Here is a 72089-nt window from a genome sequence, read left to right on the forward strand (position 1 = left end):
TCCAGTACTATAGCCATTTCTGCCATGTAGCCATGTAGAGCTGTTCAGGGAGTCATGTGACCCAGGCCTGACCAAACGGAGTGTCACATTCCTGTGGCTACAGGACTGGTTCAGAGATGAGCAGAACGTCCTCAGAAGCTTGTCAAAAATGCGCTCTTTGAACCGAACTCTTACAGAAGTTACAAATTACTTGGACAAGCTCAAAGAATATATTATGAGCAGAGTATACCAGAAGACAGCAGGCTGTGGGATGTTCAGAGACTTCAGCTTCTTGAGAGGCCCCAGTTCCCCATGGAAGATTCTCTTGGGTTGGTGGTGATGGAACTGGGTTACCTTCTTGGAACCATGGAATAGAGGATAATTATTTGAAAATTAGAGGATATTTGGGTCAGTAAGAAAGAGAGGATTCTACAGGCTGGAACAGATTTATAAAAACATGGAAGAGGGTAAGCGAAGAAAGGGAATATGGAAACAGTCTGGTGTGACAGGAAGGGCACTGGCCAAAAAGGTCAGGGTTCTAGTCCTGACTCTTTGCAAGTAACCATGTGGCCTTAGAAAGAGCACTTTTGCCTTTTAGGACTCAGTCTCCCCTATGTCAATGCACAGAATTGGATTCCTAGATCTCTAAGATCCTCTGCAACTCTACCTTCCATGGGTCTATGAAATCTTAAAAGGCTGTTCACAGTTGGTATATTTAAACATCTTTGCAGAGTTACATACATGCTCTTGGAATACAGATTCTCTCTGGTCTTGAGTCTCCCCCCACCCCCCGCCCCCCACTTCCTATCCACTTGCCAAAGAGCAATCTCTTTCCCTTGTGTTCTGAATGAAATGGAAATGGACAAGCTACATTCACTGAAAAGCCATGACTTAAGTGTTGAAAGCACTTGATTGTGCCCATAGAAGGCTTGTCTCTGAGTGAGAGTGATGAAAGCAGCACTAAGGGGCCGCCTGGTTAATTGTGCTTCTGTGGGGATTAAAGCATGAGCAAGGAACTTGGAGGAACTTTGCTCTTTCCAAGCCATCTCCCTCGACCCCCTTCCTCTTCTGTGGAAGAGACTTTGGCACCCAGGTCTAAATTAAATTCCAAGCTGTATTGTCCGCAAATCAGATACTGAATGAGCAGTATAACTGTGTTGTCTATAGCATTTGCTGAAGTAGTGCCATGTATCCTCCCCCCAAAACATTCTCATGTCCATAATGCAATGAAGACCCACACTAATTCTCACCTGGGCACACATTCTTGGTTGGAACAGGTTAAAACTGTTGCAGAGAGACGTGTGGGAATAATTAGAAATCTTCAGGCTGGATTTGAACAGAGGACTTCCTCAGGCTTGTATCCCCAAATTCTAAGTCCCCAAGTCACTCTCTAACACTATTATGTAAGTTGGTTTACTGTCTGTCATCATCTTGAAGGCAGGCACATCACCTTATTTACCACTTAATACCTGAGGCTGGCAGAGAAAAAGGGATCAATAAATATTCAGTGAATGAGTGAATGAACAAGCATTAGGTGATAAAAGATCTATGCAGGATCTATGCCAGTTGTTTTAATTAATTAGAAACATAGATAGTTGTCTATCGGAGGTTTTGATCAGATGAGAAAACCACAGATCCCACATAGAGCTGGTATAATTCTAGCTCAAGACAAGGATACCTGGCATTGTATGTACCTTCATTGTAGATAAATGCACAGTATTTAGCTTTTGGAAATTTTGAGAATCGTTCATGGTCTGATGGGTTCAGAGAATCCAGCTCGAGCACCTTTAACTTCTCTTAACTCCTTTCATTTTGCATGTTACGTATAGAAAAAGATTTGTGTTCTTAGCACATTCCCGAGACTCCCATTTAGAGAAACTCTGGCATTACTGAGATGATGATGCTTGGTTGGATATGTCTGCCTTGACATGAATGTTGGCCAACATCAAGGTCTTTGAGAAAGGGCTGGAACTGCTGTAATATAGACATTTTTGAGGGCGTCTGGGAAAGAGAGAGAAAAGTTGAGAGAGTTGACCTGATGGGGTGGAGTGAGGGTGAGGCTGAACTGTGGGCTACGACTCCTTCTGTGACCTCTCAAATTGTTTTTAAAGTCGCTATACCCCTGGGACACTTGGGTGGCTCAGTTAGTTAAGTGTTTGACATCGGCTCAGGTTATAATCTCATGGTCTGTGAGTTTGAGCCCCACATCATCAACATGGAGCCCACTTTGGATCCTCTGTGCCCCTCTCTCTCTGACCCTCCTCTGCTCATGCCCTCTCTCTCTTTCTCAAAAGTAAATAAATATTTAAAGTCATTAAACTCATGGGCTTCTAGTAGAATTTTCCTTTTTTTTTCTTGCTTAGATGCATAGGATCTGAGTTTCTCACCTGGGAATGTTGGTGTGGGATGGATAGGGGCAGTACTTATCAACCTAAGTCAGAGATACCCATGATAAGGCATGCTTTTGAGGACTTGGAGACACTATGGTCTGCAGCAGGCAGTAGTAGATAAGGAGATGTTTGAGTCAAGGTTCTTTAGATGTCTGCGGGATGGGTGTGGCTTCAGCTGACACTAGGGTTGCGTGCACATGAGAAAGCTAAGGCAACGAGACATTGATAAAAGCAAACAAAAACAAACGTAGCATAACACAGCAAAAAAAGATTCTGACTCTAGAACCAAACGCCATGTACCTGAGTTTGAGTCCCTGCTGTCATCCCAGCACTATGGCCCTAAGCAAGTCAAAAGCCCTGTGAGCTGCCATATCCTCAGTCCCTACCTCAGGAGATTGTGAAGGTGACAAGAGAGGAAGCTTGTCAGCTCTTAGCTCAGAACTCTACAAGTAGTTTGCATTATTTGGAGCATAAGGGATTTGCCCAAAGCATCCAGACCAGAGAGTACCAAAGCAAGGAATAGAAGCTGGCCCTCTTGCCACTTCATCAGCAGCCCTTTTCCCAGGCTCTGAAACTCCATTTCTATTTTCAAGGTAACAACACAGATGGAAGCACCAGCTTTGTGCTTTTCAAAGGCCCAGCTGCTACTTGATAGAAAACATCCTGCCTCACGTGGCTTTATAAAAGCCAGGACATCATGACTATTTTAAATAATAGGAGTGAATTATTACTTCCTTTGTATTTATTAGGGAAACACTGTAAATGGGAAATTGTTGTGGTGTTCTTGGGGGAGATAAAGAATTTCATTCCATGGGAATCCCATTGTATTTCCCCATCAGGGCTCTCTTCGCTGAGGAGATATGGCATTTATCATCTGATGTCTAACATGACATTTATAGTCTTTTGGAAGCTGTTAGTAGTGTTGATGGGCTGCTGACTAGAGTAGTCTGAAATCAGAGCTTCAGTGAGGTGGGAGGGAGTCCGGTTGGATGGGCAACCCAGCTGTCTGTGTTCAAAAAGGATCCCATTTATTGTGTTTGGTTGCAGGAGGATCATTTTCCATCTTGGGGCTTCAGGACCTTTCTCATTAAAGCAAAAAATTCAGGGGCGTCTGGGTGGCTCAGTCGGTTAAGCGTCCAAATCTTGGTTTCAACTCAGGTCATGATCTCACGGTTTGCTCTGTGCTAGGAGTGAGGAGACTGCTTGGAGTTCTCGCTCCCTCTCTCTACCTCTCCTCACTCATGCTCTCTCTCTCTCTCAAAATAAATAAATTAAAAAAATTTTTTTAAATAATAAAGCAAAATTAAAGGCTTGGCTTAGACAAATTTTAAGGGCCCTTCCAGCTGTAGTATTACATTATTCTAATAACTTTCAGCCAGTTTCATCACTGGTCTAGAGGGAAGTCATTCCTTTGCTGACATTTGCTTTGCATGCTCTTTGGATAGGTTCTGCATATGTCTGTGTGCTGCTTGCCCAGCAGGCAGCTTTCTGTCTTCAGAGTGAGATTCCAGGCCACTGAGCTCTGTTGACAACCTCAAATTGCCATCTTTCTCTCGTCACCTGCCATCCTTCTCCTCACCCTGTGCTCTGCCCCTGAGATCTGCCTGGGCCTGTCCAAGGAATTCACATTGTCTTCTTTGAAGATGACAACCTTCCCAGGCCTGCAATAAGGAAGTGCTGGACTCAGTGTGTGAGAAATTCTGGAGGTTCTCAATGATGTCATCTTTCTCCGGGGAAAACTTTGTTTTCTTTTAACCAGCAGTTATAGGAGGAAGAGATCCTGCCTCTCCAACCAGGGATGGAGAAGAGAGTTAATGAGGGTTAGTCTATTTCCAGGTTTTTCTTATTCTTGATCTTAACGGAGAGCCTGGTGCTTTTACCAGGGCTCCTCCCTCTGAACCCCACCCCTGACTCTCCAACTCTGTGAGAGCTAGGTTTTTAGCTTCTGACCAGCTGCCTTCTGCCAGGTTTCCTGGCTTGTCACTCCCATCCAGCTTAGGATGCAGCAAACTGCTTAATGTGGAAAGTAGAGCAAAATGTCAGGCTCATTTCTCTAGAAGTCTCTTTCCTCTGATATCTTGTGCCAGTTCTGGCTGCCTTGGCTGTTCTCTGATACCATCCAATAGACTCTTCTTTGGTCTTTGAATTTAATCCAGTTTTTATAGTTATTTTTAATTAAAAATAATAGAAGGGTATGGTAAATCAAGCTACTGTACAAATCAGAAGCACAAATAATATACTAGGTTAATTTTAACCATGTTTTAAGAGGCAATTGCCTGGGTCCTATGGTGGAAGAACCTCAGAATCCTATAGGACCTGGCTTGAATGCCAGTGCTAACTTTCATTAATTCATTCAAGAAATATTTACTGAGTGCCAACAATATTCCATGTACTGTGTAATAAGCACTGGGGATATAACGGGTTTCTATTCTTATAAAGCCCCCTTGGGAAGCATTAAATAATACATTGAATAATACACAGATACAAATTATAGTAAGGTCTTTGAAGAAAAAGAACATGGTGCCCAGTCAGAGAATGACAAGGTAGAAACAATCTAGACGGGAATGATGGTCAGGGAAGACCTCTTCGAGGAGTCTCTTAGGTTGTGAGCCAAAGGCTATGTCAGAGTTAACAGGATGGAAAATGTGGGTGGTGGGCAGGTGGGGAAGCATGCCAAGTATAAGGACCAGCATGTGCAAAGACCATGAGATAATGAAGGACTTGATGAATCCGAATAACTAAAAGTAAGGTGAATGTCTATGGAACACAGAGATCAAAGATACCATGAGTAGGATTGCGACAGACTAAGATTACTGGCCTAGGAAAAAGTTTAGGTTTTATCACAAGAGGACTGGGAAGTCGTTGCAAGGCTCCTTAAGCAGGGGAATGGTGAGATCTGATTTATTTGGTGAAGATTACACTGGCTATAGTGAAGAAAATGGATTTGGGTTGGGATAGGGCAAGATTTAGGGAAACCTGGTGTAAGGTGATTGTGGTGATCCAGCTGAGGGATGAAGGTGGCAGTGGTAATGGAGATGGGAAGAGGTAATGAATTAGAAATATTAAGGAGGAAAAACATCAGTACAGCTTGATGCTGTTTCAGATGGGTGGGTGAGGGAGAGCGAGGAATCAGTAATGACCCCAGGTTTCTGGCTTGAACAATGCCTGGCAAGGTGGGTCCACAGTCAGTCACTATATTAATTTACTAGGGCTTTTGTAACAAAGTATCCCAAATTAGTAGTTTAAACAACAGACCTTTATCATGTCACAGTTCTAGAGGCTAGAAGTCTAAGATCAAGATGTTTGCAGGGTTGCCTCTTTCTGGGACTGTAAGGGAGAATCTGTTCCATGCCTCTCCCCTGGCTTCTGGTGGTTTGCTGGCAATCTTTAGCGTTCTTGGCTTGTCGATACTTCACCCAGTCTCTGCCTTCATCTTTACATGGCGTTCTCCTTCTGGGCATGCCTCTATGTCCAAATGTCCCCTTTTTATAAGGATACCAGTCATATTGGATTAGGGCCCACTTTAATGACCTCATCTTACTTACCTAATTACATTCCCAATGACTCTGTTTCCAAATAAGGTCACATTCTGGGGTCCTGGGAGTTAGGGCTTCAACAGTTTTTGGGCAGTGGGGGACACAATTTAACCCGAACACTTAACATTTCTGTGCCTCAGTTTTTTCACCTGCAGACTGGGGACAAAAATACTTACCTCATAGAGGTGTTACAAGGAATAAACAAGAAGATATATTTAACGTGCCAAGAATGGTATTTGGCACATAATGGGATTCAGGAATTGTTAGTCTTTTTTTACCCTATTGCCTAATCCACAGAAAATGGGGAACTTCAGATCAGGAGGGAGGATAGGAGAATCCATTAGGGAGGCATCCCAGGGCACTTGGGTTTCATGGTTTCTCAAAGATCACGCCCTGTTAGTGAGTGCTTCTAAAATAGTGCAGTCTTGATTCCCCATGATGAGACCAGTCCTGGGGTTGGATGGGTGATAGAGACTATGCCGCCCAGGTCAGGGAAACAGCACTGTCCCAGAGGCTGGGGCCTCTGAATTCTAAGGACGGAATGAGTAAGCTTGGGCAAGCACTGCCTCCTCTGGGCCCAAGATTTCCATTCAAAATATCAAGTCACTATTTATTTGTTGGCTGAACACATGTTGGATGAATAAATTATAGAGCACTTACTCTGTGCCAGGCCTGTGCTAATGGTTTATATCCACACTCTAATTTAATTCTCTCAATAGCCCCATGAGATTTCATGGGTGGGGAGCCTGGGCCTTAGAGAAGTCCAATCATTTGCTACACAATAAGTGGTGGAATTGATATCAGGTCTCTCTCCCCTCACCATCTGGTTCTAAACCACTATTTAGTCTGACTTCCCTGTTCTCTGGCTTTAATATTCCAAGTCTCCAAACATCCTCATAAACATGCTCATACTACTTCTTCAGCCTCTGGGGCTCCAAGCATGAGTCTGGACTTCTGAACCTGGCTGCCACATTGGGAGCTTCTGAATTTCCCAGCTTTGCTGGAGAGGCCCACTAACCATGGAAGGAGCAATTAGGAGTTGTAACCAGAGGTGTATGAATCAGAGATCCATCCCTTTAAATATTTTGATTCACTTGCCATGTATTTGAGCTCTAATCTATATTTATATCTCTATCTTTCTGAAAAGGATTTCAAAAGGGATGGGAGAAGTAGGTATGAAGACGAAGCTTCTCCTTTCTGGACAATTAGCTAGGGTTGTTTACTGCAGGATTATTTTACCCTTAGGTAATTTCAGGGCCGCTTTTTCTCATTGCCCCTAATACCATTCATTATGTTTCAGCTGCCAACATTCGGGCTGTCCCTGTAAGAAAGAGGAATTGTGGGGTGGCTCTGAGGCAGCAACCACGGCGATGCCATTCGAATATTAGAACCTGAGTGTTGTTTGGATGGGTCCCTAGTACGGGACATGGTTTTAATGGGTTTATGAGGTTTATTGTGCCCCCTCTCATGGTGGAAGGAGAAAAAGGTACAAAGAACAGTGAGAAAGGGGGAAACCTCTCTCCTTCTCCTCCTTCTTGTTTGGTATTTAAAATATAGTTTAATGAAAACACTTTCTCATCTTTAAGTATACTTTAAGTACAGTAACAATGATTTGGATCTTTTATTTTTTTTTAAGTTTTATTTATTTATTTGAGAAAGAGGGGGCGGGAGAGAGAGAGAGAGAGAGAGAGAGAGCATCCCAAGCAGGCTCCACTGTGTCAGTGCAGAGCCTGAAGTGGGGCTCAGTCTCACGAATCCTAAGATCGTGACCTGAGCCGGAATGAAGAGTTGTTCGCTCAACCGACTGAGCCACCCATGTGCCTCTGAGTTGGATCTTTTCATCGGAAACTGCCTTGGCATCAGGACCAAACTGCTTCCTGGAGCACAGGATTTCCATGCCACCACACTGCTGAGTACCCGGTGCTCTTGAGGCACACATGACATGAGGCCCCCTCCGCTGGGAGTTCTGGGGGTGGCTTCAGGGGCTTGACTGTTATCAAATGTTCATCTGCTTTCAGTTTTACATTCACTGGAGGGATATTCTTGTGAACTTGAGGAGTACGTGCTTTTTCTAATGAAAGCACCTTCATCGTATCTGTCCCCCACTCTGGACGTCTCCTTGTACTTTTTATTCTGGTGGCAGCGTGCAGTTTATGAAGGCGCTGTGGATCCGCGCCATATTTTTATTGGTCTGCAGATGAAGGCTGGAACATTTTATCTGGAATTCTTGACCTGGAAAATGAGTAATGAATCCAGGATGTACAAATGAGAGACTCCACACCTTTGCTCACGGTTTGTAGTCTGCCTGCAGGCTTCGAAACTACTGAGTGCAAAATCCCTGCCATGAGGGTGGTGGTTATTCCCTTTAGAGGCCACCGAGGGGAAGCTGAGCAGAGGAAGGACCCTGCCTTATGAATATTAACAATAATAAATCTTTTCTGAGAGTTGGCTATGTCATAATTTCCATTTTACAGATGAAAAAATGAGGCTCAGTGAAGTGACATCGTAGGTTCCAACTGATTCCTTTGGCAAACAGCAGACCTGGGAATTCACTCCCACATTGTCTTGAACTAGAGCTCAAATACACATGCCCGCTCTATCTGCAAACTCAGATTTGCAAAGTAAAGTCGTCTCAGGTCACAGAACAGCTGATGGGCATCTTAGGAAAATAGCCTTTATCCTGACTTAATAATAAGAATCATAATCTGAACCTCAACTATTTATCTAGGGCATGTGATGAGCCATCACTGGTCTTAGTAAATGCTCAAGTGCATGACCTCGTTTCTTTCTCACAATGTTCCTAAAGAAGTGGGTACTATTATCATCCCCATTTCATAGGTGAAGAAACTGAAGTTCAGAAGTAAGAAGTGGCATGCTTGTGCCATGTTGCTAATAAATGGTACAGCTAGGTTTCAAAGCTGTGTATTTTATTTCATTTTCATTATTCCACTCTCAATATCAATGACTTGGAAATTTCTTTATCAACTGGAGATTGAAGCTGGGGGCATTTTCATGAACCTAAAGGCAACATTCTTATTAGTAAGCATTTGTAGTTTTCTCCTTGGTAGAAACATATTCTGAGGAATGACTTGCTCTTTATATCCCATATCCATATGACCCTAATAATCAGACCTTTTTGCTCACTCTAATACTCCTTCTTTCAAGGCTCAGACAACAGCATTGTGTCCTCAGATCGTGTGAGGGCTGGCTGATTCAGCATGACTCAAATGGGGCAGGACCCTTTGCAGTGTCCTCCTGTGTTTACTGTTCCCTTCCCAGGTGAACAACCCCTTCTCCACACCAAAGCTGTCATATGATGATCCCCTTCCATTTCCCTTCTGTGACTTTCGTTTATGCTTTCCACCCCCAAAACCTTTGTCTCCATTTCCCTCCCTTGTAAATAGTCTTTAGTGATACACTAGAGAGAAGCGTATGATCCCTTAAAACCACAGATTGTTTCATCCTGCCCCCAGGGGGTCTCCCTTTCCATTCCAAAGGAGGTGAGTAATGCAGAAAGAAAAAATAGCTGAACACTCTGACTGTGTAGAAAAGGAATAGTCAGCACAGTCATTTCCTGACATACATGAAGAAACCTGCATTAAATGAAAGCAGCAGAGTGTGGGGTTCTGGGTAAAAGGATTTTCTGGATACTTTAGGAATAATCTTGCTAGAGTGCACAAGTCTGCTTTCCTGCTTCTGGAAAAGTGGCATACCAGGGGTAGTGACTCTTTGCTGATTAAGCATTTTTCCTAGTCCTGAGGTCATTGTTCTGGGTAGACGTGGGCTTCCATAGCTCCTCAGGCAGACCCAAGCCTAGGACTTCGCTCTCCTTGTGACAGGAGAGATACCTAAAGAATTGTGTCTTCCAGATGGTTAACAGACACATGAAAAGATGCTCAACATCACTCATCATCAGGGTAATACAACTCAAAACCACAATGAGATACCACCTCACACCTGTCACAATGGCTGAAATTAACAGCACAGGAAACAACAGATGTTGGGCAGGATGCATAAATGGGGGAACCCTCTTGCACTGTTGGTGGGAATGAAAACTGATGCAGCCACTCTGGAAAACAGTATGGAGGTTCCTCAAAAAGTTAAAAATAGAGCTACACTATGATCCAGCAACTGCAATACTAGGTATTTACCCAAAGGATAAAAAAAATACAGATTCAAAGGGGTACATGCACCTTGATGTTTATAGCAGCATTATCAATAATAACCAAACTATGGAGAGAGCCCTAACGTCCATCTACTGATGAATGAATAAAGAAGATATGGTATATATATATATATATGTGTGTGTGTATATATATATATATATATATACATATATATACACATATATATATGTGTATATATATATAAAATGGATCATTACTCAGCCATCAGAAAGAATGAAATATTGCCATTTGCAATGATGTGGATGGAGCTGGAATGTATTATGCTCAGTGAAGTCAGTCAGTCAGAGAAAGACAAGTATTGTATGATTTCACTCATATGTGGCATTTAAGAAACAAAACAGATGAACATATGGGAGGAGGAGAAAAAAAGAGAGAGGAAAACAAACCATGAGACCCTCTTAAAGATAGATAACAGGGGTGCCTGGGTGGCTCAGTCAGTTGAGTGTCTGACTCTTGATTTTGGCTCAGGTCATGATCTCATGGTTTGTGAGATCGAGCCCCATGTCAGGCTCCATGTGCTGAGAGCACAGAGTCTGCTTGTGCCTTTTCTCCCTCTCTCTCTGCCCCTCACCCGCTTGTACTCTCTCTGTCTCTCTCTCTCAAAAAAGAAAATAAATAAATAAACATTAAAAAAAAAGAGAGAGAACAAACAGGGTTGACGGAGGGAGGTGGGTGGGGGATGGGCTAGTTGGGGGAGGACACCTGTGATGAGCACTGGGTATTTATGTAAGTGATGAATCCTTAAATACTACTCCTGAAACTAGTATTTCACTGTATATTAACTAACTAGAATTTAAATAAAAATTTGAAAAAAAAAAACCAATGTGCCCTCCATGAGGGTAGGATTTTCATTGTCTTTGCACCCTGCTATATCCCTAGCACCATTTTGCACACAATACCTACCTCTAAGACATATTTTTGAATGAGTGAATAAATAATTTCTTTTCATTTGAAAAAAATTTTGTCTTCTCTCTTTCTTCCTGACACCTAGAAATTTTCTTTCTTGATTTTCAACCAATGCATTTTATTAAAAACTAAAAATAATATTTAGGCTGACATTTCTAATGCTGAAGGGGTAGGGCTTCTTGCCTCACTGCCATCCTGACAGGAAGTTGACCCTGTGTCTCCAGTATTTAGTATTCAGCCATTAAGGCATTAATAAAGGTGGAGGGCTCTCTTGTTTTACAGGATTTGTCCAATGGCCCATTTCACTTAGGTGTGCAGGAAGGAGAAGTAAGGCACTTAGTAAGTGCAGCACCTACAAGTTACTTCTTTTAATTCTTACAAAACCCGTCAAATGTAGGCGTTCATTATCCACATCTGAGAGCCTGGGGAAACTGAGGTTCAAAGAGGGTCAATAAGTTGCCCAAAGTCAGAGAAGAAGTGACTAAGAGAGGATTTGGGCGTAGGATTCTCAGTCTTTAATGCAGAAACTCTTCCCACCGGCACCCACTGGCTGGGTTGGAGTCCAAATATGGAAAACTCATCCCTCCCAACTTGGAGACCTCTTGGCCTTAAGCAAGGGAGGGCCATTGGATGCTTGGCAAAGATACGTTCTGGAGGCCTCATCCTCCTGGGAAGGTCTAATATTACCAACATTGTCGTTGACCAGCCCAACCCAGTGTATCCTTCCCTTGAGCTCCTCCACCTGCCCCCCTCTCCCTTTACTATAAGCAGCCTGGGAGAAGATTTCTTATAATCTCCAATGTGAATTCATTCCCCGAACCACTGGTGCCTGGTTATGCATCTTGGCCAAATGTGGCAACACTTCTTAACTTAATTTACCTGTTTGTATATAGGTACTCATGATTCCTCACATTAATATACAAGGTTTCAAGCACATTCTCATTCCCATGGTTTTATTTTGTCCCTAGGAATTTAAATTAATTTTTGAAAGCTCACTTATTGAGCATTTATATGCCAGGTTCAAATCTGTTTAGATTCATGTTCTAGTTTATCTTCACAATGCCCCTATGGAATCATTATTTCCATTTTAGGACTAGGAAACTGAGATTAAGTAACTCATCCAAAGCCCCATATATCCATGAAGTGAAGGAAATTGTCTAAATCAAGAGTTGAAATACACAACTTCTATCTTTTACTCTTTATTAGATTATTAGATTATAAAGTGTTCTTTCCACTTTTCAGGTGCTAAGAGATATGCCTAAATACACACATCAGCAGAATAAGGATTAGAACAGGCCTAAGGCATAACTTTATGGATGGAGTGTTTGTGACACAATCATGCAATCTTTCTTCAAATTCATAAGGATGCCTTCAAATTCATAGAGTCTGTCCCACATTACACCAAAGGCTGATGTCAACAGTTCCTTTTGAGTATTTTACTGTCCCAGATTACAGTCTGTCCCACATTACACCGCAGAAATGCGGTGCTGGTGACTCCATGAAATAAATCATATTTGCATGAAGTTAGGTAAAGCCCCCTCCCACCAAGGTCTGGAGGCTGCCTAAGGCCTCTCCTCAAGCGGTCCTGCCTCCCTGTCCACCACTAAGTGAGTTTGCTGGCTCTGTGCCCATACCCAGGCCTGGGATTTATAGTCCAGGCTGCCCTCACACCCCTGGGGGCCCTCCCACAGCCTTCAGAGCCCAGACTGTGGCCTGAGGCCCCAGTGACCCTGCTCTCCCAGGAGGCATTGCTCCCTGCTGGCAAGGTGCCAGCTTTGGGTGGAGTGGGCTAAGGTAGGCTGGGGCAGGAGAGGAGCCAGTAAAGAAACAGTTTATTTCTGTGCCCTGACTTTGGCACGGAGAGACATTTGGGGGAATTTGAGTCCTAGTGACCAGCCCCAGAAGTTTTCAGGGATTTGAGATTCCTGATTTGGCCCCGAACAAGCCCATGTAGGATCTGCTGATAGTCTCCATTGCCAGAAAGCCCAAAGATGACCTGAGGTCTCCATGGGAGACCCCTTGGATGTCCACACTGGGGCCTTCCACACAGGCACGTGCCCTCCAGGCAGCCAGCATCCCTCGAGGAAATCAACTGGGGCTGGAAGGGCAGCTTGGGGTAAAACAACACCAAACTTCCCAGAGTTGATGGTTCTGTTTTATTCTTCAAGTTTTCTCCTCTCTCCTTCCTTCAATTCCTTATCTCTTTTTCTCTTCTCTCGCATCAAAGAGCCGGCACATTCTGGGTTCAGATACCAGTTCCACTTATAATCAGCCATGTGGCTGTCAGGAAACTACTTAACCTCTCCATGTCTCAGCTTTTTTTTTTTTTTACCTGTAAAATAGGAATGATAAAATCTTTGCAATTTCTAAGAATCGGAAGTAGAGTGTGTTAAATGCCAAACAAATGGCAATAATGATAATAATTTAGTATTGCTACTATGTGGCATGGTTGGGAAACTAGCTAAAGAATTTTACTTCATCTCTAGGTATACGTACCAGATGTATCATTAGAGATCAAGACTTTAAGGAATAAGCCTTTAATCAGGGCTCAGGGGCTTTTGAGAAGAAAAATATAGGTATTAAAGCTATGGGAAAACATTGTAGAGACCAATAAGGATCAATCACACATGTCGCCTTCTGAGTGCGAAGAACCCTCTGTTACTCTGGGTCTCTCTAGGTCTCTGGATACATGTACCTTTATCTGTCACTGGAAAAAATACACTCACAGACCACTCCCACCTTGAACCCTTCAATCCTGAAGAGAGACAAGAAATGAATTATAAGTTCATTGCCCAAGCTCAAGAGAGAGCAAGAAATCCAGTGTGATGCTGGACAGGCTCAGCATTCCTGTCAGCAGAAGATTCTGTTGGCTGATGAAGCGGACCATGGGGACACGTTGGAGGTATACTAACTCCACGGGTGCAGTCTTGGGGAAGGCTGATGTCAACAATTCCTTTTGAGTATTTTACTGTCCCAGATTAGAGTCTGTCCCACATTACATGAAACCCTTTGTTCTCTAACCAACTGGCTTTCTATGTGTCACACACTGGGCACAGATAACCAGACCGAAACTAGGCAATCAGAAGGCTAGTTCTCCAAACGAGGCAACTTTACAAGGTCAGGGCAGTGGGCACTAAAGTGTCAAATGCAGGAGGCAACAAATAGACTGCAGTGATAAATGTTCAAGGCTAATTACTCGAGATTGAAAATGGGGGAATAGAGGTGAATGAAAGAGAGAAAGAGAAAGAAACCTCCTATCTGAAATTGAAATCCTTCCCCTGAAGAAACACACATCTGGAATTCATTCTTGCAGCAGGCAGCCACAGACTAGCTCTCTACCAGGACCCTGCCCAGCCACCGTGTGACGGTGACTGAATACAGGCTGTGCTTTGCGTGGGGCTGATAGAATGTTTCTCTGATAAATATTCCTGCCAAAGTTAGTTTTCGAGCCATGGTTCATAAATATACAGTATTCCAGCAAAAAAGTACAGAATGTCCTCCTGGGGCTGACAAGCAAATAGTTTCATAAATAACCCTCTTGACACGTGTAAGATGTTAGCATTCTTGAGGTTTGGGGCAAGGGCAGATGTGGATTTAATTACTCGATTCAGTCTGGAGCCACACTGGACTTGGACGTTACCTCTTGGGGGCCAATGGAAATGTTTTTCTTGGCTCGAGATACCGCGTTGCTTGTCAACACTGAGGCCAAAGGCTTCTCCTCAGGACATTTTGGTCCAGGGTGGAGTGCTGCACAGGTGAGTCTGACCAGATCGGCATACAAGGGGATTCGCACTGGGGCATCAAATAAAAGGCATTTCTTTACCTCAAGGAAGGGCTCAGCTGAGCCACAATATTGACTGCTTTGGGGGCACTGAGTGCCCAACCCTGGGCAATGTTCACAGGGAAGGGGGAGAACGTTCCAAAGAAGCCTCCTATTTTGATAATTTTTTTGTTTGTTTTGTTTGTTTGTTTTGTTTTGTTTTGTTGTTGTTGGTAAAAACAAACAAACAAACAAACAAAAACAAAGTTTGGGCAGATTCTAGAGTAGGCCAGATCAAGCACTGAGTCTAGGGGGATTTTCATATGAGCAGCATGATTGGATCCTTAATTAGTGGGACAGAGTATAGTTTGTCAAAAATGGGTATTATACTGACCCCATCACATTTCTAGGATTCCCATCTCTGAGGCCCACTGAAGTCTAACCTATTCATACAGTGTTATCTAGGTTGAAAGAATGAGAACATTACACTCCTGAGCATCTTAATAATCATTTCTATGGCACTTTAAAGCTTTCCAGGCCCTTCGACATCCACAACTACAACTGAGTAGCCCTGTGAGGGAAATTGAGCAGGTGGTACCATCCCTATGTTACGGATGGGAATGCAGAAGCCAGGTGAGAGGAAAGTAACTGCACGGGGAACCCAAGGACTAAATGACAGAACAAGGATTCGCATCCAGGCCCTTGGCCTCTCGGAGTTATGTCAGTGAATGGCTTGGTTCCTCAGGCATGCTAGATAAGCAGGGAGCAGGAGCAGAGAGAAATGAGCTCTAGAGTGGGAAGATTTTGACGGTGGGCAATGACAGGAAGATTTCTCAACATGCTGGGGACTCTGTTCCGAGGGGACACCTCAAGCAGACGTCTGGAAGATAATAAGCCACACCAGCAACCTTACGCTCCCTCCCTGTGACTGGAGCCAGTGGCAGACACAACATCACCTTAATGTTCTGAGGTGTGAGAAGGGCCCTTGCAGGTCTCAATTACAATGTATCGACAGACCGCATGGCGGCCTGTTTCCGAAGACGGTTCTGAATTCGCCTGTGAAGACAGCAGCTTTAATAGTTTTTAAAAACAGGGTAAGAAATCTCTCCATCCTCTCATTTACTAAGTATATTGTATTTCTGTGCATTGACTAGAAGAGCTAAATCAGTTAGCAGTGGATAGGAAGATAAAGGTACTAGTAAGAATTGTTGTCCTCCGACAGCTGAGTCGAGTACCTGGGTTAAGCACTTGATATTTGTACCCAGTTTATCAAGTGGGCTGAACTCAGGGTGGGGGGCACCAACAGGAAGTGGATTTCTTTTGCCCTCCAGATGCTGTGCTCCTGACCACGCTACAGACCCCTTGCCAGCCCCCTGGTGGCATCTTGGACAGATCTATCCCCTGTTTTCTAATCAGTTTAGGTTATAAAAACAGGTACTGCTCTGGTTATTCACATTCAACTCAGGTATTAATGGTCCCCTCAAGGCTATACTAAAAACTTCAATATCCCCTCTCATTCAGAGTGCCTGCACCCTGAACTCAGGCTAGAGGGACATGCAGTGGGGATGGGGGGTGGTCTCTTCTTTCACTTGTTCTTAATGTTCTTTCCTGCCCCTGTGGCTGGCTGGCTTCTTCAGAGATGGGGCTGGGGGATTAAGGAAAAAGGGACCTTCTTATGGGACTGAATTAGCCATCGGTGCTCTGTTTGGCAGGTGTGCATTTGGTGGCTCTTATGCATATACTTGCAAATTCTCAGAGGTCCAGACTGAACACTGAAGCAGACCTCTTGTAACATTCTTAGCTCTTGCCCTGTTGTCTGCTCAATAGCATCTTTCTACTGGGGGCCCACCATGAGGGCTTAGGCCCCTCTGGCTTCTGCAGCATCCCCATGGCCCCTGGAAAAACTCCTGTGTTCTTGCCTTGCCAGATGGGTGGGCTGGCTTTTCCCTGCCAGGTCCTATATCCTGGCTCTACTGTGGCATGTGACTCCACCCCCCTCTAGTCTTTTGTAATGACCAACCTCTGTAGTCATGGATGCCGCCAAAGGCATGCCATCCTATCCCAGCAGCCCTCTCACTGCTCTTGGCGTTAGTCCCAGGATAGCACTGGTCCTGCCATTCTGCACCTTTGTGAAGACCTGGCCAGGTGTGAGATGCTTGCCTTCACTTCTTCCAGGCATTCCCAGTCTCTGTGACTGTTTCTTTTGACTACACTCACCCCTCCTTCAACACATTTGTCTTGTGAAGGGATACTTCTCTGTGCTTATCCCTGAGCTTGGGAGGGGACATGCAACAAGAAACCTTTCTAGACAATTCCCACACCTTTGAACCTCCAGTCTTCTCTTTCATTGCTTGTCAATCAGTTATTCTTGCTGTACGGGTCCTGCTACCCTATATGTTATTAAATCTTCCCCAGAGACCTAGCACCTCTGTTTAGTATATAGGGGCACTTACCTTTCATGGTACTGAGTGTGAGAGCATTAACTGAATTTTAGAGACAATAGGAATTTAAATTTAACATTCTATTTATATACCTAAACTTGACAACAACCCATGCCCTGTAGCTCTAATTATCCCCATTTTAAAGACGAACACGCTGAGACCCAAGGAGTTCAGTGACATGTCAAACGACAGCGAAGCAGCAGGAGAGTCTGGATTGGTTCTCACTCTGATCTGAACCCAAAGCCAGTGCTCTCAACCTGGGACGTGAAGACAGCAAGAAAGCCATTAGCCCAAAAGTCTGCAGACCTAGCGAAAGAAAGAAGTGGGAAGGAGAAATTCTCAAATCTGTGTCCTGTTTGTATCTGTTATCCGAAAGCCTTGATTTCAGTAGTCTGTATGTGATGGTGGGGCTGAAGCAGCTCAGTTAATTTGCATCTCGTGAAAGCTGAATCATGCTGGCCTTAATTGACAAGCACAAATGGCTCTGGCAAAGGTGAGGGAGCCAAGTGCAAGGGACAACGCCGTCAGAGTTGACAACAGAAGTTTGATTAAAGAACGAGCTAACCAGGGTTCCCAGTGTGATGTCAGTCCTCTTACCGATCTCCTGCGTGTAGTCAAATGAATAATTATAGTCTACCTGAAACACAGATTTTCCCTTTCAAAGTGCATTCACATTTGTGATGTTTTTAATGTGTCCCCTACAATCAGGCAGTCAGAGCAAGGACTGCAAGACCGCCCAATTTTTACATAAGAAAGCAAAGCCCTGGGAATCCTGGAGTTCCCCCAAGGGTAAGGACTGGAGATCCCATTTCCTCCCTTCCTCTGAGTGCTTCGCTCAAGTGAGACTCTTCAACAGTATATTCAAAGAGGCCTCAAGGAAAGCAGATGTCCCTGGCTGCTCTCTGAGTTCCTGCTGGGCTGCTTTTGTAGGCACAGGGGAGAACCCTTTCCGCTGGCCTGAGTCTTGCTTTTGTTCACTCTCCCTGTCTACACTCTCACTGTATATATTCAATTCCAGGCACTTTTTTTTTTTTTTTCTTTTTTAGGAGAAAACAGAAGACAGATCAAGGGGCTGACAACATAGGGACAAATTTAGTATTGTGCTGTCTATCTCTAGGGGGTGCACAGGCACTGCCTCCCACATTCCCTTCCCCTCTGTTCACGGGAAGAACTGGGAGCAATAATTTCAGTAGTAACTCCTCTTTGTTGAGCACTGACAATGACTGTGTGTTAGGTATGGTGTTAGGTGTTTCACATGCATTGTTTTCCTTATTCCCTTCAACTACTGGAGAAAGAGGGACTTCAGGTCCATAGCTTCTCCTCTAAAACCCTTGAAGCCAGGTGTGTTTCAGAATTCAGAATATTTTAGTTGTTAGAAAGGTAACATGGTTCACCTGCTCTATGTTATCCAACATCCTCAGCAGGGTCTGTGGCAGCATCTTGTTACCAAACACATTCATATTTCTGTGATGAAATGGAGAAACAGCCATAAAAGAGGGATAACATAAAGGCTATAAATAGCCTCATGTCAATACAGATCAGTTTTTGCTGCCATATCAATGTATGCCAAACTTGGTGAAGAAACTTGTGTTTTTCAGAGCTCTTTGGATTGTAGAATTGCAGATGAGGGATGGTGGGTCTGTATTATTATGCTCATTTACAGGTGTAGATATAGAAGTTCAGATAGTTTCCATGAGTTGTCCAAACTACAGAGCTGCTGAGTGGCACAGCTTGGATACGAACCCAGGCCTCCTGATTCTAGCACCTGCTCTATCAGCCACAGGACTTCCATAGTACATCTGTCCCTTGAAGCATCAGACACAATATTTGCATTAACCAGCAGCTGTAGTTTTTATTCATTGAGGGCAAGGGCAGGAGAACCTTTGGAATCTCTCAATTCAGTTTTAAGAATACGTATAGTCTGCCACAGATGGGCACTGTGTGCTCTACTTAATATTGGCCCATGAACCAGCAACGTCGGCATCACCTGGGAGCTTATAAGAAATACAGGATTTCAGGGGTTCCTTGGTGGCTCAGTCGGTTGAGCATCCCACTCTTGATTTTGGCTTAGGTCATGATCTCAGGGTCGTGAGGTTGGGCTCTGTGCTGCTCACAGAGACTACCTAAGATTATCTCTCTTCCTCTCTCTCTTCCCCTCCCCCTCTCTCTCTTTTTTTTTTTTTTTCAAGGAATTGCCCACTTATGCTGTTTCAGATCTTCCCGTGTGATGAGAAGCTTCGTGTGGAGGCTGGGCACAGTTAGAGTGGCACATTCCTATTTGTAAAACTTTATTTATTTATTTATTTATTTATTTTTGAGAGACAGAGAGAGACATGGCACGAGTGGCGGAGGGGCAGAGGGAGGGAGACACAGAATCCGAATCAGGCTCCAGGCTCTGAGCTGTCAGCACAGAGCCTGACACGGGGCTCGAACTCACAAACCGTAAGATCATGACCTGAGCCGAAGCCGGACGCTCAGCTGACTGAGCCACCCAGGCGCCTCTCTCTTTTTTCCTCTTTAGGAAGAAAGAAAAGAAAGAAAAGAAGGGCAGGATCTCAGGTCTCACCCCAGACCTCTGAATCAGAAATGCATGTTAACAAGCTCCTTGAGTGGTTTACTGGCACAGCCCAGTTTGAGCAGCTGTGGCCTGGAGCTCTTTTCTTGACTAATCTCATTTAAGCCCCACAACAACTCTGTGAGGTAGGCACTGTTGTCATCCATCTTAGACAGCTAAGAAAAGTGAGGGCCCGAGAGATTAAATAACTTGCCTAAGGTCACACGACTGGTAGGTTCCAGACATGGGGGGGGGGGGGGTTGGCATGACTCCAGGGTTCAGTTCATCACCAAGCTGTCTTTTTCCTTGCAGGCAGGAAACAAAACCTGAGATACCCTCAGGGGCATTGGATGGGCCTGCTCCTGTTGAATGGTAAGGAGAGAGATGAATCCCAACCGCAAACTGGTGGTTGCAAAGGAGCCTTTCCTCCACCATCTCTCACCCTCAGCTCCTCTATCGGATATAGCAGCCAGCAGAGCTGTTACACCTGTTCTCATTCTCCACCTCCTAGACACAGAGTATAATTTCACTGCCTTTTTTCACTGGAACACAGGCAGGTCATATGCCTTGCATTGGCCAGTGGGGAGTGAGTGAAAGTGCTTGCATCATCTCCGGCCGATCCATTTACTTCTCAGTGCCAGACAGAGCAGCACCCCTGATCCCTAGCATAGTGGTCCTGGAACCATAACTGGTGATGAAGCGTCTGTCGGCCTGGAGCCCTCAGCAATTTCAAGGAGCAGAGCCCCCACTACACACACACTGGACAGATAATGCAAGTGAGAAACAACCTTTGTGTGGTTAAGCCTCTGAGATTTGGGGGGTTGTTTGTTACCCTGGCATAACCTAGCCTATCCTGGCTGACTCTCTGACTCATTTTCCTTTGCTCCGGAGGGACTGATTTACATTGCAGGAATGCCAGCCAGCAGCTCTGTGGGTGGGAAAAATGTACCTGCTTTTATGTACCCAAGCTAATAGCCGCTTTCTCCCTACTGCCTGTGAGAGTTTGTCTCTTTCTCCTCCTTTCTTTCTTGGTGCCAAATTTATTTCTGATTTGTTTTCCTTGTTGAACCTCTACAACTCCTTATTTTCCAAGGCTATTTTTAGTGGCTCTATTCTACCCTGAAGGAAATAGTTCACATCTTGGTGCCCAGGGCTTTTTTAGCTCCTTTTAATGGGAGAGGATAGCACATATCAACAATTCTTTTAGTCACCAAGTCATTTCCCCAAGAGGCTTAGAGAAGAACAAAATGTCTCCATCAAATGAGTTTTGGATGCTAGACTCCAACCTCCTCATTGTGTATGATCTTCCTGGTACAAACAAGACTTTAACTTTCCATTGCTTCCTTCCTTTTGGAGGTTAAAGCCTGGGTTCCTTAAACCTGGTGATTTTCCTGGCCTACTGGACTGGTCTTTGGGAGTGGGGTTCAAAAATCTATGTCTTTTAAAAGCTCTTTAAGTGATTTTCTAGAGAGAATTTGATGACAGCTGCTTGGGAAGTCTTGGGTTGGCTATGTATTCTACATACTGAGCCACATATATTTGTTGTACCGTGATATCTCCCTGTTCATCAAGAAGTCATCCTTGATAAAAAAATATATGTATAATTAAAAACAACATTCCCCATGGATATTTATAACAACTTTATTTATAATTGCCAAACTTGGCAACAACTGAGATGTCTTTCAGTAGGTGAATGAATCTATAAACTGCGTTGTATCCAGATGACGGAACAATATTCAGTGCTAGAAAGAAGTGAGCTACCAATCATGGAAAGACACAGAGAGCCTTAAACACATATTACTAAGTGAGAGAAGCCAATCTGAAAAGGCTACATACTGTATGATTCCAGTTATATGAGATTTTGAAAAAGGCAAAACTATGGACACCACGAAAAGGTCAGTGTGTTCTAGGGGTTGGGGGCGGGAGGGATAAACAGGCAGAACACAAAGAAATTTTGGGGCACTGAAACTATTCTGCACAGTAGTGCAATGGTGGAGGCATATCAGTGTACGTGTCAAACCCCATAGAATGTACAGTACCAAGAAGGTAAACTATAGACTTTGGTGATAATGATGTGTCCATAATAACAAATGTACTGCTCTGGTGGGAGATGTTGATGGTAAGGATGATTGTGCATGTGTGGGGTCTATGGGAACTTTTTGCACCTTACTCAATTTTGCTGTGAACTTAAAACTGCTCTAAAAAGTCAAGTCTACTGAAATAACAACAGTAACATTCTCTTTCATGCTTCTGGAGGAGACGATACCTTCTTGGGAGCGAGTCTGAGGGGTGGTGAAGCTGAGCACTCCAGTTCTCTTACGGGTTTGCTATTTGCCATTCAATGTCTTCCATCTTACCAGCAAGGCCAGTCAGAACAAAAACAAGTGTCAGAGAGTAGGAAATGCTTAGGCATGAACTGGAATAACTAGGATGAGCAAGGCCCTACTAGGGGGCAGGTTGTGACCCATTTCTTATCCAGCAATCTACAGCCAGACTTCTCCACTCTGTCTTCTCAAGGGATGTCAGGGAAGTGATGGCTTTGTATTTTTGCTATTTGTTCTGTGGGGGGCATGATCATCATGGCTTGTGGAGACCAGGAAGGAAGCAAGGGGTAATCGGGCAAAAGGGCAGCATGTACCACAGAAGCACCTGGAGAGATGCCAACAGACCACAGACAAGGAGGCAAGAAGTACACAAAATTCAGAAGGTAGGAGATCAGAAGCCAGGCGAGTAGGCTGAGTAATGGATGGGAGGCAGGAGCATCTGACTAGTGAGAAAGCCTCTTATCAATTTTATTTTACAGGGGGAGCCTGTAGTGTGAAATGAGACACTAGGGTCCAGTGGTGGCCACGATGGTGAAGAACAAGTGGGGTAACCTCCCAGTAGGGGGAGGGAGGTGCTCAGAGTCAAGGATGCTACCGGCTCATCACTGCAACACGTGACCAAGAGTCAACCAGCTTTCACAATGTCCCCTGGAAGTCAGTTGCCAAACTGAGGCTCTCCCATGCCTGGGAAGGAGAAGAAAATGGTTAAAAGACAGGAAGCAAAAGTGTCTCCATTGCAATGGCAGCCACCAAATTTACCAGCCATCAAAACCTTTGCCTTTGGGGAGCCTGGCTAGCTCAGTCGGTTAAGTATCTGCCTTTGGCTCAGGTCATGATCTCATGGTTCGTGGGTTTGAGCCCCGCATGGGGCTCTGTGCTGTCCGTACAGAGCCCTCTTTGGATCCTTTGTCCACCTCTCTCTGCTCCTCTCCTGCTCACTCTCTCTCTCTCTCTCCAAAATAAATAAGTAAGTAAATAAATAAATAAATAAAATTTAAAAACACTCTACCTTTGATACAGCCTGGAAATATTTTAAGAGAATATCTGTTGATACTTAAAATAAATTAAAATAAAAGGATCAGCCTAGTTCATGAATAGCTGTGAAATAATAATCAAGAGCCTAGCTTATGTTTCAAGAAGGAAGCTGAAATCTGCTGGCCTAGTGTTTAGATGCTAGAAACATACTAATGGTAATACTAGTAGTCTTTGTAATCATAGTAAGTGACAATAACAATAATAATATGTCAGTAACTGCTGAACCTCTCAGCTATGGTTAGAGATGTGTTGCTGTGCAGGTCTGGCCCGGGGGCAAAGTTTCTGGGCTTTCCTGTGGTTTTCCAGTTTTCCTCTGGACTGTAAACCCACCTTCAGCCCAGGATGTGGTATAATTGACACTATAGTATAAACAAATGTGAACGTCAATGTGATCCCTGTTTTAGGGAGGTGCTGTCCAAATCCTATTTTGATGGTGGAATGCAAGGTAAAGCTGCTGATGCTGGGCTTTAAGGTGGGAGGAGGAGTGGGGTGAGGGGTGGTATTTGGGGGGGTGCAGACTGTGTGATGTTGAGGCTTATTAGTGGCTCTTCCACAGCCCTTGAAACCATACTTTAACAAGTGAAAAGCTTTGCAAACTGTAAAGGACTACTAGACACCAAAACAAATTACTTTTCTTATTATTGGTGACCAGGAGCAGATACTGATGCCACAGGAAGAGCAGAGGGAGCTGGAGGAGTGAAGGCTGAGAGGTGAGTTATTAACAATTTCCGAGTACATGAAGCACTACAGAGCAAAAGTTGAGACGCAGCTGTTCTCGACAGCCACCAGAGTCAGAAAAATAAGCATGACTGACAGCAGGAGAAGGGAATTAAAAAAGATCTAGAACAGTATTAAGTACAGGAGAGTGTGGCAAATAGTATCCATTCACGCAGTCATTCAGCAAACCTTTACTGAGCACCTACCAGGCAGCAGGCACTCTGCTAGGTGTCGGAAGTATGAAGATAAAGCCAAAGCCTCTTTTCTCAAGTGGTTCACAGAATCACATCAGCCCAGTCGTCACCTCCGCAGATATGTGCCTTCCTCCCTGTAAATGCCTCGTAGATATTCATCTCATGAATGGCTGAAATAGGATTGAACCAGTGGGAAAGACAAAGAAGTCATCAGGTATCACAGATCCTTTCTCTAGCCTGGGGTTGACGTACGCCTTTCCCGAGGCAGGAAGGTGGCTGATGGAGATCTATGTCTAATTGAAGATGCCACTTATAATTAGGTTTGATTCCCTGAAGTGCTGTTTTTGGAGAAAGTTGTCCAGTATTTGAGGAAGGCCAAGTTTAACAAGTTAGACCTGAAACTTCACCAACCCTCCAAGTCAAGTTCCCCGGCCAAGCGTTTATATTTAATTGGATGTTGTCACCAGTCATCTGCTCCAAGAACGCAGAACACTACTTTCAAAGCAGATACCTTTTTTGGAGCTGCACAGGGCAAATCTTGATGAGTGGAGTCAAAACAGCGCCTGGCAGTGTGACTGACAATCTCACATCAGTCAACTCAGAAATAACTGGAAGGCTTCCACCTCCCTGCCCGCCTCTGCCACAAAGTGCCTCACACACCATGTGCATCTGGCTGGCCATCCACTAGGCAGACGTCGCAGCGTGTGGTCTGAGTGAATCCCAGCCTTCTCCTTTCTGTGCCTGCAAAGCTGTCCCCAATTCCCTTGAAGCTCCCTGGACGATGCCCACACAAAGGCCTTTCCACCCGCCGGAGCTTCTTCCTGTTGCTGTGCCTTGCTTTTTTCTTCACAGCTCGATAAACCCTTCTCATCTCGTATTTATCAAATGCAATCACAAAGGGACCACTTAATTAACAGGCTGCCATTGTGTGGAAGATGATTTGGAAGCGTACAGCCATTTAAGAAACCTCACACTGTTCCAGACGACAAAAACAGTAGGATGCACCATCTGGGAGGAAGCTTCCGCTGAAACAGACGCCAGTGTTTCCATGATTAAGAACCTAATATTATAACATCATAGTATGCTGTGCCATTTGGTTAGCAGAGGCAGCCTTGCGAGTGAGTGTTCTCAGGTCTCGCCTGCTTAGATGCAGCCAAATCATTCAGTATCAAAATATTTGCTCTGGCAAGGGGCCCTGGTTTATACTGCTCTTGTATCTATTCCCCCATCAAGCCTATGCGGGGTGGACACACTGAAAGAGCTTAATTAAAACTTGCCAAGGAATTTGTTGGCTCTGACTACAGGTAGGGTGAGGGTGTGGGTACTATGGCTTGTGAAGGCAACTGCAGATGAATTCACAGTTCCAAGGGGGATGAAAAAAGTAATATGATGTAAATATTGCCTACAAGAACTGAAAAAAGCTTACCTGATCCCCCTAAAATATAACTGCTACTCTCTCTATTTATACACACACACACACACACACACACACACACACACAAACACAGCTACTCCTTATGGGAAATTTAGAAAACATAGTTAAGCAAAAATTTAAAAATAAAAATTACCCATAATCCTCAGAGAGAGCAATCTTTTTGTATATTTCCTTCCGATCTCTCCCCGCCCCCCTTGCATTTTCTGCATTATATTCTGTGTAGAGCAGTTCCTACGTTACTTCTTAGGCCATTTTTAGTCTCATGTGTACATTGCTCGTGACTTCTTGCCCCCTGGTAAAAGTCTCTTTACCTCCTTTCTGGCTATCCAAATCCTACTCTGGACTAACTTCCAGCCCTACCTTCTAATCTCATCCACATTAGAAAGAATATGGGATTATAGAGACTTTCATTTGGTCCACTGACCAAGCTGTGGACATGGGCAAACTACTTACCTTCTCTGAGCCTCAGGTGTCTCCTTATGATAATGGAGATGGGAACCTTGCAGAGTTATGGTCACAGTTAAATGAGGTGAGGTGAGTAAAGAGCAATGTCAGTAGACGAAGAGTCTGTTTCTTCCCTGGTTCTCTGTGTACCCAGAGCACCTGGAGTGTTCTGCTCCCAATTTTGCCCATTCGAGATACTTCAACACCTTCCGTTGTTTCTAGGATACAGTCCCCAGTTGGTATGGTGGTCTAAAAAACTGCTGATCAGCTTTATTTTGAACCAAGCTTCCCCTCATTCTCCATGTCAGTCACCTGACTTTCCCCCAGAGCAGGGTTTGCATGCACTGGTCCCTCTACCTGGATCAATCTTCCCTCCCATCTCTACCTTGTTATCTACTTCTCATCTTTCACAGCCAGGCTCACTTGTCACATTGTTAGTGATTCGCGCCCAGGCTGTCCAGAGTAGAGCAATCCTCTGCTGCCTTCTCACAGTGCCACGTACCTATGCCTGGGTCTTTTTTATTTATTTCTTTGGGTCTTTTTAAAAAATTAGTATTTTCCCTCCCAGAATTAGTCTTCATGAGAGTGAGCATCATGTCTGCTTTTGTTCTCCAGTGGATTTCTAGTGCCCATCACAGAACCTGACATACAGTTGCTTCGTGCATATCGTTGAAAAATTAAACAATTCTGTTTTCCAGTTGCTGACACCAATGAATGGCAGCCTGTTAAGGACCAGGGCTGTGTCTTCTGTTCCCGTGGGGCTCAAAGAGGGCCACTTCATCCCACCCCAGGCCCTAGAAATGATGCTGCATTAGCCTTAGTCTCACGGGCATCTCCCTCACCTTTCAAGAGGGTCTATAACAGAGCCTGGATGAGGTTCTGTGCCATGCATGGCACTTCCCAGACTGTTCCTCTTTCTCTCTCTTTCCTTTTCCTTTGAACAGAAAATCTATCAACCATGCCCAGCTTAACCACCTCCTCCACCATGAAGCCTTCCTTGGTGTTCTTTCTCACCTGCATGGCGTCCACCCTGTCCTCTGGTACAAACAGAACTGATTTCACTCTGTTCCTCGTGGTGTGCTGAGTTGTTAGCTGGTCTGCCCTCTGGCTAAGCCCCGAGTCCTTAACTTGTTCCCCTTCCAGACCTGGCTCTCACGTCCTGTTCCTCACCTGTTCCCCACCGTTCTTCATTCCTCCTTTGCCCTCACTGTTGCAGGTGTACATAATGTTCTTCAGTCCTTCAAACCTACCATAATCTCACACTTCTGGGCTTAGGCACGAGCTGTTCTCATATTGCAATGCTCTTCCCTCCCCCTCTCCATATGCCCAATTTCTAATTATCCTCCCACCTTGGTACCAAGGCTGCTTCCCTCAGGAAGCCTTCCTTGATTGCCTGGGTTAGGTGGCTGCTCCCTCTCCATACTGTGTCCCTTGAGCACTTCTCACTCCTCCTTTCCCCATTTTCCCTACAGAGCACATGCTCCATGAAGGCACACAGACCAGTCAGGTTTACTTTGCTTACCCAGTACTTAGTAGGTGCTTAATAACTACCTGGTGGATGAATGCATTAAATCTGCCTCAAGTCACCTTTGTAACCTTCATTCTGCCCCCTTGCCACTATTCTCTGCCCAGAGTAGGACTGAGAGATGTTTGGCGGCGGGGGGAGGGGATGGAACTGAGGTCTCCCCAGTAAACACTTCTGGAGCCCTTTCTATGCCAGCAGGGATCATTCTCATCCCTCTCTGTGTCACCAGCACAGGCCTGGGCACGGAGCAGGGGTTCTACATTGTCAAATTACAATTGTATTTCATATATTGAGACACTTGGCCATACCAGCTGTATCACCTCTAGCAAGTCCCTTTCCCTCTCCAGCCTTAGATCTGCAAAGCGGGATTTTGAGAGTTAAGTGAGTTAAGATCCATAGCGAGTTAGGACATAGAGCAGAGCACCCAGTGTGAGCCACCCGCCACTTTGCTACCTGCCACCAGAGCTCTTCATCCTGACAAGGGCTGGCTCTAACTCTGAGCGGTGGCACCCGGGCCTGGCGGTCGGGCGGAGCCTTGGGAGCTGGCGCGGCCCTGGGGAACTCCTGGGCTCCCCTCCCCTCCAACCCCGTGCTCACGGACTGGCCGTTTTGCTTTCGAGATACACCTGGCCGCTGCCCGGTGCCCCTGGCGCCGCCGCCACTGGCCGCCACCCCCGCCCTGCGCAGCCCCCGCTCCTGGAAGTTTCCGCGGCCGGCAGTGAGTCACCGCCCTTTTTTTAGCAGCCGCGTTGGATGTGCAGCGTCACACCGCGGCTCCCGAGAGCCCGGGGCCCTGCCGCCGGCGACGTCAATGCAGAACAGCCCAGCTCACCGAGAGCTAGGCCGATGCAGGGGTGGCGACCGCGGCGCCGCGCCCCTTGGTCCCAGCGCCGCCGCCAGACTCCCCAGGCTTTCAGAGCTGCCTGGCTGCCCGGGAGCTTTCCGGGGTCGCTCACCCCGGGCGGGTGGGGGGGGGGGGGAGCGCCCTGGCGCGATCGGTCTGTGTGACTCTGGGGCCTTGGAACTGGGGAAAGGTGGGCTGCGGTGAAGAGGGAAAACAGACCAAAACAAAACAAAACAGGAGGCAGCCATCCGTGCCTCTGTCTGTTATCAGTCCATCCAGTCACCTGCCCAACTAGCAGCCCATCCATCCAGGCATTCGTTCACACCCTAAGTCATTTAAGACCCTTCTTCCCATCCATCCATCCACCCATCCACCCATCCATCCATCCAACAATCCATACATCCATCCATCCACCCATCCATCCACCCATCCATCCATCCACCCATCCATCCAACCATCCAACCATCCATCCATCCACCCATCCATCCATCCAACCATCCATCCATCCAACCATCCATCCATCCATCCATCCACCCATCCATCCAACCATCCAACCATCCATCCATCCACCCATCCATCCATCCATCCATCCAACCATCCATCCATCCAACCATCCATCCATCCATCCATCCATCCACCCATTGCACCACATCGTGCATCCAGCGGTGTGCTCCTCCTTGTAACCACCAGCCTTCCCATCCATCCAAGCATTTACTCACAGCTAAGTCACTTACGACCCTCTCTTCCTCCCATCCATCCATCCAACCATCCACTCACCCATACCATCATTCATCTACCTTTCTGCTCCTCCAATCAACGACCTGCTTTCCCATCCAGCCAGTTGACATACTGAGTCACTTCAGGTCCTCTCTCCCCACATCCACCCATCAGTAATACACTCATTTATTTACCTCCCACCTGACTATTTGTCTCTGCCCATCCACCTATTCATCTACATACTCATTTGTCCAAATTAGCATCCGCTCTGCTAGGTGCTGACAATACCAAGATCATTAGGGCGGTATCTCCACTCCTGTGGAACTCAGAACCAGCATGGTTTAATATATCCTAGGAAAAAGTCTTTGCCCTTATTCCTCTCCAAATTAAAGAACTATATGTAATACAGTGCTATTACAGTGGGATAATAATAGTAATAGTAATAATAGTGATAATACTAGCAGCTGCTAACATTAACTGAGCACGATTTGCCAAGCAGTGTTCTAAGCTTTGCACATGCAATATCTCACTGGATCCTCACTCACATTAACCTGGGAGGCAGGTACTATTAAGACACCCAATTTTCAGATAAGAGAAACCAAGACTCACAGAAGTTACGAAACTCCTGCTCCACAGCTATTAAATGGCCACACGGATGAGACACCAGACTCTGACTTTGAAACCAGGGCTTCTAGTCGCTTTACTGGTGTTTGTTACCCAAGAGAGGCAACACATTAAAAGGATTTAAGTCGGATCAACTATACCACCTCTCTGAGCCTGTTTTCTGTAAAAGTAGGGACAGAGATAATGCATACTCAGAGGTAATGTATATACTCAGCCTAGCATTCATTTGCAAGGACTAATGTGACTGACTGATGGACTTATTGCTGACCAATATTAGGGTGCAGAGGAAATGAGACATAGCTATTGCTATCATCCATGTTCATTACAGAGCAATTAAGAGTAAGAAAAAAAATCCTCTTGTGATTCTATTATCTAGAAATAACAGCTGCTAACATTTGGTTTATGTTCTTTAAAATGTTTACTACCCATGTTTATGGATTATACACATTTGAAAGAATATAGTATGCTATGGACATCTTTCCACAAGCTCTTCACTGCTATTCTTGCCTCCAGTTGCTGTCCACAGAGTGTTCTTTTGAAAACACAAATATTAATTTTCTTGAAAATCATAAAGTTCCCCTCAACCCACCACCACTATTACCAGGATAAGATCCATGTTCCTTAATGTGACGATTAGGCCCCTCGTGATCTATCTTTCTTCGCTTACCTTCCAGCCTCATCTCTGCCATCTTCCTCTTGTTCTCTTTGCCTTTAACACATGGAACAACTACCAATTCCCAGTGAACCTCTAAAGTGGTAATAATCCAGATTAGAAGTGATGGTGGCTCAAACCAAGGTACCAGTAGTAGGGGTGGAGAGAAGTGAATTTAGGTGGGAGATAGGATTGACTTATTAATCGGATGTAAGGATGAGAGAAAAGAAAAAGTCAAGGACAATGCCACATTTCTGGCTGGCCCTGTGGGGCAGATGGTGGTTTATCAGCAAGACAGAGGCATCTTGGTATGCAAGAGGTTTGGACATGGTGAGTGTTGAGGGGTGTGATGGCCAGAATAATGGCTACCCAAAGATGTCCACATCCTAACTTCCAGAACCTATGATTATGTTACATTATGTGGCAAAGAGACTTTGCAGATGTGAGTAATTTAAGAATTTGGAGATGGGGAGATTACTCTGGATTAACTGGGTAGACCAATGCAGCAATCACAAGGGTCCTCAAAAAAGGGAGGTAGGAGGGTCAGAATCAGAGTAGGAGATGTAACCACAGAAGCAGAATTTGGAGTGGTGACGGGCCATGAGCCAAGGAATGCAGGCAGCTTTCAAAGCTGAAATGGACAAGAAAATGGATTCTCTCATGAAGCCTCCGAAAGGGACATCTGATGCCATCCTGCCACCATCTTGATTTTAGCCCACTGAGATTGATTTTGGATAATAAGCTTGTGGTGTTTTAAACTATTATGTTTGTGGAAATAGGAAACTAATGCAAGAGGCTGGGGGATATCCAGGTGGGGATGTGCAGGAGAGAACATCCAGGACGCAGACATGGACTGGATGGAGAGTCACTGGTGCGGGGGCTGGATGATCCCATTGGATGTTCTAGCCAGGAAGTGTGGAGTGGGAGAGAACAGCCTGGAGAGGGCCCAATACAGGAGAAACCTTTGAAAGAAAATGAGAAGGTGGACCTGGAGAAACAGGAGGAAATCTAGTGATGGAAAATCCAAGCGTAGAGTTTCAAGAAGGAAGCTATCTCTGTCAACCCCCACAGAGTGATCCATAAGGTGACAGAAAGTGCCTGTTGGATTTGATGGTCAACAGTGTATATAGTCTTGGTGAGAGCAGTTTCAGAGGCTGAGCAGGACTGAACCAGCCTGTTTGCCGGGAGAAATAAGTGAGGAGCTGGAAACACATGGAAGACTACTTTCTTAGATCATTGGCTTTGATGGGGAAAGAGATAAGACAGTAGTCGGAAAAGGATGGGGGATTAAGGGAGGACTTTTTGTTTAACACGAGAGAGAGAGAGAGAGAGAGAGAGAGAGAGAGAGAGAGAGATGAATAAGGTTAGTTGTTTCTGGGAAGGACTCAGCCGGGAGGCTGGAGGATGATCAAAGTCTGGATGGAGGGGGAGTTTAGGATGAGATCAGGTCTCTTAGGAGGCATGTGTTGGTGGTGGGATTCAGAGGGCCAGTGGGGATCAGCCTTGGATTGGAGGAGGAGGATCTTTCCGCCTGGCGTAATGGGAAGAAGGCAGAGACAGGTGTGTAAGTAGGAATGAATCTACAAAGTAGGAACTTTGAATCTACTGGTTAAAGTGTTCAGACATTTTAGGACAATTCCTTTCTGACTTGCTGTAGTAAATTGCCACTGAAATTTCACTACTGGGATCAAGAAAATAGAATTTAGAGAAAACAAAGAGATCAGGCTAGTGGTCAGTGGATCAGCATAGAAACCAGAGCCAGAGCTGAACAAAATTTTTTTATCTTAAGAATCATAACAACATAAAATATAGGAATTGCCATACTGGGACAGACCCATGGTCCACGCAGGCTGATACTCTGCTGCCAACAGAGGTCCCATGGGATGGGCACCCAGAGGGCACAGTCATGTTGTACCCACCCTTGATCTTGGGTAAGAGACAGAGAAACCATTTCCTCCTGACGTCAACCATAAAGGTTAGGTATATCCCAGCACCCATTTATGGCTCTGTCGTACATAAATATATCCAAATCCTCTCCAACTGCCTGCCCCATCCCCCTTGGGGTTATGTGTTTCATTAGTTTATTTCCCACTGTGTGACACAGAATTTTAAAATCTCTATTTCCATCTTACTTTGTCTGAGGTTCAAAGAGGGACCATTTATCCCACTGGGCATCAAATGCAATAATGCAAATAGAATACATTTAGTGCTGCGTAAACCCTGACACATCATAAGCGATTCATAAAGTCTAGTGATGACAATGACGAGGAGGATGATAAAGATGATGGTTCAATCCTCAATAACCCTTTCTGTTATGCATTATCTTTCCCATTTTACAGAAAGACAAAGTAAGGAAGGCTCAGGTTGCATCCCTCTGATAAAGGAGATCAGAGGAGAAAAAAGTTAGAGGTCAAAGAGCAGTTCACTGAAAAGTTGAAACTTGGGGTGTGGGCTAGAAGCTTAAGAAGCAACAGCTTGGAAACACCCTCTGCCCACCTCTTGTAACACACCCACCCGCCCCAGCCCCAGGGCCACACCTGCTGGCAGCTTGCTGCCATCTATGCAGAGTCTGAACCCAACTCAGCCGAGCCCTGGGGCCAACCAGCCCAACGAGGATTCTTCAGGTTCAGAGCACGAAAGGATCCATTTTATTTATTCTACCCTCGTGATGGAAATGGCCCAAAAAATGTCCTTGTGCTTACTAAGCTATTTCCTAGCCAAAGCCAGCCAGAGAATGTTAATTATCTCATCCTTTTTTCCCCTCCGTGATGAATTATTGACTTCCAGTGCACGCTATCTTTAATTGCGAGGTATTCCAGAACGAGCAGGTTATCAAAAATGTGCAAGGGGGAGAGCTTTGGTTGCGCACGGGGAAGCTGAGGTGGGAAAATTTATCCTTATTTATTTACATGGTAATGGGATGAGATTTTGCCAGCTTGCTAATGGGTTCTTAAAGAGAAACAGGCTTCCCGTGGCCTAGTTAGAACGATTGGTTGCCCTGCTGCCACACAAAACACCAAATCAAGAAGGCAGTGGCTCCCTTTTTCTAGACTATTTTTCTGTTTGGGGAAAGATCTGCATTATTTGCATGGGTCGAGGGATTCGCAATTTATAGGGAGAGGATGGCCGCAGCTGCTGTCTGGTTTAAAGAGACCAGCCCCTAACTCTGCCGCCGACCATTTATTTGGCCTCAGATGGTGCATTTAATTGCCCCTCAGCGTCAGTTTTTCTATCAGTCACATGGGGATGGTTATGCTCTGCCCTAAATCAACTCAGCAAGTTCATTGTAAAGACAAGATTAAAAAGTCAGTTTTAAGAGCGCTTAACGATTGTGAGTATTTTGTATCTCTGAGGAGCACACGTGATTTTCCGGAAAGCAAGAGACAGGTCCTAATCACATTTAAAAATAAACCTTAGCATTTTCTAAGTGCTTGTCCAATTACTCCAAATAACGTTCATTCCAGAGGCTGCTGGTGGGGTGAGTCACGTGGTGAATGTATTAGATAGTGGAGCAGCCAGACACCGGCTGCAGCATCTCATTCCAACATTGAGGAGGAAGCAGCCAGGTCCACAGATAACCCTGAATCTCTCTCTGCGGCCTTTGGAGTTTCGTTGCCAGAAATGCTGGGAAACCTCTCTGGGTGCTTCCTCCTTCATCTTCTTTACCCTTTTGCTGTTCTCATTTATGCAATAGATGTTTGTTGAGTGTCTCCCACGTGCCAGGCGCTGGGCTGGGCACTGGGTACAGACATCATCTGGGAGGAGGGATGAAAGTTAAACTAACACAGAAATAAATATGCAGTTATGAAGGAAGGGAAGACTGGGGCTTTGAGAGAGAGGGTACTGGGGGAAGGAGTCATTTTACATTAGAGGATCAGGGAAGGCCTGTCTGGGGTTGTTAAATTGGAACTGAGGCCCAAAAGACGTACTGCTCAGATTGAGTACAGTAGATGTACAGGTAGGGAACATTCTAGTCAGCGGGAACAGCACGTATGAAGGCACTGAGCAAGGAAGAGCTTGGTGTGTTTCAGAACTGAAAGGGGTGGGGTGTGTGTGAGTGTGCACACACGTGTGCATGGAAGGATCATGAAGACAGAGTGGAGGTTGAGAGCAGGTGAAGTGGAAGAGGCCAGGTAGGCCTGGGTTTGAACCTTGTTTTTGCTCCCTGTTAGCTTGATAATCCTGGGCAAGTCACAGCACCTCTCTGATCTTCAGTTCTGTCCTTTGTAAAAAAGTATAGATGGCAGGTATAGCTCATGAGTCAAATTGAGGTTCAAAGTTCACCACAGTAAAACAAAACAAAATAAAGTTCACCGTAATCACCCCTGAGTCCCTCTTAATCTGGCCCATGTTACCTCTTGGAACTTCTCTGTGATTAATCTTTCCCTCCCTCCCTTAGCTCCAGTCAACTGGCCTCTTTGCTGTTTCTCATACACACAAGACATATTCTGCCTCAGGGCCTTTGCACTTGTTTTCTCTGTTGGCAATGCTTTTCACCTGTAAGTCTTACTCCTCACTTCATTCAGTCTTTATTCAAATATTGTGTTCTCAGCGTGACCTTTCTGACTACTTTATTGAAGATTATTACCTCCATTCTATTCCAAGCATTCCAAGGCATCCATCCCTGCTCCTGGCTTGCCTGCTTGCTTTCTTTTTCTTTCTTTCTTTCTTTCTTCTTTCTTTCTTTCTTTCTTTCTCTCTGTTTATTTGTTTTTGAGATAGAGAAAGACAGAGTGCGAGTGGTGGGGTCGGGGGGCAGAGAGAGAGGGAGACACAGAATGTGAAGCAGGCTCCAGGCTCTGAGCTGTCAGCACAGAGCCTGATATGGGGCTTGAACTCACAAACTGAAATCATGACCTGAGCCAAAGTCGGACGCTTAATTGACTGAGCCACCCAGGCACCCCATTTTTTTTCTCCATAGTACTTAGCACCATCCAGCCCACTAAATCTGTATTTTGCGCATTATCTGCCCTCCCCACTAGAATGGGGGCTCCATGAAGGCATGCGGTTTGTCTATTTTGTTCATTGCAGTATCCCTAGCATCTAAGGAGAGTGCCTGGCATATATTAGGTGCTCAATTAATAATGTTGAATGTTTGCAAAGATATTTAATAAGGTAAGTAGAACAATGCTTCCCACTTGTAGAACAGTTACATCCATTTTAGCTTTTTTTTCTTCTCAGTTAGAAAGCTCTGTGCCCTTGGGACCCCTAGAGCCTGGGCTCTTTGATTCCATTTGAGTAAATTCCAGCTTTCCCTACTCTGTGCCTGTACTGAACACCCCTTTCCTCAAGGTCTCGTGAAAAGTCCCATCTCCTCCACAAATTCTTCCCTAACTTACTTCCCCAGGCTGCAGAGATCTCGCCCTCCCCAGACCACTTCTAAAACTTTCTTTTTTTATTTTTATATTTTTTAATGTTTATTTATTTTTGAGAGAGAGAGAGAAACACAGAGTGAGTACGAGTGGGGGAGGGACAGAAAGAGAGAGCAAGACACAGAATCCAAAGCAGGCTCCAGGCTCTGAGCTGCCAGCACAGAGCCTGACACAGGACTCAAACCCATGAGCTGCGAGATCATGACCTGGACCGCAGTTGGATGCTCAACTGACTGTGCCACCCAGGTGTCCCTAGCACTTTCAGTGACGTTTCTTATATGGGCTTTATTATTGAATACTCTGGGGTATCTCCTGCTCTTTCATTTAACGTTGTGATGTCTATGTTTTCTAACCAAAGCTTAGAACTGTGGATTCATAGAATTTTAGAGTGGAGAGGGATGTTAGTGATACTCTTCTTCAGTGTTATATGGCAGGGCACTTTCTGCAAGCTTCTGGAGCTTATGTTCAATTTATTTAAATTCTCTTATCTGTTTATTTGGCAAATGTTTATTGAATGCTGTTGTGTGCCAATTCATGGGTTGAGTACTGTGTTATGACAGTGATCCTGTCATAGTTGGAACTCTCAATTGCTGACATGATGGTGCTTTGCGCACAGTAGATGCTGAATAAATTTTTGTTGAAGAAATGAATGAATTGAGCGTTCATAGCCAATTTGAAGATGATTATGGCAAATTGTCTTAAAAATAATAAGATTGCCTTTATAAACTATGTGATGTCAGTGTTTGGGGCATAGTAAATACTAATCCATGAAGATTTGGGATGGATAGAAGGAGGTGTGGGAGGTGCTTGAGGGAAATGGAGAGGTCCTGAGTGAGGATTCCCAAGAGGCCCAGAAGAAGGGGTTGAATTAACCTCCCTATGGGACACCTATCAAAGTTTGGAGGAAGGGGGGAAATGGGATGGGTGGTAGTTTCTGTTGGTTTAGAGGTGAATTAGCTCTCAGTGTCAAGAAGGTGAAGGATGAGCCACTCTGGTATCTAAGATCTACTTAGGAAAACTGTGAGATCCACTAGGGGGTTCTACTCTTCCTACTGGAGACCCCTTCTCTAGAGGACAGAATTCTCTTACTGTCTTGCAAGTGATTGCTTATGGGAAACATTTTCATGCTTGGCAACAGCACATACTGTCAAATTCATTTATTTTGCTTCCAGTTTGCTCCCCAAGGGGGACATTGTACTGCCAAATGGCTCTGCCTATGTGCCAGGCTCCAGTGGCTTCCAGCACCTGGGGGTCTGATTTCCAGCGATGCTACACTCCATCACTCAGCCTGAGAACATCTTAATTTAGCACAAAGGGTGACTTCCAGGCTGAAAGCTGCTAAGGACAAAGAGTTGTCAGAGGTGGTCAATGCCAGTTGCAAATGTGGTCAGTCTCTGGATCTTGGTTCCTCAGACACTGCTACCCATTTGGAGATGTTCCTCGTTCCAATGCCATGTCATCATCATTTTCACCACCACCACCACCACCATCATCATCAATTACCATTCCAGATTAAGCTGTATCAGATAGGTTTGTAATTACCCCTTAACAGGGGCAATTTTCTGGGTGGAGAAGTCCTGATCAACAAAATATTGGTCCTGCAACAACCTCTCTAAGATTTTTCAACAGAGAAAATGTTTCTCTTCTACCAAAATCAAACCAAGAATCACAATTCCGAGAAGAATACTACAAAACTCTCAGGTGCAAAAGGAAATAAAAAGTGGGAGAAAACTCGGGAAAGGTGAAGATTTAGCAAAAGATCCTGGGTTATGAATCAGAAGACCTGGACTCTAGTCCAGGGAATTTTGTTTTAATTTGGGGATTCCACTGGGAGTGTCAGTAACTCAGCCTCTTTGGGCTAAAGTCAATGTTTCTATCATCTGGGATCAATAATGCTTGCCCTATTCTACCTCAGAAAAATGTGATGGGAATTGAGTAAGTTAGTGGATGAGCAAACTTAGGAAGAATATATAAAAGGGAGTAGTGTGAGAAGTGTTTTGCTGTTACATTCAAGATGTTATATTGAAGTGAGGCTAAGGACGTTAACATTAAGGGTTCTTGGTTATATTTTTTAAAAAAAAATTTAATGTTTATTTTTGAGAGAGAGAATCTCAGCGAGGGAAGGGCAGAGAGAGAGGGAGAGAGAGAATCCCAAGCAATCTCTGCACTATCAGCACGGAGCCCGACGCGGGACTTGAACTCACAAACTGTGAGATCATGACCTGAGCTGAAACCAAGACTCAGACACTTAACTGGCTGAGCCACCCAGATGCCCCAGGATTCTTGGTTATAAATGAGAGAAACTCAACTTGCAATGGAATAAGCAAGAAAAGGGACTTGATTGGTATACATAATTGAAAATTCCAAGGTTGAATCTTGCTTCAGGCACAGCTGGATTCAATACAAAAGATGGATGGTATGAGAATCCTGACTCTTGACCTGGCAACCCTCTTCTAAGAGTGGTGCCTCCATTCTTAGGCTTGGAGTGATGGCAAGGGAGCCGGAGCAAGTACAACCTCTCAAGTTCAAGCCTGATGGGAAAGTGTGAACGCCTCCTTCTTCTCGGCCTTGCAAGCGAAGTCTCTCAATGAACTTTCACTGAACCCGATTAATTTGATGTGAGTCACATGTCTATCCTGAACAAATTACTGTGACCAAGGAATGGAGCTGGCTTAGACCTAGGTGTCAGGACTCAAGTTCTACCCCTGGAGTAGAAAGTAGGGGGCCCCATATATATATCACTATATGAAAAACCAAGGGACATGTAGTGATGTGGTGACGAAGTGTCAGAACACAGCAAATATCCACCAAAAAGACTAACCAGTGAGAAACTCTTGAGTGGAAAAAGAAATCTAAATTAGCCGTTACCAGCAGCAAACAGCAATCTGTTTAAACTAGAATCTCTTTACTAGCCTACTGCTCCTCACAGGTATGTGCTTACATCTCACAGATACAGGTTGTGCATGGCACATCTTACATTTTCTAGAAAGGACTCAAGTTCACCAATCATTTTCTTCAAATGATAGGAGTGATTAAGGCTGAAACAAATATCTTCAAGCTCTCTCCCTCACTCTAATTCAAAGTGCTTGTTTGGTGATTAACCAAGCAGTGATTATGCTATGGTTTACATTTTCATTTGTACTGTTATTTTAACTCATATAATTTTTTAAGAAACCTTTTAGTGGGTTCATAGCTTGTCTTCCCATCCAGATAGTGATTTCCTTGAAGGCAGAGATTATATTTCATGCTTCTTTACCTAACGCTGTATGCTCAAAAAGTATTTGTTGGTTTTCTTTAAATTAAATATTCTAATCATATATTCTTCATCAGAGCTATAAATTCTAATAAACAAAAATGCCACGTAAAGGAAATATAAACACCACTAAGATTTTAGGCAAACAAATTCATTTTCACATTAAAAGCATAACTATTGAAGCTTACTTGTTGACTGCAGAATGGGATTGCAACTATTCAAATACCTTTGATAAGATGGCAAAATGATGATGTAAGTGCTACTTATTTTTCCAGGTCCATGGAAGCCAAAACTAATCAGTCACGCCACTCTTTTTCCATAAATCTGGATGTAGTTTTAGAATTTGTCTCAATATAGCACTTAGGAGGGCATTACTAACTGATTAAGGTGTTGGCCCAAGAATGGACCCCGTTTATCATCCTGCGATTTAATGCCTTGGGTGGTTGCCCTCTTTGACCAAATTGATAGCTTTAGGCAGTGCACCTGTGGAGCTAGACAGAATGAAGGGGACATTTTCTCAGTTAGCCAGAGCAGTCAATTCAACTCAGCAACTTGGGGTGACAGAAGATAGAGGCAAATCACCCCCCTCAGTTTACATTAAACTATATATTCTTTATTGCCATCTAATCATGAGTGCTAAGACCAAGTATCTAGTAGTTGTTAATGGAACAAGTTCTCTTTGCTATTTAAGAGTCAGATAAGATGGATTCATTTATATGAACTTATTTTAGAAAACTCACCCACTCATTGACAAATCTGAACTAGAAACTACCATGTGCCACATTATCCAGGGAAAACTCCTTTTGGAGGGAATCAGGGGAGCTTTTACAGAAGAGATGACATTTCAACTGGTCTTTGCAAGGTGTGTAAAACTTTTTTAGGGAAACCGAGTATGTGTGTAGGGAAGGAGGCATAAGACTGTTGGGTTAGAAGGGATGGCAATTTTTTTTTTGTAATATTTGTCAAGGAAATACATGACAAATAAAGGACAGGTTGTGACTAAGGAATAATGAGTCATCCACTGTGGCTATAATGTCCGCATTATGTATGTACATGAGTAGCATGTGTCAGGAGGTCAAGGTGAAAGAATAGAATGAAATAATATTCTGAAGAGCTTTGAATATCATATTAAGGAGTTTGGATTTATCCTATGAACAACGGGAGCCAACTGTATTATTAGGTAAGAGAAAGGACACCTGGAAATGAGCAGATTGCTTTGACTGCAGAGCAGAGTATGGCCAGGAGAGGTTGCAAGACCAGAAGATAGGGAGATGGGCAGGAGGAAGCCACTATACCTGTCTAGATAAGCAATGATGAGAATATGAACTAGAACAGTGATAATGGGATGGGGAGGAGGGAACAGAATAAAAAATATATATATCGAGTTTATGTGACACCAAAGGACAGAGTGGGAATTGATGAAATCTTTGAGACTTCTGGCCATCAAGATAAGATTGAAAGAGAAGCAAGTGACTAGAGTTGTCAGACTTAGTAAGGAAAAATATAGGGCACCCATTTAACTTTGCATTTCAGATAAACAACAAGTTTTTTAGGATATATAAATGTCCCAAATATTAGATTTAACTGGGATTTTGTATTTTATCTGTCAACCCTAAAAGTTGATCCAAAGACTGGCCAGATATCATTGACTTTGACAGTCAGGAAGCCATTGTGCTCTTCACAGGCAGTTTCACCACAGCAGTGTGAGCAGAATCTGGAAGTTGGTGGGCGGCTGAGTGATCTGGTGACAAGGAAACAAAGATGGTGAGGAAGGGAAATTACTGAGGGAGTCAATTCTGTGCAGGATTTTGGTGTCAAAGGAAGGTGAGAAATAGAAAAGTAGCCTGAGAAGAGGAAAAGATCAGGGAAGAGTCTTCATCTTGTTTTAGAAAAAAGAGGGAGACTTGTATGTTTGTAGGCTGACAGGGAAAAAAAATGCAGAGAGGGAAAAGAAGGAAAGAAACAAGAAAGAGGAGATTATCCCTGCAGTGAGATTCTGGAGGAGGATTAAGAGAATAGTGGAGAGGTCAGCCTTGGACAAGAAATAGAATAGCTTTTCCATAGAGCTGAGAGGCAAGGAGAAAGGATTAACCATGCTATAACTAATCTGGAAATGTAGGAGAGAAGGTGAAGGAGTGCATGCATGATAGCCTTTTTTTCTTTGTGATCTAGGAAGGTCCATCATTTGATGAAAGCTGATGGCAGGGTTTCTGCAAGAGCAGGATTTGAATCTAAGGAAAATGATAAAAGGAAATGTCTTGAGTGCTAGAAAGCAGAGGGCTTAAAAACATGGGTCAGAAAAATCAGCACCTACTGCCTGAGGCCAAAAAAGACTGGTGTGGATAGACAAGAACATGTGGTGGTAAAAAAGGTATAGAGTTTGGAAGTTGAGGGGCCTGGGTATGGGCTCTGGTTCTATCTATCTGGATTCAGTAGCTTTTCCTAGGTCATGCTGTGTAACATAGAGCCCCCAGGTCTCAGTGGCTTCCAAAAGCATTTCTTTTCTTTCCTTCCTTCCTTCTTTCCTTCCTTCCTTCCTTCCTTCCTTCCTTCCTTCCTTCCTTCCTTTCTTTTCTTTCGTGTTACATGGTAGTGGCGGCAGGTCAGTTGTTATAGCTCTTCTGCAGAAAATGGTAGGGTTCAAGTCCATTTCTTATTCTAGGACTCAGGCTAGCAGATAAGGAACCATTGGGGCATGACTCCTCAGAGCAGAGGACACAGGAGCAAGAAACCAAACTGAACCAAGCAATCACATTTAAATTTTTTTCTTGGATGACTTATGCCATATTTGCTCATGTTCCATTGGCCAAAGCAAGTCAAATGGCCAAACTCAACATCTATGGTGTATGGAAAGATACTTCACTATGGGGAGAGGTAAGTGAATATTTACAAATAATAATATAATCTACTATATAATCTGAAGATTTCATAATTCTGGGCAAGTTACTTCAGCTTCCTGGGCTTCAATTTCCCCATGTGTAATATGGTGACACTAGCATCATTGTTTTCTAAATCACATTAGTTTTCTAAGATATGGGGAGGATTAAATAAGATGAACATGTGTATAAAACCTACTACGGTTCCTAGTACATAACAGATACTATATACATGAGATTGCCTTGCCTTGGCATTGCAATTACATAGCTCCACAATCATAGGAAATAAATTAAATGTTCTACTCTACATTTTCCATCTTTCAAATGACTGGATGGCCTGTAGGATCCTTGTTGGCTCTAAAATCTTCTATTTTAAAAAATCTTGTACTAAATAATCAAACAAGGGGCACCTGGGTAGCTCAGTTGGTTGAGTGTCCGACTTCCGCTCAGGTCATGATCTGACCACTTTGTGAGTTCAAGCCCCGCATCTGGCTCTGTGCTGACAGCTCAGAGCCTGGAGCCTGCTTCTGATTCTGTGTCTCCCATTCTCTCTCTCTCTGCCCCTCCCCCGCTCATGCTCTGTCTCTAAGAAGTAATAAATAAAGGTTTAAAAAAAAAAAAAAAGACTTTCTTTAAAAAAAAAAAAAAGAAAGAAAGAAACTAAATAAGCAAACAATCCCTTACCCCCAAAGAACCCCCTGGCTTACGAAGAAACTACGAGTTCATTGGTGTTTTCATTTGGTTTATATCTCCTTGGCCCAGCCAACTACCAAGGTCAGAGAGAAGACTTGTTCACATAAACCTAAGAAATCTATGGGAACCAAGTACGTGGTAGATATCTCATCATCCATTAGCAACACTGTTTAAGTTTCCAGAAAGGCTTCACAGAGAAAGGTCAAGATATTCTCACTTCACCTGGAGGAGTTTATCCACCTTGAATAATAAGCTCTGTTGGTGAGATGTGAAATCTGACAACAAGCGAGGAGATAGTTGAAGAGGAGGAATTGAAAATGCCCAGAGTCTTCCCAGGTGTCACCTGCTGCCTTGTAAATGTGTGAAAGCCTTGAAATAGTGTCTGGCAGAGCTCTGGAAAGTCCCCACCATATGTCACTGACTGTTCTTCAGAGTGGGAGCAGGTAGAGGCATGTCTGAACAATGTTCAAGACCAATTATATCAATTAGGATTGTGAGTGGCGACAAGGTTCAGAGACCAGACCACAGTGGCTTACATAGAACAGAGGTTTATTTTCCCAGGTAGCCATACTTTTGAAAGCAGATGGACAACCGTTTAATGGGGGTACCAATGTCATGGGAATTTTTGGTGTGCATCAGTCTAGAAGAAGGTTGTAATGGAAAGTTTTACTAGGTGGCAAATTGGAATTTAAGCATAAACAGAAGGATCTCACAAGTGCGTTCCAAATTAAAATAGCTTAAGGGTGTTTACCAATGCCCAATTTAAATACCTAGCTTTAAAACCAAGCAGAGTTAATTGGTCAAATATCTAATTCGGTACCGTAGTTTCTATTCTACTTTGGGTTTGTAAATAATGAAACAAAATAAAAGATTCAGTTCAAGTTAAAAGTAAATAGATTGAATGTATAGGGGAAAGAGATTATCACATGCAGGTAAGGGTAAAAAAAAAAAAAAATGACAACCTGAAGGGAAGGTGGGGATGGGAAAAGAGGGGGAAGGAGAATGGGAGGCACAAGGTCCAGTTTATGGAATGAATGTCACAGGGATAAAAGGCACAGCCTAGGGAACATAATCAGTGGTATTGCAACAGTGCTGTATGGTGACAGATGGTAGTGAGCATAGCATAACACACAGGGAAGTTCAATCACTGAAACTAATGTCACATCATGTGTCAACTGTACTTCAATAGAAAAAATCATGACAACCTTTCTCCCATCTTTGCCTAAATCTTTATTATTTCTAGTGGGATAGCCATCAATCCCATCTCTCCAGTGAATCTAGTTTTGACGCAGCAGTCAAAGGGATCTTAACAAACATTAATCAGATATCATTGCTATGCTTAAAACCCTCCCAAACTTCAATTGCCTTTATTGCAAAATCCAAACTCCATACTGTGGCCTAGTTGGTAGGCTGGTCCTCTCCTGCCCCACTGACCTTTCATTCTCCCTGTTCCAGCCACACTGCTCACAAGGCTAGTTTCTGCCTCAGGACCTTTGTGTTTGTCGTAGTCTTCACCCAGATCACTCTTCCCTCAGAAGAGAGGGTTGGATCCTTTCAATGTAAATGTCACCTTCTTAGGGATCTTCTCCCCCATTGCACTATCTGAAGTAGCCCTCCCTACTCTCATATTTATTTTATCCCATTATCCTATTTTAAACATTATCATTACTACCTGACTACATCTTACTTGCTTGTTTGTGCTTTGCTATCTTCTACTAGACTGTTAGCTCTTTGGGGATAGAGCATAGCACATGTCTAGGCTCAGTAAGTATGTGCTAAGTAATTTCAAAATCAAGTATTTCAGACTCTCTAATTATTCCAAAAAAGAAAGATATTATCATAAACCTGAGTCAGGGAACTCTTCCTGGAGGAGAGGGGAATGGGTTGGACTCAGAAGAAAGAGAAGGATCAGAGAATTGAAGGACCTTAATTGGAGGTGCCCAGGTAAAGCCATGGGTAAGGTTTGGGGGCCTTAGCCTGTGTTAATTCCTCTTCTAAAATGACAACAGTGCCCATATCTCCACCCCTGGCAGATCACAGACAGAACAACCTTCCTTAAAAAAGTATTATCAAGGGCATGGAAGCAAAATACTCTGACGACTTCATTAAAAGAAAAACATGTGACTCTTGCATAGACCAAAATAAATTCCCAGACCAAGGGGGTGTGGCTGAGGGACAGTTCCCGAGCTGAAAGAAAGTGCAGGACCTTCCAAGGCATTCTGTGAAAAAATGCTCTTTGGATAAAACTGCAACTTAAAAATAACGTCTGCTGGGTGTGGAGAGGAGAGCAACTGAAGTATTGGGGCCAGAAACCCAGAGGGAGGGCCAAATTTGGGCTAAGAAAATGCTAGATTCTTAAGATCTTTGGAAAGCAACTCCTCTCCCCCCATTTATTTACAATGAACAAAGTTTCTTAGAAACAAATATGAGGAAACTGGCAATTTGTGATGTTTAAGGTGTCAAACCAGTATGCTAATAAACAGATAATCTTCCAGTGTGATGAGGGAGGAAAAAAAAAATCTGAGAAAGACAGATTTATGTTTCTAGATAAACTAATATGACACCATTGGAGAACAAGATGGTATCTAGATAAGGGCCAAATAAGGTGCTTCTAACCTTTGGAGCAATAGGCATAAGGCAGCCAAACGTAGTGAAAATTGAGGACTGTCATGAGGGGTAGGCTCACGTGGGGAGAACCCAACTCTGCCACTCTTCCTGTGTGACCTCATGTGAGTCATTTCACTTTTCCAACCCTCAGTTTCTTCATCTGTAAAATGGGAAAATGCCCATTTACCTCTGAAGGATGTTGTAGAGATTAAGTAAAGTACTGCATAAGAACTGCCTCACAGAGTACCTGAATGTTGGAAAGCTTTAAAAAAACTTGGAATTTTATTTCTCTTCCTTCTCCTTGGAGAGCTGGGGAAATTGGAGAGCTTCAGAAGATATAAAACAAGATGTTTACTTTCCTATTTAGGGAGTATAACACTTATCTACTGCCATAATAATGATGTGTTATAAGCCATTAGAAAAATCAGTGGTTTAAAGCAGTGAACATGCATTTAGCACACAAATCTGCTAGTTGGAAGTTTAGTCTGGACTTAGCTGGGCGGTTCTGGTTTGGGCTCCTATGTCTGGGGGTTGACTGACTATTGGCTGGTCTAGAGTGGCCTCAGCTGTGGTGACTGGTCAAGTTGGATCTCCTCTAGCAGGCTAGCCTGGGCTTGTTCCAATGGTAAAGGTAAAGGAGCAAGAGTGAGCATGCCCAATTGTGCAAGTCTTTTCAAGCCTCTGTTTGGATCACATCTGCTGACATACTATTGGCCAAAGCAAATCACATGGGCAAATCCAGAGCCAGAGTGGGAGGCCACTACAAAGTTGCACGGTAAAGGACGTGGATACAGGAGGGATAACATAATGAAGCCATGAGTGCAATAATCTGCTGCAGGGAAACTAGACAGATACATATATAAATAATTAAATTTTATATAAATGCATAATAAACATACATATATAATTAACAAGAGATGAAAGATAATAATTTTAATTCCATAGCATTTCACTGATGCTAAAGAACCTTCCCTCAAAAATCTTTTGGCTTAATCACCCCCTGTGAATAAGGAGCAGGCATCATCATTTTACAGGTAAGGAAAATCATAGACAGGTGTGAAGCTTGCACTTGAACTTCTGATGATGAGCTTCCCCTTCGTCCCACGGCTTCTAGACAAGGAGCCAAATGAGTGGAGCATGCACATAAGGAGCAAGAACTGTCACGAGCTCAGGCAGCCAAGGAGCCTTCGTAGAGACCAAACTCACTTGGGCCATGGATGAGTGTATAATGATGAGTTCTCAATCTTTGAACCAATCCCACCATTTTTGGACAAGTTTTACATAAAAGTTGCCAATTGTATAAATTGATAAAAAAAAAGAAAAGCTATTTTATTAGCATACATTTATTGTCAGGTTCAAATGTATGACATTCACGTATCAAATTAATCTATAAGAACAATGAAGCCATTTTGGGAAATTCTGGGGCTTGATTCAGGGACAGATATCAAAGGGGGCCAGTGCAGTCTTGGGTCTAGTGTGTTCCTGTAGTTTGTTTAGCCTGCCTAGTACAATGAACTTCTGTCGTTCTGCTGCCCACTCTATTCCCCATTTCCCATCTCGCATTTCTGGTCACGTGGCTCTGGAGTTGGTCCCCCTCCCAGCTACAGAGGTGGGTCTGGGAGCCAGGGCCAGGAAACCCTGGGAAACAGGAGCTCTTCCTGTGCCAAAGAAGCCAACTCAGGGAAAGCTTTGCCAAGGGAAAGAGGGCAATGCGATGCCACCATAAAAGTGTCTAGATCTAGCTGGAACTTAATCCATCCCAACCCCTGAAATTTTCTGCTATGCAAACCAGTAATATTTGTCTTTCAGGCCAATTTGACTTGAATTTCTGTCTCTTGCAACCAAAATATTTCTGACTAACATACCCAGGAGTAAGGAAATCTGATTCAAACAGATAAGTAGTTGCAAGTAATGATAGTTTTGAAAGCAGTTCATCTTGCAATGTCAGGAAATTCTTTATTAAAAAAAAATAGGAGCAGCTTTACTCCAAATCTATGCACATTCACACATGAAAGTTTAACCTGCCATACAACATAATATGTACGATAGAAACTGATGAATGGATAAAGAAGATGTGATATATATATATATGTGTGTGTGTGTGTGTGTGTGTGTAGTGAAATATTACTCAGCAGTGAGAAAGAACGGAATCTTGCCATTTGCAACAACATGGATAGAACTGGAGGGTATTATGCTAAGTGAAATAAGTCAGAAAAAGACAGATATCATATGTTTTCACTCATATGTGGAATTTGAGAAGCTTAACAGAAGACCATGGGGGAAGGGAAGGGGAAAAAGTTAGTTTCAAACAGAGAGGGAGTCAAATAAGAAACTCTTAAATACATAGAACAAACTGAGGGCTGACAGGGCGTGGGGGAGAAGGGAAAGTGGGTGATGGGCATTGAGGAAGGCACTTGTTGGGATGAGCACTGGGTGTTTTATGTAAGTGATGAATCATGGGAATCTATCCCCGAGGCCAAGGGCATGCTGTATACACTGTATGTTAATGAACTTGACAATAAATTATATTGAAAAAATATATATGATAGATTCAAATTTAGGATACAGCACATTTGAGGGGATGTTTGTTTATTATAGATTTTAAAGTTGTTTATATGTATTTAAAAATGAAATTTGAAGAATATTTTGTAGAACTTCTGAGGTGTCCTTTAGAGCTCTTCCATTTCTAGAGTATGGTTGAAAAACTATTGATACAGCATAAGAGAAAAGGATCTACAAGAATATACCAGGCCTGTGACATCTGTCTTTTAGCACCAGAATAAAATTAATAGTGTCACTAAGAAACATGAATTCATTGCCAACCTCCACCTAGTTGTTCTGATTGAAGCCAGAGAATTCTTTAATCATCCAGTGTTCTGGCTGCATGATGGTGGTGGTGAGGTTGGGGGGTTGGAAAGGCGAGGAGGGGTTGGGAAGCACACCATTGACTGCTGCCTCCATCTTTCACTTTACTAACTCTCATGTCCCATCCTAGGATTATACACTCCTTCCTCTGCTAGGGACTTTCTAGCAGCAACAGCAAATGACTAGCCAGTATGGCTCTGACCCTAAACCCTATGAATCATGGTGTTCTTTGCACTCCAATCAACTATGGAGTGAAAAGGACTGAATCTCTAGGGATGCAAACAATTTCATGATCTGTGAGATTGTTCCAAACTGTCCAATTGTTATTAGGGTCAGGAAACCAGAAGAAAAAAGCCTGGAGCTGTGGTGTGTCCATTTTGCTCTCCCCAAGGAAAGTTAGCACTTGTCCTCCTCTTTCTTTCCTCTAACTGATCTCTCCACACACCTCTCCTTTGGATACACTCTGGCTCCTCTGTTCTTCCCGCACAGCCCTTGTCTCCTCATATGGCTTTCCTGCTGCCCAGTGTTCTCTCAGTCCTGATCTGCCTGCCCTCCTGACCCCTGGATCCTTGCTTACTGCTTTTTCTTCGCCAGACCTTACCTCCTCTGTGCCCCACACCCTCCAGGTCTTACTAGGTAAGGGAAGCTAATTCAGAGTGTTTTCATATACATTGTGCCATTTGACCGGCACACCAACCCTGAGGGCAGGTAAGGCAGCTGTGATGGTTTTTCTCCCCATCTCACAGATGAGGAAATTGAGGTTTAGACTGAAAAGGCACAAAGCAAGGAAGCGACAGAGCTGACTCAAATTCCAAGTGTGATCTTTCTCCTCAAAATAGATAATAAGACACTAATTACAGTTAATATTCTTTCAGAATAGCTTTTCATAGTGAAGGAATGGTAGTTTGTATACAGTTCGTAGTTAATATTTTTTTATTGATTCCAGAGGTTGGTCCCACCCTTAATTGATTGATTTGATCACTTAGCAAACTCTCATGGAGCATTTATCATATCCTAGGCATTATGATAAGCGTGGGAGAACCTCAAACATGGCCCATCATCACCAGCCTTAATCTGGTGGGGAGATAGGTGGGAGTGAATCCCTATAAGAAAGAGGAAGTATCATCAGGGAAATACAAATCAAAACCACACTCAGATATCACCTCACGCCAGTCAGAGTTGCCAAAATGAACAAATCAGGAGACTATAGATGCTGGAGAGGATGTGGAGAAACGGGAACCCTCTTGCACTGTTGGTGGGAATGCAAATTGGTGCAGCCACTCTGGAAAGCAGTGTGGAGGTTCCTCAAAAAATTAAAAATAGACCTACCCTATGACCCAGCAATAGCACTGCTAGGAATTTACCCAAGGGATACAGGAGTACTGATGCATAGGGGCACTTGTACCCCAATGTTTATAGCAGCACTCTCAACAATAGCCAAATTATGGAAAGAGCCTAAATGTCCATCAACTGATGAATGGATAAAAAAAAAATTGTGGTTTATATACACAATGGAGTACTACGTGGCTATGAGAAAGAATGAAATATGGCCCTTTGTAGCAACATGGATGGAACTGGAGAGTGTGATGCTAAGTGAAATAAGCCATACAGAGAAAGACAGATACCATATGGTTTCACTCTTATGTGGATCCTGTGAAACTTAACAGGAACCCATGGGGGAAGGGAAGGAAAAAAAAAAGAGGTTAGAGTGGAAGAGAGCCAAAGCATAAGAGACTCTTAAAAACTGAGAACAAACTGAGGGTTGATGGTAGGTGGGAGGGAGGGGAGGGTGGGTGATGGGTATTGAGGAGGGCACCTTTTGGGATGAGCACTGGGTGTTGTATGGAAACCAATTTGACAAAAAACTTCATATATTGAAAAAAAAGAGGAAGTAGCAGTGGAACTTCAAGAGAGAAGAAATGCACCCCATTCCCGCACATCCAGGGAGGGCACTGGAGACAAGGATGTAGGGGAAGATTTCATGTAAAGGTAACTCATAAGTTATGTTTGGAAGAATTTTCTGAAAGCAGAAAGAATTTCTGGCAGAGGGTACAGCTTGAGTAAAGGCCTGTGGGTGTGAACACACATGCAAACTCTAGGGATGAAAGCATCTCAGGATGGTGGCAACACAGTGTATGGAGGTGGGGGTATGGGGGGGGCAGGAAAAAGGGACTGAAAAAGTAGGTAGGGGTCTTGAGTAAGAGGGTAACTGAAGGTCAGGCTAATAGGAAGGGAGGGAGGGAAGGAGAGAGAGAGAAGAAAAGAGAAGAAAAGAAAAGCAAAGAGAAAAGAAAAGAAAAGAAAAAAGAAAAGAAGGAGGGAGGGAGAAAAGAAAGACGGAAGGAAGAAAGGGAGGGAGGGAGGAAGGCAGGGAGAAAAAATTTGTTCAGGCAGCAATTTGATGGTTATATGAAACACATAGTGAGTGGAAAGGAGGCAAGTGCAGGGAGAGAGATTCAATACACCCAGGTCATGTATGCAGTTACTTTCTTTGCCCACTGACCAGACAGCAAAGTGAGTGGTTGAAAGTTAAGTGTGTGGTTAGATGTGCTATTAGCATCAGACCAGGGGCTCAGAAATGCCATCCCCCCTACACTCAAGGGTCTAGATTAAATGGGAAACTCATGTACTATTGGATTATTAACTGGTCTTGTGCCTGACATGCCTGCATAGACTGATAAACTGTGCTAGAACACCGAGCTTAGGCTCAAGACCAGAGCTTTCCCAGTACACACACAGTGACCTTACCCACTGTTATTGGGACCCAGTTAGCATCCTCGAGTGGTGTCTATCAGATAATTCTCTCTTGGAAAAAGGTGGACATGGAGGGGTTGGGAGAGAAGGGCTAAGACTTTCTCCTTCTCTCCTCCCCCAACAGCAATAACACCAGTGTTCTTTTTTTTTTTTTAATGTTTTTATTTTATTTTTGAGACAGAGTGAAAGTGGAGGTGAGGCAGAGAGAGAGACATATACACAGAACCAGAAGCAGGCTGCAGGCTCTGAGCTGCCAGCACAGAGCCCGACATGGGGCTCAAACTCACAAACTGTGAGGTCATGACCTGAGCCGAAGTAGATCACTTAATGGACTGAGCCACCCAGGTGCCCCAGTAACACCAGTGTTCTAAAAAGGTTTGACTATTTTGCCAAATATAGCCGGAAGAGGTGTTCACAAGAACAGCAACAAAACCTCCCTGTTGTACAAGTGTTTCTTTTTCTAAAAAAACAATAATAATAAATATACAATCGTTTCTATTCATGCAAGTGCCAAAAAAACCACAAGAAATTTCCTCCTTGAGCCAAATATTATTTTGGGGATTCCTTAAGACTATGCGATGAAATACAAAATCATGGCAATCCATGCTGTTGACTCCAACCATGAATTCGTGGAAGGTGAGCTCAATGCTTGCCCCTTTGGATAGTGTCTAATTCAGTCAAGCAAAAATGGAACTTTTATAAAAGCATTTGCATGCCTTAGAGGATGATGATGGGAATAGAGGATTCCGATCTTGTTCTGGTGACCTCTAGAAACCTCAAACTCAAAAGCATGAAGGTCTAACCCTCCGGGACACTTTGTGCTATCTCAAGATAAGGTTAATTAAAAGAGGCTTGGGATGTTTGGGGAGTTCTTCCTGAACTGAGGGTCGCAAGACACAAGAAGGAATGGATTTTAAATCTGCAGTCCAACTCCCTCTCACTACAGGGTTCTTTGATCTCTTCTCAGGTCTGTTCATTGCTAAATATTTTTAAATTATCTCTTATGTTGAAGTAAACTCTGTTGGAAAGGAATATAGACCTATCTTGCCAGGCTATCCTGACAGTTGCCATTGCCAGACATAGACAGTAGAACGGGGGGTCATGAGGCAGGCCCCTGTGGAGTATATCTGTGTCTTCCATGCCCAAAGGAGAAACCAGGTCTGGACAGGGGCCCGTAATGAGAGAAGGACTCAAGAGTTCTAGGGGATTTAGGAAGATGAGAATGGTGATAGAATCAGTTTTTAAATTTACCCTAATCTCCACATGATAACAAACAGAGCAAATACATAACAAAATCAAAAACAATGTTAGATGGTATTCCTATGAATCCCCAAATATAAGCTGTGGGGACAAAGCAGCAATTGCCCCAAGACTCACACGGTATTAATGCCTGTGTGTGAGGAAGGAAGGAAGCAATGGGGTATCCGATAGACCTGGGAACAGGAGAATCTCAACAGAGGCAGCAGGTACTTACTAGAAAACACATGAGCCAGTCTGAGAGAGGCAGCTGAAGTGGGAGGCATTCTGCCCACACCAGGAGTGGGGCGTGCAAGGTGTCTGGAGAGAGGATTGAGGAGCTGCCGCTGTCTAATTCCTATGGTATGGACTCCCCAAACTGACCACCTGGGCTCTCCCTCCTGTATTGGGGAGAAACTGTTGGGAGTAGAATAAAAATTGGATGGACAATAGGGATGGAGGAAAAGAAGCTCAGTTAAAAGTTGGGGGGGGGGGTGCGGGGACAGTCAGGAAATCTCAGGCAGTAAATCAGAAAAATTGTTAAGAAAAAGAACAAACACCTCGCCCATAATTCATATGTTGAAATCCTTAACCCTCAATGTGATAGTATAAGAAGATGGGACCTGTGAGAGGTGGTTAGGTCTTTATTTTATTTTATTATTATTTTCTTAATGTTTATTTTTGAGAGAGAAAGAGAGAGAGAGAGAGCACGAGCAGGGGAGGGGCAGAGAGAGGGAGACACAGAATCTGAAGCAGAATCTGAGCTGTCAGCATAGAACTTGACACGGGGTTCAAGCTCACGAACCATGAAATCATGACCTGAGTCGAAGTTGGACACTCAACCGACTGAACCACCCAGGTGCCCTGAGAGGCGTGTAGATCTTGAAGGTGGAGCCCTCAAGAATGAGGTCAGTGCCCTTATGAAAGGGACCCCAGAGAGCTCTCTTGCTCTCTTTCCACCATGGAAGGATACTAGAAGTCAGCAGTTTACAACCTGGAAGAGGGCCCTCTCCAGAATGCAACAATTCTTGCACCCTGATCTCAGACTTGCAACCTCCAGAACCACGAGAAATAAATTTCTGTTGTTTACAAGGCATCTGGTCAGTAGCGCTTTGTACTAGGAGCCTGGACTAAGACAGTTATTCCAGCAAAAGTCAAGATCATGGCTATTTGGGGCAGGTGGCTGTGATTGAATGCAGCCCACGAGTGGGCTTCTGGGATTTGTGTGGCTTCCTATATCTGTGTGTTATTTTACCATGAATGGGTAGTTGCGGGAGAGGGGGATCAAGGGGACCTCAGGTCCCAACTAATATTGCATACTAATACTAAAACCAATAGAATTCTTGCTCCTGTCTTTGGAGCATGTACCCTATACAAGGTGCCACCACACTAAGCATTTCACCACAGTGGTCATTTGCTCTGAGTCTAGAATCAAGTGGCTTGATTGGGTTCATTTATTAGCTGTGGTACTTTGGTAAGTAGTTCTCTTTGACCTTCTATATGCTCATCTATAAAATAGGGTAATAGTAGTATACTATTCATAAGGTCGTTGGAACAAGTGAGGTTTGCATATAAAGCCCTTAACACAATGCCTAACTCAGAGGACATGCTCACTCAGTCCTAAGCACTGCTTCATCCCTGTGAGGTGTCTATTATTACTCTCACAGTATAGGTGAAAACAAGGTTCTGAGAGGTTAAGTCGTGGAATTATTCAGTGGTGCGACTAGGCTCTCACACTTTCCCTCTGTCTTCCCAACCCATTAACTTCCTTCAAATGAAAGACAGTAAAATGGCAAGTGATAGTGACCTGGCCTGGTTCCACAGCTCCATCTTGAAGGATATCTGAAGTCTGGCTCCCTCCCTTGCCTCCACACATGATGTTGCAATTTCGCTACCAGAGAGTGAATTCAGCAGTGCTGTCCACAGCTCAGTTCCCTGAAGCGTTCTTGGAAGAGACAGTAAGGGCAGGAAGGATGCATGGCTGTGCGGGCTCCTTCAGTGGAGGTATAAACAAGTCCCCACTCTCGGAGGGGGCCAGGGAGCCCAGCTAGGCGGCTGGTTGGATGCGTCACACACACACACCATGCTGAGAGAGAAAATAAGCGGCATTCCTCTGTGCTGAAGTTTAAGCATAAACAAGGAGCAAGTACTTTTCATGATAATTACCAAATATTAGAAATGTATTGTTCCTTCCCCACTCCCAAGTCACTTCTAAGGAGCTCCAGCTGTGCTAATAATGTTCCGTGTACCACTTCCAGGGCCAGAAGTATTGTTCCAAGACAAAGGTTCTTCATCTGTGTTTGTTCTTGTTTCCCATCAACACTTGAAACGTAGTTCACCTACGTTTTCTTGGGACTCCGTGCGTTGTTTGGAGCTGAGAGGAATAAAGAACAAAAAACGAAAAACAAAACAAAACAAAACCAGCATTTGAGTTAAGATCTTAAGCGAGTCTTAATTTCTCTGATCCCTGACTATCAGAAAGGGAAGCAATATTTACCTCATAATAGAACCGAGGTGAAGACGACTGAGGGAACATGTGTGAAGAGTCCAGCATAGAGCTTGGCATACAGTAGGCACCATAAATGAAGGTGGCCCCTTCCCCAGCTCCCGTGCCAGCCCACCTTGAAAATGAGAACCAAAGTGGCAGATATCTAGCCTGTAAGCTTCTTTCCCCTATGGTATCACCGGTAGGCATTATTAATTGATTCCAATATTCTGTCCTGTTTGAATTTGGTTGCTTGCGATCGCTACAGTAGAAAATTACCACAAAGTTAATATATTAAAACAACACAATTCTGTGGTCTTATAGTTTTGTGGGTTTGAGGTCTAACATAGGCCTCTGTGGGCTGAAATCAAGATTCGGGCAGGGCTGCTTTTCTTTTTGAAAATTCTAGGAGTAAAATCCATTTCCCTGTGTGCTCCAGCTTGTCCATGAACATAGCCCACCTGCATTTCAGAACCAGCAACAGGGCATCAAATCTTTCCCATACTGCTATTACTCTGTGACCATAACCAGGAAATGTCCTCCACTTTTAAGAATTTATGTGATTAGATTGGGCCCACCGGATAATCCGGGATTATCTCCCCGTCTCGAGATCCTTAACCTTAATCAGTCTGCAAAGTCGCTTTCGTGCTTTCGTTGGGTCAGGTAAAACGTTCTCCTGTTCTGGGGATTAGGACGTAAACATCTTTGGGGGCCATCATTCCTCCTACCACACTTCTCAGTGCAGTGCTGCAGGTAGTCACTACCAGTGGATCACAGTTTGACCTGTGAGATCAAATCCATTTGGTCTGGGGGACATCAGAGCTATCCCTACTTTGGAGATTCATCAGGAAAGGAAGAAGAAAAAAAAGAAAAGAAAAGCTGGTCAGGGGATAATGGAAATCAAAAGAAGACACTTAGCCTCCTGCTAAACACTTTTTGCTTTTGTTTTTCAATCTACTTGCCAGGATTCTCCTTGCCACGGCCAGAAGTGGAAGCAGTAATGTCTGCTCCAGTAGCCACGGAAAGGGAACATCCTCTGAAGGTTGCATTTCTACCAATGGGATCCTGGGGTCCCACCTCCGGGCCTCTCAGCTGGGGTCCCCTCACTTGGGATCACGTACAATCACACACCAGCCTAAACGCCCTTTTAAAAAATGACTTTATTGGGGATGTAACTGATATATGATACGTTGTACATGTGCAAAGTGTACAATGTGCCAACTTTTGGCATGTGTATATACCCTCGACACTATTGCCACAGTTACGATTTTGAACACATTTGTCCCCGCCAAAAGTCTACTCGTGCCTATGGTAACCCTTCCCTATTCTCCACCCCTTCCTCCCAGATAACTGCCGATCTGCTATTGTCACTCTAGATTAGTTTTCATTTTCTAGACTTTTATATAAATGAAATCATACACTAAGTACCCTTTTATTGTCTGGTGTCTTTCAGTCAGTAGGAATGATTTTGAGATTCTCAGCCATGTTGTATGTATCAGTAGTTCATAGCTTTTATTGCTGAGTAATATTTCAATGTAAACTGCATTTTTATCTTTTTACCTGCTGAGGGAAATTTCCAGTTTTGGGCTATTACAAATAAAAACCCTATAAATATTCATGTACAAGTCTTTGTGTGGGTTTATGCTTTCATTTCTCTTGCATAAACACCTACAAGGGCAATGGCTAGGGCATATGGTAGGTATATGTTTAACTTTCTAAAAACATGCCAAACTGTCTTCCAAAGTGGCTGTACCATTTTACATCATCAGCAGTGTATGAGAGCTTTAGTAGCTCCATGTCCTTGGCAATACTTACCACGGTTAGTCTTTTTAACTTTAGCAATTCTAACAGGTGGGTAGTGGTATTTCATGGTTTTATTTGCATTTTACTTAATGATGATAATGTTGACCATCTTTGTAATTTGCTTATTGCCATCCCTTTATCTTCCTGGATAAAGTATAAGTGTAAATCTGTTATCAATTTTTTAAAGATTAGGTTGTTTGGCTTATTATTGGGTTTTAGAGTTCTTTATATATTCTGAATACAATTGTCTTGTCAGATACATGATTTACAAATATTTTCTCTCATTTTGTGAGCTGTCTTTTCATTCTCTTAACAGGGTCATTCAAAGAGCAGAAGTTCTTAGGGTGCCTGGGTGGCTCAGTCGGTTAAGCATCCGACTCTTGATTTCTGCTCAGGTCATGATCTCATGGTTCATGAGTTCAAGCCCTGCATTGGTCTCTGCACTGATGGCATGGAGCCTGCTTGGAAGTCTTTCTACCCTCTCCTGCTTGCACAGGAATGTGTGCTCTCTCTCTCTCTCTCAGATAAATAAACAAACTTTAAAAATCTATAGGGGTACCTGGATGGTTCAGTTGGTTAAGCATCCAACTTCGGTTCAGGTTGTGATCTCATGGTTCATGGGTTCGAGCCCCACTTTGGGCTCTGTGCTGACAGCTAGGAGCCTGGAGCCTGCTTGGAATTATGTGTCTCCCTCTCCCTCTACCCCTACCCTACCCACACCCTGTTTCTCTCTGTCTCTCAAAAATGAATAAACGTTAAAAAAATTTTAATTAAAAAAAGTCTAGAGTCAAAGAGCAGAAATTCTTAATTGTGATATAGTACACTATCACTTTTTTCTTTCATGAACTGTGATTTTGATGTTATATCTAAGAAATCTTTGCCTAATCGTAAATCATAAAAATTTCCTTCTATGTTTTTTTTTCTAGGAATTTTATAGTTTTAGATTTCATATTTTGGTCTGTGATGTCTTTTGAGTTGATTTTTGTATATAGTGCAAGGTATGGATTGAAGTTCTATTCCCCCTCCTTTGCCCCCATATAGGTGTCCAACTATTCTAGCACTATTTGTTGAAAAGACTAACTTTTCTCCACTGAACTACCTTTGCCCCTTTACTGACCACCAGTTGTCCATATATCTGTGGGTCTATTTCAGGACTCTATTCTGATCCATGTATCTATTTATCTATCTTGACCCTAATGGTTGACACTGACAATTACTGTATCTTTATAGTAAGTCTTGAAATCAAACAGTGTTAACCTTCTTTTTAAATTATTTTTAAAGTTATTTTGGCTATCCAAGGTCTTTGCATTTCCATATCAATTTTAAAATTATCTTGTCAATTTCTATAGTAAACTCTGCTAAGATTTTGTTTGGGATTGTTTTGAAACTATACACTGATTTGAGTTATAATTGATATTTTAACAAAATTGAGTCTTCTGATCCATGAACATTATTTATATTTCCATTTATTAGATCTTCTTTAATTTCTTTTAGCAGTGTTTTGTAGTTTTCAATCTACAGATCTTACACACATCTTGTTGGAGATAATCTGTAACTATATTTTTTGATACTGTTATAAATGACATTATTTTTAAAATTTTAGTTTCTGAGGGGTGCCTGGGTGGCTCAGTCGGTTAAACGTCCGACTTCAGCTCAGGTCATGATCTCACGGTCTGTGAGTTCAAGCCCCGCATCGGGCTCTGTGCTGTCAGTTCAGAGCCTGGAGCCTGCTTCAGATTCTGTGTCTCCCTCTCTCTGTCTGCCCCTCCCCCACTCAACTCTGTCTCTCTATCAAAAAAATGAATAAACGTTAAAAAAATTTTTAATTTTAGTTTCTGATTATTCATTGCTTTTATATAAATGTAATCTTTTATATTGATTTTGTATCTCGAAAACTTGGTAAACTTTTTTACAAGTTCTTGTAGTGTTTTGTTGATTCCATAGGGTTTTCTACATAGATGATCATATCATGTGTGAGTAAAGACAGGTTTAGTTCTTCCTTTCTAATCTCCATACAGTTTGTTTCTTTCTCTTGCCTTACTGCATTAGCTAGATCATCAGTACAAATTTGAACAGAAGTAGTGAGAATGAACATCTTTTTCTTCTTTCTGATCTTAGCACAAAAGCATTCAGTCTTTCATTTTATTTTACCTTTAAGTATGATGTAGGGTTTTTATAGATGCTTTTTATCAAGTTAAGGAATTTCCCTCTATTCTTCGTTTGCTGAGATATGTTTTTTCTATAAAAAATAATGTACTTTGTCAAATGCTTTTCTACCTCTGTTTTGATGATTTTGTGTGTTTTTCCTTTTTACACTATTAATATGGTGAATTACATTGATTTGTTAAATGTTCTATCAACTTTGAATTTCTGGGGTAAAGTCCAGAACAATGCCATTTGCTTGATCATGATATATTATCCTTCTTACATGTTTTTAGATTTGACTTACCTTTTAGTTGACACTTTACTGCATATTCATGAGGGCTATTGGTCTGAAATTTTCTTGTCTACTAATGCTGTCATTTGTAACGGTGGGCTCACAGAATAAGTTGATAAGTATTCCTTCCTCTTTAACTTTCTCAAGGAGTTTGTGTATTGTTTCTTTCTTAAAAATTTGATAGATTTCACCAAGGAAGCTATCTGGTCTTTGAGTTTTGTTTTTTCCTAAGAAAGTTGTTAACTACAAATTCAAGTTATTTCTTCTTGAGTGAACTTTGTTTGATTATGTTTTTCAAGGAATTCATCCATTTAAATTGTCAAATTTAGAGGCATTTATTATTTATTTTATAGGCAGAGTTGTTCATAATGTCTTCTTATTGCTTTGATATCTGTAGAATCCATAGTGCTGTCATTTTTCTGATTCTGGTTATTGGGTTAATTTATGTCTTTTCTCTTTTTTTTCTATTCAGTTTGGTTAGAGGCTTATAAATTTGATTGATTTCAAAGAATCAACTTTTGATTTTAATGAATTTCTCTATTGTTTTTCTATTTTCTGTTTCATTGATTGTTCATTGATTTTTATTTATTATTTTCTTTCTTATGCTTACTTGGCTTTAACTTACTTTTCTTTTTCTAGTTTCTTAAGGTGGGAGCTTGGAATTTGAGACTTTTCTTTTATTTTTTAGCATAGGCATTTCAGTGCTATAAATTTCCCCATAAGCACTGCTTTAGCAGCATGGTATAAATTCTAAAATGCTGTGTTTTAATTTTCATTAACTTAAAAATGTTTTCTTCTTTCCCTTTTAATTTCTTCAACTCAGCTGTTATATAGAAGTGTTTTAGATAGTTTCCAAATATTTGGGAATTTTATAGATAGCTGTCTGTTATTGATTTCTAATTTAATTTCATCTTCTCCAGGAAATATATTTTGTATGACTTGAGTTCTTTTAAATGTATTAAGATTTGTTTAGGTCTCAGAACTTGGTCTATCTTGGTAAATGATCCAAATAGTGTTAAGTGCTTTATACTTTTTTATATTTAATCTTTACAACAATGCTTACTATTATTCCCATTTTAATGGAGAGGAAATAGGTGATACTGTATCCCCATTTTAAAGAGAAAAGGCTGAGGATCAATCAATTTAAATAGCTATTTAATGCCAGACAGCTATTAAGTAGTAGAACTAGAATGTGCTTCCAGGTCTGACAACAACACCAAGCTATTAACCACTCTTCCACAATTCCTCAATAGCCATTTCTCATTGCGATAAGCAGGGGAAAACCACTTCTGCTCAAGAGAGTATGAGTTCAGAGGTTAATTCCCTCTCTCCGAAAGTTCTGGGATCTATCTCCTAAATTGCTCCTTCCTAGCATAAACACAATTGCTTCAGTTGTTGCAGACATAAAGGTGAGTTTTGTGTGATGGTAAGAGATGCTCTAATCCCCAACTACTAATTTGAGTCAGAACCTTGCTTCTGAGCCCTGCTGCTGGCTGATGCTCAATTACTAGGTCACTCTAAGAGCACCCAAGAACAAAGATTGACATAAGGTACTTTTGCCTCTTTGCAGGTAGCTGGGCAGGGCTGATTGCCCCTCAGAGTCCAATAATACGGAGGGAGGCTTTGGTCTAGCAGACTCTGTTTGTATGTTCCTTGAATTTACATAATACCTTCAAGTCAATCTGGATTGAAATGACTATTTCCTTAGTCTTTTCTTGTATTTAACTGTCAGGCATTAAAAGCATCATCTTATTGCTAGTAAACATGGTTACAGTGCTTGTTCACTGGGACTGATGCCAATCTGGGAGCCTATTAGTCCAATTCAACAAAAGAATTTTTGGTCATCTGCAGCTCCGATTATCCAAGTGATCTAGCCTCTTTCACACTCCTATTACCACAGTAATTTGACTCGGCTGTTAATGATCTTTCTGGCTGCATCCAAGGCCCTGCACAATGGGTTCATGTGAATAAATGTCTTCCAGGGGCATGTTCCACTTATATACAAAGTCAATTTAACTTCTACAGTTATTTGCAGGCACCCAAATTGTTCATAATTGACTACTTCCTAATGCCACTTAGCTTAAAATCTGAAAGGAAAGGATTGTGCTGCCTAAGTGAGCTGCTCATTCCATGGTGCCATTTCTGCACCACTTGAAATGCTAAATGGTCAGCACCAAAGAAAGGGAAAGAACTCCTGGGGATCGTCTTTGAGCACCTAAATCTCTAACCTTCCACTGAAGTAGACTGGCTTTTACATGCTAATTATTAGCCTGCAGATTGCTAAGGAGTTAAAACTCTTTGGTAAGAATATATAGTCCCCAGAAGTTACTCTGTGGTGTGTAGCATCTGATTTAAATTTCTTCTGAGGAACGTCGCAAAGGATGTAGGATGGAGTTCTACAGCAACTCCAAAGTCTAAAGAAACCACTATTCTAGTTGACAGGTAATTGCTTAGGTTTTTGCTTTTTCCTAAATGGAAACTACATGGTTGAAAGAAATCTTTCCTTAAGATTTTGCAAATTTTTGACAAGTCACTAGTTAGCAATGGCAAATCAGTTTTGGCTAATGTCAGTTGATTGGCTGGCATTAGATTTTTGGGGTTCAGTTTTGAGAATGATTCTGAGATCATTTTCTTTTTTCTTTCTTTCTTTCTCTTCCCTTCCCTTTTCTTTTCTTTTCTTTTCTTTTTAGAGAGAGAGAATGTGCATGCTAGGAGCAGAGGGTGAGGGAGAGACAGAATCTTAAGCAGGCTCCATGCCAGGCTTGATATCATGACTGTGAGATCGTGACCTGAGCCAAAATCAAAAGTCGGACACTCGACCAACTGAGCCACCCAGACACCCCTGAGGCCATATTCTTGATCAATGGGAAAGAGTAAGGTGGTGATTGATTAGTGATGTCTGTCATGAACACAGTTATAAGGAATAATGGCATACCCAGAATGCTAGACTCTACACTAGGCACTGGGAACATAGGAGTGAACAAGACAGGTACAGCTGATAAACTCACAAAACTCACAGGGTGGGAATGATAACTAAGGTTACTTCTTATTTTGTCATTCTAAAATTGTATGGTCCTTTTTCTGTCTACCACTGTCACTATTAATGAATTATTGTAAAATAGCCACAATGTCAATTAAGACACAGTTATCTAGTAGGAGAACCCGATAAGAGGAAAGGTGTTCATTACATCAAGTAAGACTTATCTTGTAGTTATTGTGTTCTCTTTCTCTTCAAGAGCGCACAGGTCAAGAAGACCTTCATCTGATGAAGATGCTCCTTGCCAAACCAGTACATTTCTCCATGGGGCTAGGTGGCTGCAATCCTAGCCAGGGTCAACTCTTGTTTATGGAGAATGGAAAACAGTGGACAGAAGAAGATTATCTGCGGAGGTGGAATGGTGGATTGCTTCTTCTCTGGGGCCACATGAGAAGGCAATTCCTGAGAGAGCAATCAGACCAGAACAAAGTGCATTCACCTTCTTGTTAACTGATCAACATCTGTTTCCAGATGTTTCCCTGTGCTGGTTATATAGTTTGTGCGCATTCACATGCAAAGCCTCTCTCCGTGTAGCTCAGCAGATGCCATCAACAGCTCTTCAGTCTGGTAGGGATAGGCTCTGTCTGCAAGAGTCTCATAACTGCAACCTAGCAATGCTGGCACCAAAGTCAGAGTTCGGAACTCACTGCAAAAGGCACCCCCTCGGTGCACAGATGATGCAGCGGATCAGTGTCTTTCTCACCATGGTGACAGCAGTTGACATGGAAACAGTTGTTCTCGCTTATATACATAATCATTGCCCCTCACTCAGGCTTGCCAAATGTTGAAAATATCTGTCTGCCCAGCATTCATTTCTTCCATCTCTAGGAAATGCACCAAGATTATCTTTTGGGAAATCATCTGGACTGAACATCCAAACCACTTGTTTTGGATATTATTTGTCCAAACTCAGCATGTGACCAATACCTGGTAAAACTGAGCCATAGGAATGTGTAACCAAGCCATTCTGAGCCCATGAGTGTCAGGTCCAGATTTTGCTAGAAGGATTGGGAAAGTGACAGGGTTTTGCCTGACATTATATGCTGATGGAAAAGAAGCCTGTGGCGGCTGGAAGCTGTCTGTACCACCAGCTGTGTAGAACATGCTTGAAAATAAAGAAAATTTAGAGGAAAAAAAGAGCTGAGGAGCTAAGAGAGACACAATATGCTGATAAAATATGAACACCTGCATGCAGCCTTACTTGAACTTAAATACACCTTTTGACTTTTCAGGTATATGAACCAATTTTTGCCCCTTTTGCTTAAGGAAGTTTGAGTTAGGCTTCTGTCACTTGCACCCACAAAAGTCCTGATCAATATACATGTTTTCTCCCTCTGTGGAGATTTTCATAGGAATTGAGCAGAACTAGAGATACACCTTTGAAAGTTTCAGCATTTGAACAATCTACACCTTTCTAGAAGCCTGCTTCTGGAAAGATATCAGTTCATCGGCACATGACTAGTTGATAATTGCTACCTGCCAAGCATTGTGTTGGACACCATGGTGAGGAAGGAAGAAGCCAGCCAGGGGCCCTGTCCTCACAGAGTTTACAGCCTGGGCAGGAAGGCAGCAGTAATACAAGTTAAAACTTAGAGCAGAAGTTCTCACCTTCAGGACCACAGCACACTGGTGAGTCACCATATATTATGAGGTATGCCACAAAGAATTTGTGACTCATGAAGCTAAAGTACCAATGTTGGCAGATGATTTAAAAAATAAACATGAATTAGAGTAGATTCAAGGTTATCACAATAATAATGTCATATTCATTCATCTGGTTCTTCAGAATGCTTTCCTGAGTGGAGAGAAAGGGTTGACATAATAGCTAACACCCACATACCTGTGTCTTCGGGAGTGTACTGTTCTCAAGGATGCTATCCAACCTGTGTCCCCAAGCAATGACAATAATATCCAAGTGCAGGGGCAGAAGGAGTGACAACAGGAGAATTGCCCGCACTTATTGTGCACTGTTTAGGCACCAGGTACTGTGCTGGGAGCATTAGAAGGGCTGTCTCATTTACTGTACATGAGAAAGCTCTGAGTAATTATCCTCCCCGTCTGGCAGATTAAAGAACAACCCAACGCTAAACAGTGTGACTCAAGCACAACCGGTCTTCCGAGGAGGGGAGAGATCAGCGTAGGCTGGATTCGTTGGAAAAGGGTCAAGGGAGGGTGTGAACCTCCAACAGGACCACAAGTGACAAGCAGAATCTGCACAAGCAGGGAGGAAGGGGGTGGGCATGTGGGCTCTGATGTAAGTGAGACACCCGCAGCACACCGGTGCCCTTCTCACCATCCAGGAACCTTTACGGCCGGTATCAGGACATTGTGAGACAAGTGCAACTGTCCAGCACCTGCCTGGCTCTTGTGTGCACTCCTTCCCTTCTCTGGGCCTTTGTCCGTGCTGCTCACTCCACCCATGCCCCCTTTGGTTAAGTGGCTCCTAAGAGACACTCCGGACACTCAGATCCTTTCTATCCTCTCTTGAGAAGTGGAGCTGTCCTTCCCTGGGCTGCTGGACAAACTTCAGGGTCCCTTCAGGCTGCTGGTTTCCTGGACTCCCCACTGTGGTGCTCCCCCTTGACCCAGCCCCAGCTGGAGACTTGTCCCCACTCTTCCTGTTGGCATGCCCCAAACTCCAGAGCAGCACACATACCTGTCCTGCACCCCCTCCCTCTGTTCCTTTCACTCAGCCAGCCAGCTTGCCTGTTAGCCAGCAGCCGGCATCCTGAAAAAAACCAACCAACTAACCAACCCCAAGTCTGCCTGCTTCCCTTGCCAAAACCTTTACAGTTAATAATGAGCTTTTAGTAACTGCTCACTAAGTGCCCGGCACCATCCCAAACAGCTGTGTGTGTGTTGCTTCATCAGATCTTCCTCAAGAGACCTTGAAACAGGGCGAGTGCCACCTACACTTTACCCACCAGGAAGCCATGGCTCCAAGAAGCGATGAAACCTATGTCATTTTCCAAGTGAAGTGGGTAGCATGAAGCCAGACACACTGGCTCTCCTGTGTCTGCCAAGGCCTCCGGGATCCAACCCCGTAGCCTCAGGCTCCCTGTAAGGCCCTCCACCATCAACCCTTGGGTTAGTTCTCTAGTCTTGACTTCCCACGTGGCCTCACAGCACACTCTGACCACTGGAGCAGACAAGGGGCAGTGCCCGGATGTCCTCTGCCTTGCCCCTGCCACTGTGCTGTTGCTTATTTGGGTTCTCTACCTGAAATGCCAGTCCTTGCCATCTCCGTTTGTCAATCCACCCTTTAAACACTGCCTCTTCCTCAAGGTTTTGCAATACGCTCTGTCACCTCATTGTCATCCAAATTAATTTCTGCCATTTCCACATATATCTGTCATATCTCTTTCACAGTGCATCTCTCTTATTTTGCCATTATTTGGGGATAGTTGTTTTATCATGAATCCATGACAGGCAGAAAGCAGGTTTTGTTCTTAGTGAGTTCCACCCAGGCATTTAGATCAGTGCCCTGCATGTAGGAGCCGCTCATGAAATGTTAGCAGAGTTAGCTGAATGGCCACCAAATCTACTTTCTCGAAACACCTTTCCACAACAGCCCACCTAAAGGGCTTGGAATGTCCACCAGTAGAGTCATTCCTCTGATCTAAAATCTTGCCTCCAGAATGTCTCTGCTGAAATGGGAGGGTTAACTCATCAGAACCTTGGGTTATTAGTAACTCAACCACTAAAGTTAAACCATGAGGTGGTCTGGAATGAATGGACTTGTTTTCCAAGGTAAGCGATGCCTCATTTTTCACTGTGGACACACTTGAGGAACTGCTCAAATCTACTTCTTTCAGCAGTGAAATGATTCCCAAGTAGTTGTGGGCTTCCAGTCCATTCCCTGTGATAATTCAATAGCTATTTACAGAGGACAACATGATCTTTCTGGTTCTGGAGGTGACATGAGTGGAATGGGGGGACACAACACTCCTGGGGTTCTGGCCACGAAGCTTGCTGTATCCCACTCAAAAACCCTTGTGCAGAAACCCTGCAATGGAAGAGAGAGTGCAAAAGAACTCCAGCGAGCTGAATGTTGTCTTTCAAATTTATGTCCATCTGAAACCTCAGAACATGACCTTGTTTGGAAACAGGTTCATTGTAGACGTAATTAAGTTAAGATGGAGATCAAACTGGATTAAGGTGGCCTCAAATCCAATGACTGGGGTCTTTGTAAGAAGAGAAGAGGACATGTCCACCCACAGAGTAGAATATGTGGAGATGGGGCAGAAATGGGAGGTACTCAGTTACAAGCCAAGGAATGTCGAGTCTTGCCCACAGCTACCAGGAACTAGGGGAGAAACATGAGACAGATGCTCCCTTGGAGCCTCCAGAAAGAACCAATCTTGCCAACACCTTGATTTTGGGCTTCTAGCCTCCAGAACTGTGTGAGAATAAATTCCTGCTGTTTTAAGCCACCAAATTTGTCATGGCAGCCTGAGGAAACTAGTATAGGAATCAACACGTACATGGGGCGCCTGGGTGGCTCAGTCGGTTAAGTGTCCAATTTCGGCTCAGGTCATGAGCTTGTGGTTTGTGAGTTCGAACGCCACATCAGGTTGTCGCGCAAAGCCTACTTCAGATCCTTTATCCCCTTTTCTCTCTGCCCCTTCCCTTCATGCTATCTCTGTCTCTGTCTCTGTCTCTGTCTCTCTCAAAAATAAACATAAAAAAAAAAAAAAAAAAAAGGAATCGACATGTACAGGTGGCCTAACCTATACCAAGCACTTTACTTCTGCTACTACACAACTCTTAAGAAAAGAGTTATTACCCCCTTTTTATAGATGGGAAAGACCAAGACGCAGAGAGGCTCGCTAGGAACTTGTCTGTCACGAAGCTGGAAAAATGGAAAAGCTGGGTTTTCAGTCTTTGAAGCTGTATTAGGCTGTGGGCAATCTTCTTCCATCTCTTACACCCTCTCAATTTTCTTTCCTTTGGGGTTTATCAAGTACCAGGCACTGCTGCAAAAGTCTATATGCTGGTTCCCAGGGCAGTTCCCTTTGTTCACAGGTGTGTCCCAAGTGCACAGGACAGATCCTGGCCTGTAATAGTTGCTTCATAAATATGACTGAATAAATTAATCCTCCCCCAAATATCATGAGCTATGTGTAATTATTATACTCATTTTACAGAAGAGGAAAATGAGGCACAGAGGAGGTCAGTAACTTGCCCAGAGTCCTGACCACTGGTATCAGATCACAGGGTGTGATTCCTTCCCTCACCCACATGCCAAATGACACTGACATTTGTAAACCCAGGTCCTTAGAATGAACTGTTCTTCATCATCTTCACATCTCCATAACCACTATCATTTAGTGCTAGTGCTGGGCAAAGTGTTTTGTAAGCAGTCTTATCTTAACCCTTATTGTATACTTATGAACTAGTTACTACTAGCATCTGCTTTAACATACTGGGAACTGAAGCTTAGCAAAATGAAGTAATGATTCCAGTGTCACACCACTGGTAAACAACAGGATCAGGATTCAAGGTCAAGTGTTTCTGATTCTAAAGTCTGTGCTCCTAGCCATCAAGTAGATTGCCTCTCTTAGCAGGAGCCCCACTAATGTGAACAACCCCCCAAAAATAGAAGCTAGTGGCTACTGCCCTGCCCTCCTTGCCTCTCCTAGGCTCCCTCCTCCAGATCCACAGATGGGACTTCTATCTCTGCATAGCCTTGGATTGTCTGTGCTCACTCAGCTTATCTTGGGTTGGTTCTGTTTGCCTTCTGCCAGAACGTATAAGGTTCTTGCCTGGAGTCCTCTCCACCTTTCTTCACCTAAAGCTGAGGTTGGTTCATTCACTTGTCTGTCAGGGATGGGTTTAAAGATAGAAGAGGACCATGGATGCACCAGGGACGTAGCAGTGAAAAGGTAAATGCTGTTTCTCCTCTCAGGAGACTTCATCTAATGTTTTCTCTCTGCTAGTTCCCAAAAGTCCTATCTTATTTATTTCCCCAGGCAACTGCCAGCTTCATGCCATAGTGAACATTTTTTATGCAATCCCAAGATGCATTTTTTTCCTGAACTAAGGATACTTAAAACAAAGATTCGGTAATGATATTGCATTTTAACAGATTCAATATTCCAGAATAATAATCATAATAATAATATGGGAGAATTTCTGGCATCAGAAAAGGGAGTAGCTTCATGGAGAAAGGTAGGAGGGCTTCTCACCCTTGGAATTGTACCATAGAGGTGGGTGTCCACCCGGCTTGTGAGAGAGACTGGTTTTGCCTAGAGAGACCTTACATTCTCTTTGGTCTGACTGAGTTTCTAAGATTTTCTGAATTTGACAGAAAGAACAATAAGGAAACCCAGAGAACGTCTTGACCAGCCTCCCGCATTCACTAATGGAGAAAATGGGACTCTCCAAAGGAAGTCACTTTCCAAGCTGACAAGCACTGGTTGACTGAGTCCCAGTACCTTCCCATACACACTATTGGGTCACCACATCAGTGGTCTTTCTGGATGTCCTTGAAATGCCCCAAAGTAGGAGAAAAGGGTTTTTCTTATGAGAAGGGAAGGAAAGGGGGTCATCCACAGCCTCTCCTGGAACTTGCCATTTATAATCATGTCAAGGAGACCTACCCTGGACTTGGCTCTGAAGCCCAGGAATAAAAATGTGAAGAGGAAGGAGAGGCTGAGAAGGGCCTTGATGCAGAGCAGGCAAAGGCAGCAAAGGTGGTGCTGAGTGGAACCAGGACTTGAGGAGTTATCTCACCAGGAAGACAATAGATTTAGCAGATGGCCTCACCAATCCTACAAAGCTGGGGCCTCTCAGAGCAGACTCTTCTCACTGAATTGTTCATTCTCTGGAAAGGACAACCCAGCTTAAGAATAAAGCCAAATGAACACCTAGTCTAGAACCACATGTTGGAGGAGGGGGCCCTTCTCATCTTCTGTCATGACCCTATTGAGGACTGAGTCATGGAAACTCTAGAACCTTCTATATGTATCCCTACATCTAGGGTGCAATAGCAGCTACTCAATCAATATTTATTGAGTGAATGAGTCTCCTGGGAGGGGTAATATATTAACATATTATCTGCTGCTAATAGCTTTGTGCAAATTAGCTTAAAATTAAAATGAGCACCTCTTCGGCACTTTGCATCTTATTAAGGCAGCATATGCAGAATTCCATTTAGTTTTCACAGTATTGTTGGAAAAGCTGTATTTGCGATCTTGGGTAAATTATTTAACCTTTCTATGCCTTGGTTTCCCCATCTATAAAATGGAACAAATAGTGCCAACCTCATAGAGGTAGAATTAATGGGATAAAAAATGTAAAGCCTGAGAGTCTTTTCATAGGGACTGTGACCTCTATGTATTGTGGCCTGTTTCCCCATTCCCAGAAGATAGGTTAATATGTAGTGACTTGGGATGTGGAGACAGAACTGCGGTTGATGTCATTTCTTCACAGTCGCCATCTTGGACCCCAGCTTAGCTGGCAGACAGTATCCCCCCAAGACAGAATGTGGGCTAGTATCCACCTCTGGCCTCACAACTTTAGCCCAGAATTTTGCTTTGGAAGGCATTAGAGATTCTTTTCCCTCGGTTGTTTACTTGTTCTCAGATCATGTGGAAAGCCCTCTGGAACCTTCTGACAATGTTAATATGGGGCCAGAAAACTGGTGATGGAGAAGCTGGGAGGAAAGTGTGAGAAGGGCACAAGAATTGCTGGGGGCCGCTGTCTTCTTGTCTTGATGTTTATTCTCCACATTTTTGTAAGCTGGATCTTCACAAGTCCCCAGGGGGTATTGCCAAGTCGAGTTCCCTCCCTCCACTCTGTCCCCTTCTGCCCCATACCTCTAGTCTGAGCCTGGTAAATGGGTCCCCACTCTTCCTGGCCCCACCTTCCTTCTTCTCTCCATGAACACTCTCTTGCAGGGGAATGGCTCTATAAACAACAGAGACAAAGAAGAGAGGAGACACAAGTCACCAAGAGAGCAAAAGGGTGAGAGTGGACAGGAATGTAAAACAAAGAAAAGAAGTAGATGCTGGGCATGGGTGGTGGGGGGTGACAATAACTCAGAAGATGGATTCCCAAGAGGTAGCATGGGTTCAGCCATTGATAGGGACTTAGAACTTGGGGCATTTCACATCAGAGGTTGCAAGTGGCTAGCCTATGGGCTGAATCCAGCCAAACACTAGTTTGGGGGCTCACACAGTGTTTTAAAATTTAAGAAACTTCTCATAAAAACCAAAATATTCAGCTTGAGAAATCTGGTCATGAGAGTTCACATTTCTTCACGCCAACAATGGACCAGAGCTGGATGGGGCAAATGCCATTCCCAGTTTGCCACAGGTCCCACCACTCTGTTGCATGACACTCAGCCTGGTTCTCTTAGTTAAATTACCTTCCTAGTGCCTATAGGTACCTGAGTTTGAGAGACTTATTTTATATGTATCATTTTTAGCACCTGCTGGTGAACCCACCTTTTTCTGAACTAGCCATACCCACAGTAAATGCACAGGCAATAACCATGAGATGGTTTTGAAAGGAAGAGTAGAGAAGGATGGAGGGAGAAGTAGATATAAAAAGGAAAAGAAAAATTTTAAGTGGGAAAGGAAATAATCCAGAGCAAAGGACAGGGAGGGTAGACAAGCAGATAGAGAGTCAGAATTCTCCTTTCCCATCAGGCTCCCTGGCTCTCTGAATTTCCTTAAAACAAGGCATGTGATCTTTGTGGGTCAGTAACTTTCCTCATTAGTATCAGGTTGCATCAACATGTACATTATCAAAAAGTCAACTTTCCATGGGGCTCCTCTATAAGTAAATCAGATGGAGATTCTCAAATAAATTAATCATTGACAGCATGCTGTGTATTGTAGCCTTCCTAGGTGATTGATTTAATATTTATTGAGTCAAGAATATGTGCTACTGTATAAATGACACCATTACTACATTCTTCCAGCTTGGATTAATTTCTCAAGATAAGGCATTTGGTTGCAAGCGTTTCTAGGTTAAAGCTTTCATAAAGGGTGGTGGGGTTGTATGAGTGGGGTAAGGACACAGAGAAAGGTGAGGTTTATTGTCAATTATTCAGTAAAACATCAGTCAATCTTAACCACCCTTTAAATAGTTCTCATCTCCCCGCCTACCTGATGTTTTGCCAATACTGTAGCTGATTTACTATAAAAATGCTGAAATTGGATGCTATTTCTGAAAGAAAGAGCTCTTATGCTAAAGAAATTTAAAGACTTTCTGTTCATTTGGGTCTATGAGGATTAGCTCTCTGATCAGCTTTTCCTAACCCAGTCACCAAATTAGTCTAAAAATTACATGTTTCATTCATTTAGTGAATAAATCCTGAGCACCTACTATGTACCAGGCACTGTTCCAGGCTCTGGGACAAAAAAGGAAAGGCTCATGAAACCCCAAGCCCAGAGGGTAGAGACAGGCATTAAATAAACCCACACGGATGTAGAGTAATTCCCAATGGTAGGGAATGAAGTGATTTAAATGACGCTGAGTAAGGCAGCAGAGGGGAGAGGACTTTTTTAGAAAGATGCTCACTGAGAAGCAAATCTGCCCTGGTCCCTGAGTGATGAGAAGAAACCTTGCTAAAGATCTGGGTCAGGGTGCTCCTGGCAGAGCAAACGGCATTTGCAAGGTTTTTTGTTTGTTTTACATTGTTTATTTGTTTTGAGAGAGAGAGAGAGAGAGAGAGAGCTGGCAGGCACACGTGGGCAGAGCCGGGGAGGAGCAGAAAGAATCCCAAGCAGGATCCACACTGGCAGTGCAGAGCATGACTCGGGGCTCGAACCCAAGAACCGTGAGATCATGACCTGAGTCAAAGTCGAGTCAAATGCTTAACTGACTGAGTCACGCAGGCGCCCCAGCAATTGCAAGGTTTTGGAAGTTGGGAGGATCTTGCTCCATACAGGACGCTGAAGGGATAGCAGGCAGCATTGGAGCTGGGACACAAGGGCTCGCTGGAACTAGTGAGAAGATCAATTACAAAATATTTTAGGGACATACCGTTTTGCTACTTTTAAGCTCCAATACTAATTGGAAGCAGGCTAATAAATAACTGTACTGTAGAAACCCTTAGGGAGCTTACTTTGATGAATAGAGAAGTATTTGTAATTATCATAACAGGATTGTCTGTAAATAGATGCTTCTAAAAACGCCTAATTTGACATTTTAAAAACAATTTGTCCTCTTAAGCAGTTTAAACACACTGTCTCCCAAATGCTGTTAAGACCTTCCATTTGCATTCTAATTCTCCAGGCTCTTCCTTCCTCTTCCCCTCTCATAAGTTCTAAACAGCTCTTAAGAGCGTGGAGTTCTTCATAGATTTTGAAAAGGTCAACACTGGCCAAGTTCTTGCCTGAATTATCACAAATTCTTAATTGATAAAGTCTAGATTTTGAAGGCATTCCTAGAATA

The 72089-nt window shown here is 43.4% G+C and overlaps 3 long non-coding RNA genes across 4 annotated transcripts; 2 read left to right on the plus strand and 1 right to left on the minus strand.

The window, feature by feature from the left end:
* The first annotated feature begins 20139 nt into the window (after positions 1-20139).
* Positions 20140-22664, plus strand: LOC123611358. The gene is made up of 3 exons (XR_006718618.1): positions 20140-20529; positions 21475-22075; positions 22557-22664. It is a non-coding gene; the product is annotated as an uncharacterized LOC123611358 (long non-coding RNA).
* Positions 22516-24813, minus strand: LOC123611357. Its single transcript, XR_006718613.1, has 2 exons — positions 24036-24813; positions 22516-22761 (listed from the first exon to the last, which is right to left on the minus strand). It is a non-coding gene; the product is annotated as an uncharacterized LOC123611357 (long non-coding RNA).
* On the plus strand, positions 23071-47131 carry LOC123611364. Of its 2 annotated transcripts, XR_006718625.1 has the most exons (4): positions 23071-23822; positions 41552-41763; positions 46011-46099; positions 46180-47131. It is a non-coding gene; the product is annotated as an uncharacterized LOC123611364 (long non-coding RNA). The 2 variants fall into 2 exon arrangements; XR_006718623.1 differs by having other exon boundaries at positions 46011-47131.
* The last annotated feature ends 24958 nt before the right edge of the window (positions 47132-72089 follow it).

Source organism: Leopardus geoffroyi, chromosome A1, assembly GCF_018350155.1.
Source record: "Leopardus geoffroyi isolate Oge1 chromosome A1, O.geoffroyi_Oge1_pat1.0, whole genome shotgun sequence".
NCBI classification, from domain to species: domain Eukaryota; kingdom Metazoa; phylum Chordata; class Mammalia; order Carnivora; family Felidae; genus Leopardus; species Leopardus geoffroyi.